The following is a 72,089-nucleotide window of genomic DNA, read 5'->3' on the forward strand; positions in this document are numbered from 1 at the left end:
CTTAGCCGGTTTAGCATGGCGGCTTCTCCTGTCTCTCCCGCACTTTTCTGCTCTGGGTGTGAAATGTTTAGTTATTCCTCGGCCTCCTTTAGCAGTAATGGTACTTGTAATAAGTGTAGCTTATTCGTAGCTTTGGAGGCCAGGCTGGGCGAATTGGAGACTCGGCTCCGCACCGTGGAAAATTCTACAGCTAGCCAGGCCCCTGTAGTCGGTGCGGACCAAGGTAACTTAGCCGCCGTTAGTTACCCTCTGGCAGATCCCGAGCAGCCGGGAAAGCAGGCCGACTGGGTGACTGTGAGGAGGAAGCGTAGCCCTAAACAGAAGCCCCGTGTACACCGTCAACCCGTTCACATCTCTAACCGTTTTTCCCCACTCGGCGACACACCCGCCGAGGATCAAACTCTGGTTATTGGCGACTCTGTTTTGAGAAATGTGAAGTTAGCGACACCAGCAACCATAGTCAATTGTCTTCCGGGGCCAGAGCAGGCGACATTGAAGGAAATTTGAAACTGCTGGTTAAGGCTAAGCGTAAATTTGATTGTAAGATTGTAATTCACGTCGGCAGTAATGACACCCGGTTACGCCAATCGGAGGTCACTAAAATTAACATTAAATCGGTGTGTAACTTTGCAAAAACAATGTCGGACTCTGTAGTTTTCTCTGGGCCCCTCCCCAATCGGACCGGGAGTGACATGTTTAGCCGCATGTTCTCCTTGAATTGCTGGCTGTCTGAGTGGTGTCCAAAAAATGAGGTGGGCTTCATAGATAATTGGCAAATCTTCTGGGGCAAACCTGGTCTTGTTAGGAGAGACGGCATCCATCCCACTTTGGATGGAGCAGCTCTCATTTCTAGAAATCTGGCTAATTTTCTTAAATCCTCCAAACCGTGACTATCCAGGGTTGGGACCAGGAGGCAGAGCTGTAGTCTTACACACCTCTCTGCAGCTTCTCTCCCCCTGCCATCCCCTCATTACCCCATCCCCGTAGAGACGGTGCCTGCTCCCAGACTACCAATAACCAGCAAAAATCTATTTAAGCATAAAAATTCAAAAAGAAAAAATAATATAGCACCTTCAACTGCACCACAGACTAAAACAGTTAAATGTGGTCTATTAAACATTAGGTCTCTCTCTTCTAAGTCCCTGTTGGTAAATGATATAATAATTGATCAACATATTGATTTATTCTGCCTAACAGAAACCTGGTTACAGCAGGATGAATATGTTAGTTTAAATGAGTCAACACCCCCGAGTCACACTAACTGTCAGAATGCTCGTAGCACGGGCCGGGGCGGAGGATTAGCAGCAATCTTCCATTCCAGCTTATTAATTAATCAAAAACCCAGACAGAGCTTTAATTCATTTGAAAGCTTGTCTCTTAGTCTTGTCCATCCAAATTGGAAGTCCCAAAAACCAGTTTTATTTGTTATTATCTATCGTCCACCTGGTCGTTACTGTGAGTTTCTCTGTGAATTTTCAGACCTTTTGTCTGACTTAGTGCTTAGCTCAGATAAGATAATTATAGTGGGCGATTTTAACATCCACACAGATGCTGAGAATGACAGCCTCAACACTGCATTTAATCTATTATTAGACTCTATTGGCTTTGCTCAAAAAGTAAATGAGTCCACCCACCACTTTAATCATATCTTAGATCTTGTTCTGACTTATGGTATGGAAATAGAAGACTTAACAGTATTCCCTGAAAACTCCCTTCTGTCTGATCATTTTTTAATAACATTTACATTTACTCTGATGGACTACACAGCAGTAGGGAATAAGTTTCATTACACTAGAAGTCTTTCAGAAAGCGCTGTAACTAGGTTTAAGGATATGATTCCTTCTTTATGTTCTCTAATGCCATATAACAACACAGTGCAGAGTAGCTACCTAAACTCTGTAAGGGAGATAGAGTATCTCGTCAATAGTTTTACATCCTCATTGAAGACAACTTTGGATGCTGTAGCTCCTCTGAAAAAGAGAGCTTTAAATCAGAAGTGTCTGACTCCATGGTATAACTCTCAAACTCGTAGCTTAAAGCAGATAACCCGTAAGTTGGAGAGGAAATGGCGTCTCACTAATTTAGAAGATCTTCACTTAGCCTGGAAAAAGAGTCTGTTGCTCTATAAAAAAGCCCTCCGTAAAGCTAGGACATCTTTCTACTCATCACTAATTGAAGAAAATAAGAACAACCCCAGGTTTCTTTTCAGCACTGTAGCCAGGCTGACAAAGAGTCAGAGCTCTATTGAGCTGAGTATTCCATTAACTTTAACTAGTAATGAGTTCATGACTTTCTTTGCTAACAAAATTTTAACTATTAGAGAAAAAATTACTCATAACCATCCCAAAGACGTATCGTTATCTTTGGCTGCTTTCAGTGATGCCGGTATTTGGTTAGACTCTTTCTCTCCGATTGTTCTGTCTGAGTTATTTTCATTAGTTACTTCATCCAAACCATCAACATGTTTATTAGACCCCATTCCTACCAGGCTGCTCAAGGAAGCCCTACCATTATTTAATGCTTCGATCTTAAATATGATCAATCTATCTTTGTTAGTTGGCTATGTACCACAGGCTTTTAAGGTGGCAGTAATTAAACCATTACTTAAAAAGCCATCACTTGACCCAGCTATCTTAGCTAATTATAGGCCAATCTCCAACCTTCCTTTTCTCTCAAAAATTCTTGAAAGGGTAGTTGTAAAACAGCTAACTGATCATCTGCAGAGGAATGGTCTATTTGAAGAGTTTCAGTCAGGTTTTAGAATTCATCATAGTACAGAAACAGCATTAGTGAAGGTTACAAATGATCTTCTTATGGCCTCGGACAGTGGACTCATCTCTGTGCTTGTTCTGTTAGACCTCAGTGCTGCTTTTGATACTGTTGACCATAAAATTTTATTACAGAGATTAGAGCATGCCATAGGTATTAAAGGCACTGCGCTGCGGTGGTTTGAATCATATTTGTCTAATAGATTACAATTTGTTCATGTAAATGGGGAATCTTCTTCACAGACTAAAGTTAATTATGGAGTTCCACAAGGTTCTGTGCTAGGACCAATTTTATTCACTTTATATATGCTTCCCTTAGGCAGTATTATTAGACGGTATTGCTTAAATTTTCATTGTTACGCAGATGATACCCAGCTTTATCTATCCATGAAGCCAGAGGACACACACCAATTAGCTAAACTGCAGGATTGTCTTACAGACATAAAGACATGGATGACCTCTAATTTCCTGCTTTTAAACTCAGATAAAACTGAAGTTATTGTACTTGGCCCCACAAATCTTAGAAACATGGTGTCTAACCAGATCCTTACTCTGGATGGCATTACCCTGACCTCTAGTAATACTGTGAGAAATCTTGGAGTCATTTTTGATCAGGATATGTCATTCAAAGCGCATATTAAACAAATATGTAGGACTGCTTTTTTGCATTTACGCAATATCTCTAAAATCAGAAAGGTCTTGTCTCAGAGTGATGCTGAAAAACTAATTCATGCATTTATTTCCTCTAGGCTGGACTATTGTAATTCATTATTATCAGGTTGTCCTAAAAGTTCCCTAAAAAGCCTTCAGTTAATTCAAAATGCTGCAGCTAGAGTGCTGACGGGGACTAGAAGGAGAGAGCATATCTCACCCATATTGGCCTCTCTTCATTGGCTTCCTGTTAATTCTAGAATAGAATTTAAAATTCTTCTTCTTACTTATAAGGTTTTGAATAATCAGGTCCCATCTTATCTTAGGGACCTCGTAGTACCATATCACCCCAATAGAGCGCTTCGCTCTCAGACTGCAGGCTTACTTGTAGTTCCTAGGGTTTGTAAGAGTAGAATGGGAGGCAGAGCCTTCAGCTTTCAGGCTCCTCTCCTGTGGAACCAGCTCCCAATTCAGATCAGGGAGACAGACACCCTCTCTACTTTTAAGATTAGGCTTAAAACTTTCCTTTTTGCTAAAGCTTATAGTTAGGGCTGGATCAGGTGACCCTGAACCATCCCTTAGTTATGCTGCTATAGACGTAGACTGCTGGGGGGTTCCCATGATGCACTGTTTCTTTCTCTTTTTGCTCTGTATGCACCACTCTGCATTTAATCATTAGTGATCGATCTCTGCTCCCCTCCACAGCATGTCTTTTTCCTGGTTCTCTCCCTCAGCCCCAACCAGTCCCAGCAGAAGACTGCCCCTCCCTGAGCCTGGTTCTGCTGGAGGTTTCTTCCTGTTAAAAGGGAGTTTTTCCTTCCCACTGTAGCCAAGTGCTTGCTCACAGGGGGTCGTTTTGACCGTTGGGGTTTTACATCATTATTGTATGGCCTTGCCTTACAATATAAAGCGCCTTGGGGCAACTGTTTGTTGTGATTTGGCGCTATATAAAAAAAAATTGATTGATTGATTGATAAAGCCAGGAGCATAGGCAGTGGCCTCAAGTTACTGCATCAAGGTGAGGACAGGAAGAGAAATGGTGCTGGGATCATTTTAAAAGAAGAGTATGTTAAGAGTGATGAGTGTGAAGTTGGAAATTGAATAGGTGATGATGAATATCATCAGTGCATATGCCCCACAGGAAGGTTGTGAGATGAAGGAGAAAGATGATTTTGGAGTGAGTTGATGAGGTGGTGGAGAGTGAACCAAAGCATGAAAGTGTGGTGATAGAAGTGGACTTCAATGGCCATGTTGGGGAAGGGAACAGAGGTGATGAGGAAATAATGGGTAGATATGGTATCAAGGACAGGAATGTGGAAAGGCAGATGGCAGTTGATTTTGCAACAAGGATGGAAATGGCTGTGGTGAATATCTACTTCAAGAAAAGGGAGGAGCAAAGGGTGATATAAGAGGGGAGGAAGGTGCACACAGGTGGACTACATTCTTTGTTGGAGATGTAAGCCAAAATAATTTGGAAACTGTAAGGTGGTGGCAGAAGAGAGTGTAGCTAGACAGCATAGGATGGTGGTTTGTAGGATGACTTTAAAGGTGAAGAAGAAGAGAGTGAGATCTCAACAAAGGATCAGATGGTGGAAGATGAAGGAGGAAGACTGTTGTGTGAAATTCAGTGAGCAGGTAAGAAAGGCACTAGATAGAGGGAAAGCAGTTTTGAACAAATGGAAAAGTACTGCAGAGGGGAGACAGCTAGGAAGGTACTGGGTGTGACATCTGGGTAGTGGAAGGAAGACAAGGAGACTTGGTGGTGGAACAAAGATCTCCAGGAAAGCATAAGGAGAAAGAGGATGGCAAAAAAGAATTGGGATAGTCTGAGAGATGAAGATAGTAGACAGGAGTACGTACAAGGAGATGCAGTGTAAGGTGAAAAGAGAAGTGGCAAAGGCTAAGGCCAGCCAAAGGGACAGAGCTGGAAAGGATGTGCAGCAGGTTAGAGTGGTAAAAGACGTAGATGGTAATGTGCTGACAAATGAGGAGAGTGTGTTGAGAAGGTGGGGGAAATATTTTGAGGAGCTGATGAATGACGAAAGTGAGAGAGAGAAAAGGCTGGATGATGTGGTGAGTGTAAATCAGGAAGTGCAAGAGATTAATAGTGAGGGCAGGCAGCTATGAAGAGGATGGATGAAAGTGGAAAGGAAGTTGGCCCAGATGACATTCCAGTGGATACATTGAAATGTCTAGGAGAAATGGCAGTGGAGTCTCTAATCAGATTGTTTAATAAAATCGGAGAAAGTGAGAGGATGCCTCAGGAGTGGAGACAACGTGTGCTGGCTCCTATTTTTAATAACAAGGGTGATGTGTAGAGCTGCAGTAACTACAGAGGCATAAAGTTGATCAACCACAACATTAAGTTGTGGAAGAGTAGTAGAAACTAGACTTAGAGAAAACATGAAGATCTGTGAACAGCAATATGGTTTAATGCAGAGAAAGAGCACTACAGATGCAACATTTGCGCTGAGAGTGAAGGAGAAGTATAGAGAAAGCCAGGAGGAGTTACATTGTGTGTATGTGGATTTAGAGAAAGCTTATAGGTGCCAAGAGAAGGGTTGTGTTGCTCGTCCTGTCTCATCTCCGCAACGTGGTGAGCGACATCCTGGACCCACTGCAGTTCACCTACAGGTCCAACATCGGGGTAGATGATGCTGTCATCTACCTGCTGCAGTGAGTGCTCACCCACACGGAGACCAGCGGGAGTGCTGTGAGGGTCATGTTCTTTGATTTCTCCAGTGGTTTCAACACCATCAGACCGGCGCTGCTGCGGAGGAAGCTGGAGGACGCAGGTGTGGATGGACATCTCGCCGTCTGGACCATCGACTACCTCACTGACCACCCGCAGTACGTGAGGCTGCGTGGCTGTCAGTCTGAGGTGGTAAGGTGCAGCACCGGGGCTCCCCCAGGGCACCATCCTCTCGCCTTTCCTCTTCACCCTTTACACATTGGACTTCACCAACACGGACAGCTGCCATCTCCAGAAGTTCTCTGATGACTCCGCCATTGTGGGTTGTGTGTCTGAGGGGAACGAGCTGGAGTACCGGTCGGTCATCACAGACTTTGTGGACTGGTGTGAGTGCAACCACTTGTGTCTCAACACCAGTAAGACGAAGGAGATGGTGATCGACTTCAGGAGGAAACCACCACCTCACCCACTGGTGAACATCCAGGGGGAGAACATAGAGACCGTGGACAGTTTCAAATACCTGGGTGTTCACCTCAACAACAAACTGGACTGGACTCACAACACTAACGGCCTGTACAAGAACGGCCAGAGTCACCTCCACCTCCTGAGGAGACTGAGATCCTTTGGAGTGAGCAGGCCTCTGCTTAAGACCTTCTACGACTATGTTGTGGCTTCTGCTCTACTCTATGCTGTCATCTGTTGGGCCCCGGGCAGCACAGAGTGTGAGAGAAAGAGACTGAATAAGCTGGTCAGGAAGTCCAGCTCTGTCCTGGGCTGTCCTCTGGACTCTCTGGAGGAGGTGGCTGAGAGGAGGGTGTTAGCCAAGTTCAAATCCATCTTGGACAACTCCTCTCACCCTCTGCACCGGACTGTAGTGGAGCTGAGCAGCTCCTTCAGTGACAGACTGAGGCACCCTCAGTGCAAGAAGGAACGATACCGCAGGTTGTTCTTCCTTGCTGCTGTCAGACTGTACAATAACACTGTGAAATAACCACATGCAATAATATGTCCACAAATCATGTGCAATAACAACTTGTTTACAAATCCCAGCACTAATGTCACCTTATCACATCTAAATTCCACTAAGATGCTCCTGTCTTTTTCAATTCCAATCATGGTTATGTATGCATATGTACTTATACACAGGATCCTCTTGTCTCATTTAAAGCACCATGTGGGCATTTGTGGCACAGCATTAAAGTGGTTTAGTTCCTATCTAATGAACAGAACATTTTCTGTTATGATAGGTGACTTGCCCTCCTCTGCTGCAACCTTGTCTTGTGGAGTACCCCAGGGTTCCATTTTGGGCCCCATTTTGTTTTGTCTCTGTAGCGGGATGAATGTCCCGGGTCCCAATTGAAAAGACGTTCCCTCTAGCTTGGCTAACGGGGAGTTCCCCTTTGGCTGACCTGGTAGAGGAACAGTCTTTTGTGCGAGCCGCGTGGGTTCGATCCCCACCGTCGTCCCGGCCACGAAGGTCCTGCTGCTTCATCTCTATATGTTACCACTGGGCTCCATTATGAAGAGACATAACATGTCTTTTCACTGCTATGCAGATGACCGGCAGATTTATCAGCCAGTGTCTTCAAGTACAAATGACGCTATCAAACGTTTGTCAGACTGCATGGCTGATATAAAGTTGTGGTTACAGCAAAATTTTCTTCATTTGAACAAGGACAAAACTGATTACATTTTGTTTGGTGACCCTATAATAAGAAATCTTGGGGTGGTATTTGACAATTCTTTTAGATTTGATAAACAAATTGACAGCATGGTAAGAACAAGTTTCTATCAGTTGCGTCTTTTATCTAAGGTTAAACCATTTTTAAATCACACTGATCTTGAAAAAACTATCCACACTTTTATTAGCTCTAGAATTGACTATTTTAATGCCCTTTATGTTGGAGTTCCTCAGACATCTCTGAGTTGTCTCCAGCTGGTGCAAAACGCTGAAGCCCGATTTTTAACAAACATATCAAGACATCAGCACATCACCCCAGTTCTTTTTAATTTGCACTGGCTTCCAGTCTCTTTTAGAGTTGATTTTAAAATTTTGATGTTTGTCTTTAAAGCCCTTAATGGCCTGGCCCCTCCTCATTTGACTGAGCTTTTGCATCCTCGTGTCTCAAACAGGTCTTTGAGGTCTGTAAATCAGCTTTTACTGGAGGTGCCCAGGTACAGGTCTAAACGCTGGGGTGATCGGGCCTTCTCTGTTGCTGGGCCCAAACTTCGGAATAAATTGCCCCCTGAAATGAGAATCATCTCTGACTAGAGCTTTTTAAATCCAGGCTCAAGACGCATTTGTTCAGGCTGGCTTTTAACGCTCAGTAGCATGATGGCATTTTACTTAATGCCATTAATTGTTTTTATGCATCTTTTATATAACTGTTGTAAAGCACTTTGGTCACTTTGAGTGTTGTAAAGGGCTCTAGAAATAAACTTGATTGATTGATCGATTATATATGTACGTGTGTGTGTGTGTATATATATACAACCCCTGGCAAAAATTATGGAATCACTGGCCTCAGAGGATGTTCATTCAGTTGTTTAATTTTGTAGAAAAAAAGCAGATCACAGACATGACACAAAACTAAAGTCATTTCAAATGGCAACTTTCTGGCTTTAAGAAACACTATAAGAAATCAAGAAAAAAAGATGGTGGCAGTCAGTAACGGTTACTTTTTTAGACCAAGCAGAGGAAAAAAATATGGAATCACTCAATTCTGAGGAAAAAAAATTATGGAATCACCCTGTAAATTTTCATCCCCAAAACTAACACCTGCATCAAATCAGATCTGCTCGTTAGTCTGCATCTAAAAAGGAGTGATCACACCTTGGAGAGCTGTTGCACCAAGTGGACTGACATGAATCATGGCTCCAACACGAGAGAGGTCAATTGAAACAAAGGAGAGGATTATCAAACTCTTAAAAGAGGGTAAATCATCACGCAATGTTGCAAAAGATGTTGGTTGTTCACAGTCAGCTGTGTCTAAACTCTGGACCAAATACAAACAACATGGGAAGGTTGTTAAAGGCAAACATACTGGTAGACCAAGGAAGACATCAAAGCGTCAAGACAGAAAACTTAAAGCAATATGTCTCAAAAATCGAAAAATGTACAACAAAACAAATGAGGAACGAATGGGAGGAAACTGGAGTCAACGTCTGTGACCGAACTGTAAGAAACTGCCTAAAGGAAATGGGATTTACATACAGAAAAGCTAAACGAAAGCCATCATTAACACCTAAACAGAAAAAAACAAGGTTACAATGAGCTAAGGAAAAGCAATCGTGGACTGTGGATGACTGGATGAAAGTCATATTCAGTGATGAATCTTGAATCTGCATTGGGCAAGGTGATGATGCTGGAACTTTTGTTTGGTGCTGTTCCAATGGGATTTATAAAGATGACTGCCTGAAGAGAACATGTAAATTTCCAGTCATTGATGATATGGGGCTGCATGTCAGGTAAAGGCACTGGGGAAATGACTGTCATTACATCATCAATAAATGCACAAGTTTATGTTGATATTTTGGAAAATTGAAAGGATGTTTGGGGATGATGAAATCATTTTTCAAGAAGATAATGCATCTTGCCATAGAGCAAAAACTGTGAAAACATTCCTTGCAAAAAGACACATAGGGTCAATGTCATGGCATAGGGTCAATATCAACGAGCAGATGTGATTTGATGCAGGTGTTAGTTTTGGGGATGAAAATTTACAGGGTGATTCCATAATTTATTCCTCAGAATTGAGTGATTCCATATTTTTTTCCTCTGCTTGGTCTAAAAAAGTAACCGTTACTGACTGCCACAATCTTTTTTTCTTGATTTCTTCTAGTGTTTCTTAAAGCCAGAAAGTTGTCATTTGAAATGACTTTAGTTTTGTGTCATGTCTGTGATCTGCTTTTTTTCTACAAAATTAAACAACTGAATGAACATCCTCCGAGGCTGGTGATTCCATAATTTTTGCCAGGGGTTGTATATATTCTATTTCTACCTCATTTTCTTATTTTATTGTATTGTTACAAGTATTATTCTTATTGCTTATCTTTGCACACACTGTTTGATGAACATTTTCCTCTACTCACACCCACCTTGTTTTTTTTTTTTTTAAGAACTGATGTAACGTGTGAATTTCTCCACTGCGAGATCAATAAAGTCTTATCTTGTGTGAGGCAGTCTGGAGTGGCATAGTGTGAGGATAGTGCAGGACATGTACAAGAATAGTGTGACAGTGGTGAGATGCGCAGTAGGAATGACAGACTCATTCAAGGTGGAGGTGGGGTTACACCAATGATCACCTCTGAGTCCTTTCTTGTTCACAATGGTGATGAACAGGTTGACAGAATAAATTAGACAGGAGTCTCCGTAGACTATGATGTTTACACATGACCAGAGGTGGGCACAGTTCCACTAATCTGCTACCACTAATTAGCGAAGCTAACATTTTTGTTAGTGTTTTAACTTTTCAGCTAACTTCAAAAACCATTAGCAGACCAATTAGCTTCTGCTACATTTAGTTTTGCTAACTTCTAATCCGCTAGCATTTCTTTGCTGGCATAGCGAGTAAAGCCAAACAATCAAAAACATTTGTAAACCCTAAAATCATACAAAAAAAAGTCATTTACATTCAACATGCAGTGCCCCAGATGTGTGGCAGAAGACATCAAAAGCCAAGCAGTTTTGACTTATGGTTTGATTTATAAACCAAACTAATTCCATACAGTTTATCAACATTAATGTCAACGTTGTCATTTTTACAAAGTGAAAAATATCACACATATCTTTTAGTTTTAAAGTAATGTGTTAATTCTGAAGGTTTGGGCATTAACATAAACAGATGCAGAAAAAAAAAAAAAAAAAATTATGGGAAAATTAGCCTCCTCTTATCACTGGTTGGTTGATTTGTAAAATCCAACACACAAGTTACTGTAACATGTTTGTTTTTTTTAACAAATGTGTATTTGTAAATATGCCATTTTTTTCATTTGTAAAAAAAAGGCATTTGCAAAACTAAAAATTCCATTTGTTAAGTGTGATTAAGCACAAAGCGACTGTGTGATAGTTGGGCGCCATTCAGTAGATGGCAGTTGTCCATTCGGCTGCTCCCATTTCAGGGTCGCCACAGCGGATACAGCCAGATCCGCATTGGTATTTGGCACAAGTTTTATGCCGGATGCCCTTACTGACGCAACTCCAGAGCAACCTGGAGAAACACACACAGCCGCCGGTGTGCCCAAGAGTTCTCCCATCCAAGTACTAACCAGGTCCCGCACTGCTTAGCTTCTGAGATCTGACGGGATCAGGCTGACACAGAGTAGATCAGCTGCATTCAGTAGATGGGAGTGTTCTATCCATTTTGACCCAAAATTCATAGAAGACTGCTATCTACTGGATGGGAGTGTGAATAGCACCCAACTATTACAGAGTTGGCCTCCTATGACAGGAACTAACATGATCTTATGGTTTACAAATGTTTTGACTATTCGGCTTTACTCACTCTCCCAGCAAAAAAAAAAAAAAAAAAAAAAAAGTTAGCAGATTAAAAGTTAGCGGAAGCTAATTGGTCGGCTGATGGTTTTTGAAGTTAGCTGAAAAGCTAACCCTGTAACAAAAAAGTTAGCTTCGCTAGTTAGCGGAACTGTCCCCACCTATTTTTGTTAGTTGTACCCATAATTGCACATGACATTGTGATTTGTAGTGAGACAGCAGGTTGAGTCTAGCCTGGAGAGGTGGAGATATGCTCTGGAGAGAAGGGGAATGAAAGGCATTAGGAGCAAGACTGAGATGAAAATTTACAGGGTGATTACATAATTTTTTCCTCAGAATTGAGTGATTCCATATTTTTTTCCTCTGCTTGGTCTAAAAAAGTAACCGTTACTGACTGCCACAATCTTTTTTTCTTGATTTCTTATAGTTTCTTAAAGCCAGAAAGTTGCCATTTGAAATGACTTTAGTTTTGTCATGTCTGTGATGTTTTTTTTCTACAAAATTAAACAACTGAATGAACATCCTCTGAGGCCGGTGATTCCATAATTTTTGCCAGGGGTTGTATAATGCAGGTACAAGGTAATTTCCCCAAGCGCTCCAAATCAGTAGATCAGACTTCACGTTTTTGGAATCTGATCAAATGTGGTCTACTTTTCAATCGGACTGGAGCATTTTTAAACATTGACCCATACCTGGCTCTCGATGCCACCCTGGGAAGCTTCATTATACAGTTTAAGTGTTCAGTCATATTAAATTATATTGAAAACCGCTTGGCTCATGGAGCCATTGTGTGCAAACATGTTTAAAGCATTAGAGACTGTTTGGATACAGAGTCTCTGTCCAGTCTGTAAAAGATTTGTCAAGTGTCAAATGCTAGAACTGGTTCTAGGGTGGGTATGACAAATGTGGCATGCGCCCATTTTCTGAGACCCTGACAGCTGTGTAAAAATCCAATCACCAATTTCTCTCAAGAAAAACTCATACAGAAGGCACTAAATTCATAACGGTCCCTTTTCTGAGGCCAGATTAACGGTATATTCAGTGCCCCAAAATGAGTTCAAATTTTTTCTTCACCCCAGAAATTGTTCCAGGGGCTGATGCAGTTTCACAAAATACACCAAAGGAGACTGTTATTCTGCCAGCAGCAGAAAGCTGGAGAGTACGGAAACAAAAATCAAACAAGGTTCCTGTGTGCATACAGCTGTGGTAGACATCACAGAACCAGACCTGAGAACGGGATATAATGGATTAACACCGTCTGAAACTTCACTGATGCACCATTTCATAATTTCCATCCACAGAAAAGGTGGCAGCATCACAGACTGTGCGAGGCACGTCAATTGTCTGCCATGACTATCGGGTCACATTAATTGTATCGGATGCACGTGGAGGCAGATGGTCAGCATTCAAAGTAAACACTCAAAAAGTCGTTATAACACAGACGAAGCATCGGAAGAAAGCAGTAACTGAGTGTTGAATATTTTATTTTTGTAAAAACCAGGTTTTAAAATTACTCCAGCCAGACTCTTTCCAATACTCTCCTCAAACAAAACTCATGGGACATAATCACTTCCTTCTCTGCCCTTCTTGTAGTGCAGAATTCTTGGATCACATCTGGAAATTGATAACCTACTCAAAAGTCTCATTCAATGCATCTGCACAGTCAGAATGTTTATCATGTAAAGGCAGATTGTGGATTTCAGGAGAAGCACTTGGGTATTTGTGTTTTAAGTCAAGAAATCCTTGCAGCGATTTTTTTTTTTTTTTTTTTGGACCAACATTTCCAGGTCTAATTCAATGTCAGATCCTTGACAGAATTTGATGATCTGCAGCTGGGGGGGGGATAATTTCCTATCAACATTATCAATGAGGCTTGTTTTAAGCATTTGCCAGAGAACGTTTGCTTTCTGTATCTTTTCAAGTCTTTGTTGTGTTAATTTATTTGTGATTTAGGGCCAAACCAGACACAAACCCCCGCTTAAGAAATGGCGAATTCAAGCACGCACGCACACGCACGCACACGCACGCACACACACACACACACACACACACACACACACACACACACACACACACACACACACACACACACACACACACACACACACACACACACACACACACACACACACACACACACACACACACACACACACACACACACACAACAGTAAGCCATTACAACTGAAGTGACCATAGTGACAATGCTGGATTTCTTTGGGTAAATTTAACAACATTTTGGCCGGTTGTGTCAAGAATCTCACTGGTTGTTGTCTGAGGTAAATGTTTGTGTAATGTGGGGAAAGAAAATGAGGAAGGATTCAAGAATGTCAATTTTTTTTTTTTTTTTACGAATCAAAAATCATAGCTAATGAACCACAGCAGCTGCAGGACTTCGCAGCCAGAAGAAAAATCAAATGCATCCAACATGGTGTGATCTATTCATCTTCTGCTTATGTTGTCTGAAACCCGCTCGCTCGCTGCCTGCTCAGGCCTGTGAAGTGATCAACAGCTAAACCCCTCCCCGCAGTTCCACTTAGAGAAGTCCTTTTAGCAAACAAGGGGACATCCCACCCCAGCTCAGGTCCTTCCAAGGAGACAGAGCGAGATGGACAGTCGAGACGCAGCGGCCTTTAGTTAGCTTTAGCGCGTAGTTGCGCCCTCTTGCTCGTCACAGCCTGAAAGCCGGTCTTAATGCTGGCGACGGAGCAACGTGAGTGGCACGTTTCACACTGCAGGAAATAAAGACGAGTGTCCTTCTGCAGGATGGTGTCCGGAGAGCGGCAGGTGTGACACGTCACATATTCCTCTGCAAAAAAAAAAAAAGGAGTACTTATTAGTCCTGCAGCCAAGAACATCAGCATATACGTCTTTAAAGATGTAGTCACCTTTTCCACAAAATATGCTTTGTGCTGAAATGTAGTACACTGCAAAATTACAAGTAATTTTGGTAAAATTGGTAAAGTGCTCATTTTGGGCTAATCAACTGTACTTTCCTGAGTACAAGTCACTTCTTTTTTTCAAAAACAGTTTGGGAGGTCCTGTGACATATTTCATTATAATCTATGGCCAAAAAGGTATTTAATTAATCATGCTCACCACCTGAAAGACTACGCACTGGAATAAATAAGGAATATAACTTTTAATCACCAAGAACAGCAAATCAGCTGAGGTAAGCCTTAGCTTTACAAATTTTTCACAAAGGTTTTCAAAGATTTACCTTATGTCTGTTCAGTCACCAAAAGAAGTAATTTACTAATGTTTTGTCCCTGGTACAATAACATTAATTAGCTCATTAGCTTCTGCTGGCGAACACAGCGTTTGCATTATTAAATAAGGTGCAGATGAATGAATGTTTTTCATGAACTTGTAGAATTTTAGTAGCAATTCTTCCAAACAAAATTAAGCAATAACCTCTGACAAAGAAGCAGGAAAATGTGTTGAAAAAAGATAAAATTTAATCTAACACAAATATTTATAGAACAAAACTGAATACAGATACAAAGTTTGTGAGGAAGAAGTCGTGTCATTTTATGGACAAGACTAGAACATTTTTCATTTAAATTAATCCAATCAGATTTCTGTTTAAATAGATTTACAGATGTGTGTTCCTTTCATACTTACTAATATATCTTCTCAAGACATTTTCTATCTGTTTTTGTTGAAATCTGCCCTTGATCACAAGCTGGTTATTTCCATCTATGGAACCACTGCCAAAGAGAAAAATAAAGACAGGACAGGACACACTTAGGGGTTTCAATAGCTGCAGTCATCCAACTTTACAAAACGGAAGAGAAACTTTAGAGAAATCATGGACCGCCTCATTATTTCCACCTGCACAAGTTGTGGATTTATTGCAAAGACTACACATCTGTGTGAAATACAAATTTATTGCCACCATGAACTGGTTTTAAAGTAAGAACTGTGTAAATCTCTATGTAGTGTCACAGTGAAGCAGTTACGAGCAGAGAAAAAGGAGGAGCACGTTCACACAAATAGAGCAGACGGTCTCTGTCACTTTACGCGCCACTCCAAGCAGCCTGGTGATTGACACACATTACGTTCCGGGCAAGGAAATTTTCACTCCACCAGGACTTGAGAACAAAATGTGTGCACGGAAATTCGGATCAGTGAGTGTGTTGTCTTCATGCTGCCCTGTGCTGAGGGCTGGAAGCTCACTACTGGACACCAGACTGGTTTTAAAGCAAAGTGCAGCTTTAAAACAATGTAATCTAATTATGTCAAGTCTGAGAGCATACGCTGGTGCTGTGCTTTTCTGCAAAAAAAAAAACAAAAAAAAAACACGAGTCATCAGGACTAGACATATCCCCCTGGACCTCCACAAATCAGTACTACAAAGTGTCAGGGGATCACCCAAATGAAACTGGCCAACTGGTTCATAAGACATGGCACTAAGAAGTGAAAACGGACAGATAGGCTGATCGCTATATCCTCCTGTGTTTCAGACCTATAGTTTATGAACATTCAATAATTAGACAGCAATTTTTGATGTGCTCAAACCTTAAGAAGGCAGACTTCATAGAGCATATTTTCCACAATCCTTTAATAAACATTTTACATGTACACCACAGAAAAGGATTTCAGATTCACTCAATGTTTATCAAATAAAGTGAGCTGATTTCAGATTTATTTGTGACCTTTCTGACTGGATTAAAGCTGTTCATCTCCTATCTGTTTACGAAAGCCATACTTAAATGTTTCATATACAAACTGTTCCCAAATATATTAAATATAACGCAATGCTAAAATATCCTTAGCTGTACGAGCATTGTGTTCTTTATAATTTGCAGACGTTTAATTATTAAAATCCTATTGTCTTACATACAGTTTGTACATGTTCAACAAAGCGCCTCCATCAATCAAATCACAAACAATATTACATTTTAAAGGCGTCTGCAGGAGGCCTTGCGTGTGTGTGTGCACACATGTAAAGAGCGGAAGATGTGAAATCAAGGAATATTTGGGTCTCACCCTCTGTGCATTTGCAGGTATTAATGAAATAAATTTAATGCCATGAAAAAAGTACATATTTTACAAATACACATTTATTTGTAAAAGACTAACACACACGTTACAGTAACTTGTGTGTTGGTTTTTACATATAAAACCAACCGATCAGTGATGAGTGGTGGTTTTTACATATAAAACCAACCGATCAGTGATGAGCGGATCCTCATTTTCCCATAATGCCTTTTGGCACCTGTTTGCGTTAATGTTCAAACCTTCAGAATTAGCACATTATTTTAAAATTAAAAGATATGTGTTATATTTTCACTTTGTAAAAATGACAGAGTTGATATCAATGAAGATAACCTATCCAGATTAATTTGGTTTATAAATCAAAACCATAAGTCAAACCTGCTTTGCTTTGCATGAGAGCATAGGGGCAACTGTTTGTTGTGATTTGGCGCTATATAAAAAAAAATTGACTGATTGATTGATGACTCTGCCTCATGTCTGGAGCAGTGTATGTTGAATGTAATCAAATCAATTTTATTTATATAGCGCCAAATCACAACAAACAGTTGCCCAAAGCGCTATATATTGTAAGGCAAAGCCATACAATAATTACGGAAAACCCCAACGGTCAAAACGACCCCCTGTGAGCAAGCACTTGGCGACAGTGGGAAGGAAAAACTCCCTTTTAACAGGAAGAAACCTCCAGCAGAACCAGGCCTGGGGGAGGGCAGTCTTCTGCTGGGACTGGTTGGGCTGAGGGAGAGAACCAGGAAAAAGACATGCTGTGGAGGGGAGCAGAGATCAATCACTAATGATTAAATGCAGAGTGGTGTATACAGAGCAAAAAGAGAAGGAAACACTCAGTGCATCATGGGAACCCCCCAGCAGTCTAAGTCTATAGCTGCATAACTAAGGGATGGCTCAGGGTCACCCGATCCTGCCCTAACTATAAACTTTAGAAAAAAGGAAAGTTTTAAGCCTAATCTTAAAAGTAGAGAGGGTGTCTGTCTCCCTGATCCGAATTGGGAGCTGGTTCCAGACCAACCTTAGTCTGTGCATGTTCACAGACTAAGGTTAATTATGGAGTTCCACAAGGTTCTGTGCTAGGACCAATTTTATTCACTTTATACATGCTTCCCTTAGGCAGTATTATTAGACAGCATTGCTTAAATTTTCACTGTTACTCAGATGATACCCAGCTTTATCTATCCATGAAGCCAGACACCAATTAGCTAAACTGCAGGATTGTCTTACAGACATAAAGACATGGATGACCTCTAATTTCCTGCTTTTAAACACATAAAACTGACATTATTGTACTTGGCCCCACAAATCTTAGAAACATGGTGTCTAACCAGATCCTTACTCTGGATGGCATTACCCTGACCTCTAGTAATACCGTGAGAAATCTTGGACTCATTTTTGATCAGGATATCAGCTTTCAGGTTCCGCTCCTGTGGAACCAGCTCCCAATTCGGATGAGGGAGACAGACACCCTCTCTACTTTTAAGATTAGGCTTAAAACTTTCCTTTTTTCTAAAGCTTATAGTTAGGGCTGGATCAGGTGACCCTGAACCATCCCATAGTTATGCTGCTATAGACTTAGACTGCTGGGGTGTTCCCATGATGCACTGAGTGTTTCTTTCTCTTTTTGCTCTGTATGCACCACTCTGCATTTAATCATTAGTGATTGATCTCTGCTCCCCTCCACAGCATGTCTTTTTCCTGGTTCTCTCCCTCAGCCCCAACCAGTCCCAGCAGAAGACTGCCCCTCCCTGAGCCTGGTTCTGCTGGAGGGTTCTTCCTGTTAAAAGGGAGTTTTTCCTTCCCACTGTCGCCAAGTGCTTGCTCACAGGGGGTCCCTTTGACCGTTGGGGTTTTTCCGTAATTATTGTATGGCTTTGCCTTACAATATAAAGCGCCTTGGGGCAACTGTTTGTTGTGATTTGGCGCTATATAAATAAAATTGATTTGATTTGATTCCAGAGGAGAGGAACCTGAAAGCTGAAGGCTCTGCCTCCCATTCTACTCTTACAAACCCTAGGAACTACAAGTAAGCCTGCAGTCTGAGAGCGAAGCGCTCTATTGGGGTGATATGGTACTACGAGGTCCCTAAGATAAGATGGGACCTGATTATTCAAAACCTTATAAGTAAGAAGAAGAATTTTAAATTCTATTCTAGAATTAACAGGAAGCCAATGAAGAGAGGCCAATATGGGTGAGATATGCTCTCTCCTTCTAGTCCCCGTCAGTACTCTAGCTGCAGCATTTTGAATTAACTGAAGGCTTTTTAGGGAACTTTTAGGACAACCTGATAATAATGAATTACAATAGTCCAGCCTAGAGGAAATAAATGCATGAATTAGTTTTTCAGCATCACTCTGAGACAAGACCTTTCTGATTTTAGAGATATTGCGTAAATGCAAAAAAGCAGTCCTACATATTTGTTTAATATGCGCTTTGAATGACATAGCCTGATCAAAAATGACTCCAAGATTTCTCACAGTATTACTAGAGGTCAGGGTAATGCCATCCACAGTAAGGATCTGGTTAGACACCATGTTTCTAAGATTTGTGGGGCCAAGTACAATAACTTCAGTTTTATCTGAGTTTAAAAGCAGGAAATTAGAGGTCATCCATGTCTTTATGTCTGTAAGACAATCCTGCAGTTTAGCTAATTGGTGTGTGTCCTCTGGCTTCATGGATAGATAAAGCTGGGTATCATCTGCGTAACAATGAAAATTTAAGCAATACCGTCTAATAATACTGCCTAAGGGAAGCATGTATAAAGTGAATAAAATTGGTCCTAGCACAGAACCTTGTGGAACTCCATAATTAACTTTAGTCTGTGAAGAAGATTCCCCATTTACATGAACAAATTGTAATCTATTAGACAAATATGATTCAAACCACCGCAGCGCAGTGCCTTTAATACCTATGGCATGCTCTAATCTCTGTAATAAAATTTTATGGTCAACAGTATCAAAAGCAGCACTGAGGTCTAACAGAACAAGCACAGAGATGAGTCCACTGTCCGAGGCCATAAGAAGATCATTTGTAACCTTCACTAATGCTGTTTCTGTACTATGATGAATTCTAAAACCTGACTGAAACTCTTCAAATAGACCATTCCTCTGCAGATGATCAGTTAACTGTTTTACAACTACCCTTTCAAGAATTTTTGAGAGAAAAGGAAGGTTGGAGATTGGCCTATAATTAGCTAAGATAGCTGGGTCAAGTGATGGCTTTTTAAGTAATGGTTTAATTACTGCCACCTTAAAAGCCTGTCTTTGGGATGGTTATGAGTAATTTTTTCTCTAATAGTTAAAATTTTGTTAGCAAAGAAAGTCATGAAGTCATTACTAGTTAAAGTTAATGGAATACTCAGCTCAATAGAGCTCTGACTCTTTGTCAGCCTGGCTACAGTGCTGAAAAGAAACCTGGGGTTGTTCTTATTTTCTTCAATTAGTGATGAGTAGAAAGATGTCCTAGCTTTACGGAGGGCTTTTTTATAGAGCAACAGACTCTTTTTCCAGGCTAAGTGAAGATCTTCTAAATTAGTGAGACGCCATTTCCTCTCCAACTTACGGGTTATCTGCTTTAAGCTACGAGTTTGTGAGTTATACCACGGAGTCAGGCACTTCTGATTTAAAGCTCTCTTTTTTAGAGGAGCTACAGCATCCAAAGTTGTCTTCAATGAGGATGTAAAACTATTGACGAGATACTCTATCTCACTTACAGAGTTTAGGTAGCTACTCTGCACTGTGTTGGTATATGGCATTAGAGAACATAAAGAAGGAATCATATCCTTAAACCTAGTTACAGCGCTTTCTGAAAGACTTCTAGTGTAATGAAACTTATTCCCCACTGCTGGGTAGTCCATCAGAGTAAATGTAAATGTTATTAAGAAATGATCAGACAGAAGGGAGTTTTCAGGGAATACTGTTAAGTCTTCTATTTCCATACCATAAGTCAGAACAAGATCTAAGATATGATTAAAGTGGTGGGTGGACTCATTTACTTTTTGAGCAAAGCCAATAGAGTCTAATAATAGATTAAATGCAGTGTTGAGGCTGTCATTCTCAGCATCTGTGTGGATGTTAAAATCGCCCACTAAAAGAATATAAAGAATGTAAATGACTCTTCCTTACAGCAGTGGGCAGGGAGCACAAAGACAGAAGCTCTGACTCATTGGTTGTGCTGGAAACTCATCTCGGCCGCTTGTACCCGCGATCTTGTTCTTTCGGTCATGAGCCAAATCTCATGACCATAGGTGAGGATCGGAACGTAGATCGATCTGTAAATCGAGAGCTTTGCCCCCCTACTCAGCTCTCTCTTCACCACGACGGTCCGATACAGCGACCGCATCACTGCAGATGCTGCACCGATCCGTCTATCAATCTCACGCTCCATCTGTCCCTCACTCGTGAACAAGACCCCGAGATACTTAAACTCCTCCACTTGAGGCAAGGACACTCCACCGACCTGAAGAGGGCAAAGCACCTTTTTCCGGTCAAGAACCATGGCCTCTGATTTGGAGTTGCTGATCTTCATTCAGGACGCCTCACACTCAGCTGCAAACCGCCCCAGTGCACGCTGAAAGTCCTGATTTGATGAAGCCAACAGAACCACATCGTCCGCAAACAGCAGAGACGAGATTCTGTGGTTCCCAAACCAGACCCCCTCTACACCCTGGCTGCGCCTAGAAATTCTGTCCATAATAATGAACAGAACCGGTGACAAAGGGCAGCCCTGGCGGAGGCCAACGTGTACTGGAAACAGGTTTGACTTACTACCGGCAATGCGAACCAAGCTCCTGCTGTGGTTGTACAGGGACCGGAAAGCCCTTAGCAAATGACCCCAGACCCCGTACTCCCAGAGCACTCCCCACAGGGCGCCCATCGAAGTACTCCTTCCACCGCCCAACAACATCCCCAGTCAGGGTCAACAGCTCCCCACCCGCACCGTAAACAGTGCCGGTGGAGAGCTGCTTCCGCCTCCTGAGGCGTCGGACAGTTTGCCAGAATCTCTTCGAGGCCGACCGATAGTCCTCCTCCATAGCCTCCCCGAACTCCTCCCAGACCCGAGTTTTTGCCTCTGCGACCGCACGGGCTGCGGCATGCTTGGCCTGCCGGTACCTGTCAGCTGCCTCTGGGGTCCCACCTACCAACAAAGGTAAGTAGGACTCCTTCTTCAGCTTGACGGCATCCCTTACTTCTGGTGTCCACCACTGGGTTCGGGGACTGCCGCCGCGACAGGCACCAGAGACCTTGCGACCACAGCTACGAGCGACCGCATCAACAATGGAGGTGGAGAACATGGTCTCACGCCCTCATCTGTACCTTTACTACGCGGCCTGCCTTTCTGTGTACCGGACCCTGGACTGTCTCCCGAGGTGTCAGCGCACATCCACCGGCACGGCTCCACCTGAAGCCCGAGGCGTCAGCGCAGTTCCACCGGCGCGGCTTTACCGAGGCCCGAGGCGTCAGCGCACATCCACCGGCACGGCTCCACCTGAAGCCCGAGGCGCCAGCGCACATCCACCGGCGCGGCTCCACCTGAAGCCCGAGGCGCCAGCGCACATCCACCGGCGCGGCTCCACCTGAAGCCCGAGGCGTCAGCGCAGTTCCACCGGCGCGGCTTTACCGAGGCGTCAGCGCACATCCACCGGCGCGGCTCCACCTGAAGCCCGAGGCGCCAGCGCACATCCACCGGCGCGGCTCCACCTGAAGCCCGAGGCGTCAGCGCAGTTCCACCGGCGCCGCTATACCGAGGCCCGAGGCGCCAGCGCGGAGTTATCTGACCATGGGTCCGAAGAAGGCACTGACGGCGGAGGAGGGAGACGATATCAAGAAGTCCCTGGACTTTTTGTCTGAGGAAATCTCTGTGGTTAAAATCAAATCAAATCAATTTTATTTATATAGCGCCAAATCACAACAAACAGTTGCCCCAAGGCGCTCCATATTGCAAGGCAAGGCCACACAATAATTACGGAAAAACCCCAACGGTCAAAACGACCCCCTGTGAGCAAGCACTTGGCGACAGTGGGAAGGAAAAACTCCCTTTTAACAGGAAGAAACCTCCAGCAGAACCAGACTCAGGGAGGGGCAGTCTTCTGCTGGGACTGGTTGGGGCTGAGGGAGAGAACCAAGAAAAAGACATGCTGTGGAGGGGAGCAGAGATCAATCACTAATGATTAAATGCAGAATGGTGCATACAGAGCAAAAAGAGAAAGAAACACTCAGTGCATCATGGGAACCCCCCAGCAGTCTAAGTCTATAGCAGCATAACTAAGGGATGGTTCAGGGTCACCTGATCCAGCCCTAACTATAAGCTTTAGCAAAAAGGAAAGTTTTAAGCCTAATCTTAAAAGTAGAGAGGGTGCCTGTCTCCCTGATCTGAATTGGGAGCTGGTTCCACAGGAGAGGAGCCTGCAAGCTGAAGGCTCTGCCTCCCATTCTACTCTTAAAAACCCTAGGAACTACAAGTAAGCCTGCAGTCTGAGAGCGAAGCGCTCTTTTGGGGTGATATGGTACTAAGAGGTCCCAAAGATAAGATGGGACCTGATTATTCAAAACCTTATAAGTAAGAAGAATAATTTTAAATTCTATTCTAGAATTAACAGGAAGCCAATGAAGAGAGGCCAATATGGGTGAAATATGCTCTCTCTTTCTAGTCCCCGTCAGTACTCTAGCTGCAGCATTTTGAATTAACTGAAGGCTTTTCAGGGAACTTTTAGGACAACCTGATAATGAATTACAATAGTCCAGCCTAGAGGAATGCAGCAGAAATCCATTATGGAGCTGGTGGAAGAAGTGAAGGCTCTCCGGATCCAGAATGCCGAGAAAGACCGGCGTCTGGTGTACCTGGAGAACCGTGTTGCGGAGTTGGAACAGTACACAAGGATGAACGACGTTATTATTACAGGAATTCATAATAAACCTCGATCCTACGCACGGGCGGTGTCAGAAGACAGCGGAGGGGAGGCCAGCGAGCAGGAGGCCAGCTCAGTGGAACAACAGGTGGCTGACTTCCTGCAATCTAAAGGTATTCAAATGGACTGTAATAACATTGAAGCGTGCCACCCCCTGCCCAGGAGAGAGGATGGAGACAAGCGAGCAGTTATAATGAGGTTTGTCAACAGAAAACATAAAATGGCATTGTTAAAACAGGGACGGAAACTTAAAGGAACAAACGTATTCATCAATGAACATCTGACCAAAAGAAACGCAGACATCGCCAGGAAAGCTCGTTTCTTAAAAAAGCAGGGAAAAATTCAACAGACATGGACATCCAACTGCAAAACATTTATCAAATTGAATGGAACACCAGAACAAGCGAAGGTTATGGTAATCAGGAACATCGAGGATCTGGACAAATATGACCAATAAGGTATGAGGACACAAACACATCACAACACCATGACACAGACCAGAGGAACCTATTCATCTACTACCTATTCATCTACATCTGGAGACAAGAAGGATATAACTCAAAAGGATTGCTGATCATGGAAAAGTAGAACTGAGAACATTTAAATACACAGACCACAATGTACTGGACTTGGAGCACGATATAGACCCGGACAATAATTTCTTTTCAAATATCAATGACAGTTGTTGCTATTATACAGATGAACAGTTTAATCAGATCATTAGAACGGATAACAAATTATCAATAATCCATTTCAACAGCAGAAGTCTATATGCAAACTTTAACAACATTAAAGAATATTTAAGTCAGTTTAAAAAAATATTTAACATAATTGCTATATCAGAAACATGGATCAATGAAGATAAAGGAATGGATTTTGAACTGGATGGATATGAATTTAATTGTGTAAACAGAAAGAATAAGAGTGGAGGAGGAGTGGCTGTGTATATGGATAAGAACATGGATTATAAAATAGTAGACAATATGACAACTGTGATTGATAACTTATTAGAATGTATAACTATTGAAATATGTGAAGAAAAAAGCAAAAATGTATTAGTCAGCTGTATATATAGAGCACCAGGATCTTGTACATACATTCACTGACTGTATGGGAAAAATGTTCTCAAAAACTAATCAAAAAACTGTGTTCATTTGTGGTGACTTAAATATTGATCTGCTCAATCCAAATAAGCATAAAATAACAGATGAATTTATCAGTATAATGTACAGTATGAGTTTATATCCAAAAATCACCAGGCCAAGCAGAATTACATCCCATAGTGCCACCTTAATTGATAATATATTCAGCAATGATATTGAGAATAACACTGAGTGGATTATTAATCAATGACATTAGTGATCATCTACCAGTTTTCATCGTTTATAATAGAAACCATCGGCGGAATCAGCCAGAGGAGAAAATAAAATACAGGCGAGTGCGGACAGAGGAAAACATGAACACACTAAAGAAGGATTTACAGGAGCAAAACTGGGAAAAGGTATACAGTGAAAGTGATGTTGATAGTGCATATGAAACTTTTTTACAAATATTTACATCATTATATGATAAAAATTGTCCAATTAAACAAGACTACAGAAAACAAAAAATCCAAGCTCGACCATGGATGACGAAAGGGTTACGAAATGCATGTAATAAGAAAAATACACTGTATAGAGAATTCATAAAACTAAAGACTAAAGAGGCAGAAAATAGATATAAGAAATACAAAAATAGATTAACTAATATTATACGGGTATGTAGGAAGGAATATTATAGTAACATATTATATAATAACAAAAACAATATTAAAGGAATATGGGATATATTAAATAGCATTATCAAAAATGGTAATAAAAAACAGAGTTACCCTCAGTATTTCATTGATAATAATGTCAAGAAGGAAAATAAGGATGAGGTAGTCAACGGTTTTAATAATTTTTTTGTAAATATTGGACCAAGCTTGGCAGAAAAAATTCCCGATTCCCAACCTGAGGATTGGGATAATAATCTCATAGAAAGAAATCCCTGTTCAATGTTCCTCACAGCAGTGGATGGAAAAGAAATTATAGACATTGTGAATAATTGTAAATATAAAACATCTACCGATTTAAATGAAATTGATATGGTGGTGGTAAAACAGGTCATTGAATGGATTGTAGAACCATTAACATACATCTGTAACTTATCATTTCAAACCGGTAAATTTCCCAATCAAATGAAAATAGCTAAGGTTGTGCCGCTGTATAAGACTGGGGATAGACACCACTTCACAAATTATAGACCTGTTTCTTTGCTTCCACAATTTTCCAAATTATTAGAAAAGTTATTCAATAATAGATTAGACAAATTCATAAATAAACATAAATTACTTACTGATAGTCAATATGGATTCAGAGCACATAGTTCAACATCACTTGCATTAACAGAATCAGTTGAGGAGATTACAAACGCCATAGACCACAAATTACATTCAGTTGGAATATTTATAGACCTTAAAAAGGCTTTTGATACAATCAATCATGACATATTAATCAATAAACTTGAACAGTATGGGATTAGGGGGTTGGTGTTGCACTGGGTGAGAAGCTACTTAAGTAACAGAAAACAGTTTGTGAAGTTGGGGGAATATACATCATCATGCTTGGACAATGCTTGTGGCGTCCCACAGGGGTCAGTATTGGGTCCAAAACTGTTTCTAATTTATATAAATGATATTGTCAATGTTTCCAAAATATTAAAATTAGTATTATTTGCAGATGACACAAGCATTTTTTGTTCAGGGGGGGATTTGCAGGAGTTACTGAGGAGGATCAGTATAGAAATGGGAAAATTGAAAATATGGTTTGACAGAAACAAATTATCATTAAACTTAAGTAAAACAAAATACATGTTATTTGGCTATTGTAATACAGACATACAGGTTCAGTTACAAGTCGAGGGGGTAGATATTGAAAGGGTACATGAAAATAAGTTTCTGGGGGTGATAATAGATGATAAGATAAACTGGAAGACTCATATAAAACATATACAAAGTAAACTGTCAAGAAGCATTTCAGTTCTAAACAAAGCGAAACATTCTGGACCACAACTCACTCCGCATTCTTTACTGCTCACTGGTTTTACCATATTTACAGTACTGTGCAGAGGTATGGGGTAATACTTATAAAGGTACAACACAATCACTATCAGTAATGCAGAAAAGAGCTATAAGAATTATTCATAATACTGGCTATAGAGATCATACAAATCCACTATTTTTACAATCCAAATTCTTAAAATTCACAGACTTGGTTCATTTTCAAACAGTACAAATTGTGTATAAAGCAATAAAACAATTTACTTCCAGCAAATATTAAAAATATGTTTTTTAACAGATCAGGGGATTACAGTCTGAAGGGGAAATTTAATTTAAAGCATCAGTGGGCACGAACAACATTAAAAGGTTTCTGTATTTCTGTCTGTGGGGTGAGGATGTGGAACAGATTGGGAGTGGGGCTCAAGCAATGTCCAAGCATGAACCAGTTCAAACAGCGGTACAAAAATATGTTTTTTTCTAGGTATAGGGAGGAGGAAGGGTAATGAGTGTTAGGGTGTTTTTGTTTTTTGCTTCGGCTTGTAAATATATAGTATTTTGTATGTAAGTAGGTATGTGTAGGTGTATATTTATGTTTGTGTATATATATGTGTATATGTGTGTATATATATCTATATATATATATATATATATATTGATATCGGTTTAGGTGTGTAGGAATCTATGTGTATATGTGGCAAAGGGTATCACTGGTTGTGGGGAAGAAGGGGTAGGGATAAATAAGCTGATGCTTCACCCTACCCCTTTTCGGACATGTTGGGTACACAGTAGGAACTTTTTTGTTTTGTCTTTACTGATCTATCTTGTAATTGTTGTATCAAATGTTCGAAATAAACAGTTTTCATTCATTCATTCATTCATTTTTCATTCAAGGTCCACTCAGACTCCATGTCTCCAACCTCCCCCGGGATCTGGGAGAAGCTCTCCTGGAGGTGGGGGTTGAAGACCTCCCTGACAGAGGGTTCCGCCAGTCGTTCCCAGCAGACCCTCACGATACGTTTGGGCCTGCCAGGTCTGACCGGCTTCCTCCCCTCCCAGTGGATCCAACTCACCACCAGGTGGTGATCGGTCGACAGCTCTGCCCCTCTCTTTACTCGAGTGTCCGAGACACGTGGCCGAAGGTCAGATGATACGACTACAAAGTCGATCATCGACCTCCGGCTCAGGGTGTCCTGGTGCCACGTGCACTTATGGACACCCTTGTGCTCGAACATGGTGTTCGTGTACAATGTGGTGTACAATTACATGCCAAATAACTAAATAAAATGATCACATAACACAGAAAGAGAGAGTGACACTGGTCTGTGCGCTGAAGGGACAGGGCGTGGCTGCCAACAGCAGCAACTGCTGAGATCTCTGGTCCTGGATGTCACAGCTATAGAACATGTACCGTGTTTTGAAAGACATGACCTTACAACTGTCCACCATGATGCGCGTCTGTGTGCTTGCTGTCCTCACATGGAAATACATAAAATCATCGCTTTTGCAACAGGCTGGAGCAAGTGCATGGCACGCACCTCGACAGGCTCTGCCAGGAGAAACGGACCGTCAGATCATGTGAACACAGAGCAGGTGAACTGAATGTCACGTCACTCATGTGAGCTATGCTCCACATGACGCGGTGTCTGTCTTGCGGCACATCTGTGTTAATGTGACACGTCATGTGCACTAAGCCGTCATTTGCAGCTGTCACTGAGTCTCTGGCCGGCGATCAGCTGAGAGGTGCCTCACTTTGCTGTGCACGCTCAGACGTGGCTGGCCGGTCCCATCTGCACAACACACGCACACCACGTGTTGATGGGGGAGCTGACACTCTGGCACGTCACGTGTGTTACTTGGCAACGCCACCATTGTGTGGGCACTTAGACAAATTTCACAGCCAGTTCGAAAGTGATTGCCTGCTCACTGTTTTTGTGCTGACTGCACGAATGGCCCCACACTTCCTAAGTGCTTCGCGAGTGGTATCAAATGCTCGTGTGTGGTACCTGAAATTTGGCCAACACCTGCCATGGGAGGGATTGAATGGGCACACTCGGTCTTTCGGAAGCTGGTGTGCGCGAATGGTTGTGGCGACGATGTACGAGGCGTTAGAGGCAACTCCCAATTTTCACGAAATGGCATGCAATTCCTCCTTCATGTGCAAGTTGGCTTCAATCATGTTATGAGTGAAGGGGGCCCTTAGTCTCACAAACCTAATCTCACTGACTCCCACAGACAGAGGGAAGCCTGCGCATGCGTAATGCGCACTATATCTGAAGCCTGCACATGCGTAACGGATGTGAAACTTAACTCTTTATCTGGTGAGGCTTTAAACCAGTTAACACTAGAACTACCAGAGTCCTGCCAAATGGCAGTTATTCCTTTAAAAGCAGGTGCCAGGGAGTTCTAAACAGATAACAAAAAGTGAATACTTAATAACTAATGTAACATAATAAAATAGGGAATTAACACAAATATTATCTAACAGCCGCAAGAAGAAAGGGGGGGTGTGTGTGTGTGTGTGTGTGCAGCTGCTACCGTTCCATTCCAACGTCTACTTCATTCCTTAATGAAGCCGCTGCTTACCTTGTTCCCAACTCAGCTAAAAGGAAAGCCAGCAGATGTTTTGGCTGACGATGTAGCCTGCAAAGGAAGAACATGTCAGTTTAAACCACTTAAAAAAATCCGGCAATTGTGAAGGCAGTGGGAATTATGAAAATTATTATTATATTTCTATATTATATATTATCAAAATCTTAACTCCACAAACAATTTTTTGGTTTGCTGCTGATAAGTCCCTTCCCTAACTAATTTCTTGCTCTGAGTAACAAAAGGTCAAATTCAAAGCTACAGACCATCTCCTGTCCTTTGTACCCAAATTTCTCCCCAGGGAGACTAATAAAGACACCAACTTGATCTTCTCTCTCTTTTTTTGGTCCCTTGCAGCCTTTGAAGAGTCACATTAACAAGACCCCACTTGTTTTACCTCAAAACCATGTTAACAAATCAGTCAGTCCGAAGGTCAAAATAGTGAACTTAATAACACAGTTATAAATAATCATTTTTAATATTATTTATTAATAATAATAAAGACCACCCCCACCTGTATCATTTGTCTCTGTAACAGTCAGTGAGAGTGAAACTCACGCTTTGCAAATGTCTGTGAAGTTGACAAAGGACGTTTTCTTAGTTCCCACTCGGACGACCTGAGGAGGCTTCATCACAAACTTCCTCTTCTCTCCGGCCACCATGTCTGGGTTCTTCTCCCTCATGATGTTGAAGACTCTGTTCAGGAGCTGAAACGGAGCAGGAAGTGAAGATGAATCATGTTTATATTAGAGTAGGGCTGCAGCTATCAATTATTTTAGTAATCAAGTATTCTATTGATTATTCTAGCGATTAATCGAGTAATAAGATAAAAAGTACTTTTGTGTTTTTAAACAATATCAATAGCCAAGGGATCTCCCGAAGCAATGACATAACATCGCTGCATCAAAGTCTTGACATTTTGCTGAAATGGCGATGGGATGTGGCTTTCTGTTTTCTTTTATTGTTTTTTCCCCAATTTGTAAAATGAACCTTTTTTAAAATTATTTTTTTTAAGGTTGGTGGACTGGGTCCCTGTGTGATTTTTTAAATCCCTCTTTCTCCACAATTCAGCAGATGCATTTCAGCTGGAGGTTGAACATGCAAGCCTTGCAGTCAGTTTTTTTTAATTATTATTATTTTATTTAAGTTATCGTGTTTATGAAGCGTTCTGTGTTACCCCAAAAAAGCGAACATTAAAAAGCGAAACACTCAGTGCGAGTCTGAGCAAAACAGAAGAAAGAGTGGACTTTTGCTGAGAGAGTCTTCTTTCAGAAACTGTTTGTCAGTGTGGCCGGGGATGGAGCTGTGACTCGCCCAGTCTGAGGTCAGTGCTGAACTCCTAACATGGGCAGAGAGAGACAGCAGCCGGCCGCCGGGTCATTAGTCACTCCCCACGTAGAGCGGACTCTATGTTTTTTAAAAATAGACAAACACACTGCTTCGCTTTAAATGCACAGTAAACCATTTCAGATGATCAGCGTGGACTGTCTTTCTCTTAAAAGGTTTTATTTTGTCGCGTTGGAAAGTGGTAGCTTTTGGCGCTAAATGGATTAGCTTTTACAAGGCTTATGCGCATACTCAAGACTTCTGTTTTTTTTTTTCTGGAGATGTTACAGCGCCACACATAGGTCTGGCATATGTACTACAATGTTAAACGGAGCTTCGAGGCACAGAGTTCGCCTTGAACATTTTTTGTAATCGAATTATTCGAGTTACTCGACTAATCGTTTCAGCCCTGTATTGGAGCAGTTTAACCGCCAACCTCGGGAAGAGATCGGCCAGTGGTGGCCTCCACCCGCTGTTCAGAAAAGGTTTTTGTGACTGTTATGTCATTTGACATATTGTGCTCATATCTTATTTATGACTTTGTCTTGACCACATTAATAACTGACCTTTGTATCTCTGTTACAAACAAGGTCCGATTAACAGTGAAAATTGGTATAAATCCAATTAGTTAATCCAGTTGTAGCGGCTGGGGCGCATGTGGACGCAGCAACCCATCAGACAGTTTAGCGTCTCATGTTTTAATGTGTTTGTCTTTTTTTTGTGAGTTGTTATACTCCTCGTGGAGTTGTTAGTGTGGCTAAAATGGTGTGGTTCTGATTACTGTAAAAAAAAAAAAAAAAAAAAATCATTGTGTTCCCTCAAAAAGCAAGCAAAACATCTCGTTCTGATAACATTTGTGGCCATTTACTGAAATCATGTGTGAAAGAGCTGAGCTCTATTTTTCAGTACATTTTTAATCAGTCTCTAAAGATGCAGCACGTGTCAACAGTTTGGAAGGATGCTGTCGTTATCCTTGTCCCAAAAATCAGTTCTCCCAAGAGCCTCAATGATTTCAGACTAACGGCACTAACAGTGATTATAATGAAATGTTGAGAAACTTGTAAGATCTGAAATTCTGAAGACAACGGAGCATGACCTTGAGCCCATGTAATTTGCTTATAGGCCCAACAGAGGAGTAGAAGATACTACAGTCACTTTATTAAATTGGCTTTTTAAACATCTGAAGGGGAAAGGAACACATGCAAGACTTATTCATTAACTTTTCATCTGCTTTTAACACAATCCAGCCCCACGTGTTAGTCTCAAGGCTTTTAGAACATTTTAACATAAGGAACAATTTTGCGGGCCAGATTTTAAACTTTTTAACTGACAGGACACAAAGTGAGAGTGAACGGAACTGTTTCCGATCAGGTTTCATCATCCACTGCTTCCCCACAAGGATATGTGCTTTCTCCTCTCTTGTTTATCTTCTACACAAACACATGCCGTAGTAGTAGAGAGGACAGAACTATTTTAAAGTATGCAGACGACACAGTTATTGCCAGCCTGCTGAAAACAATGATAGGAGCCACGGCCCAGTTGTCACTGATATCCTTGACTGGTGTAGTAAGTTTTTTTTCTTGAGATGAACATTTCTAAAACAAAAGACATGATCACTGACTTTCCCAAAAACAGTCTTCCCAATCAAGAGGTAACAGTTTTAAAAGGTCAGACAGTGGAGTGTGTCAGCGCACAGAAATATCCTGGAACCGTCATCAATAACAAACTGAACTTTGAGGCAAACTGTGACACTGTGTACAAAAAGGGACGCCAGCACCTGTATTTTCTGAGAAAACTGTCCACTTTTAACATTAACAGGACCATGCTGACAGTGTTTTATCATTCTTTTATAGAATCAGTTTTATCCTTTCGTCTTCTTTCAAAGTTAGGAAGCTTGTCCCTCAAAAACTGTTTAAACCAAATTATGAAATGGTCAAGCAAGTTGATTGGAGAGAGCATCTGTACACACGCATGATGAAGTCCATCTTCAAGTCAGAATTTAACACCTACTTTGTGTACATTTGTTTTTACCTCATCGTAAGTGTAATCTCTTTCAGAGCCGGCCCAAGCTGGACCCGTGGATGAGACGAATGAGATTTCATCAACGTTCTTCCCCTCATCATCCTCCAGCACTGAAACAAACATTATTGAAACATTATGGCACATTTAACTTCCTTCAGGTCTCCCCTTTAAGGAAGAGAAGTGACTTATTTTTACCATCATCTTTCTCCAGAGCCTCCAGAGCCTCTCTATCATCAAAGTCCACTTTCTTTGGCTTCTTCTTCTTGGCAGGAAGCACGAGATCTAGACTGTCCTCCTCTGGTACCTCCGCCTGCTCCCCTTCTATCTTCAGCTCCTGATTTAAAATAAGTAAAAAATAATTATTTATGCTACAACACGATAAACTAAACTATGCCACACCAGAGAATGTGGGCATAAGATCAGGCAGGAGGCAGAATTTGGAAGAAAATTAAAGATGATGAAAAAGGGCACACCAATTGTGTGTGTGAGTGAGAGAGAGAGAGAGAGAAAAGACAAACCTTTACTCCCTCCTCAAGTTCATTCTCAAAAACTTTCTTTGTTTTCTTCTTCTTTTTCTTCTGATTAAAGAAGTTAAGGTCATCCAGATCATCCGATGGCTCTACAGAAAATATAAAAAAAAGAAAAGCTCACTGTGACACAGCAGGGATGTTCCTTGGTAAAAATGGCAATGGATTTCAGATCACGTCCCGCTAAGTATGAAAATTATAATTCCAGACACTCTACCGTTTCGAACGTGGCGATTTAACTCTTTGCTCCTGTCAGATGACAACTTTGTTAAATTTATCAATACAGAGACTCTTTTTTCTTAAAACTAATCAAACCCCAGGTATGTCATTTTGTACCATCTGGGAGTCCCTAAAAGCCTATTTAAGAGGTCAAGTTATTTCATATTTTGCTCATAAGAAGAGGAAGAACTTAGAATGACTAAAATGTCTGAATGAAGCAATTTTACTACTGGATAGGGAACTTAGTCATACCCCCTTGCCAGAACTGGTGAAGAAACATGTTCTATTACAAACTGAATACAATAGTTTATCTACCCAGCAGGCTGAATATCTGATCTCCAAGTCAAAATGTGAATATTATGAACATTGGGAAAAGGCGGGACGTCTGCTCACACACCAGCTGCGACAGAGGTCTGCCTATCAAAGTATTTCAGCAATCAATAATGAACAAGGTTCTAACAATGGAGAAATTAATAAATTTTTTTCAGTCACTGTACTCCTTAGACAATACATCAAAGGCACCCGATATTGAAGATTTTTTTCAAAGACCTTAACGTACCCGCAGTAGATACTGCTTTAGTCAATGACTTGGAGAGGGATATGAGATGAGCCTGGCAATAAAGGACTTACAAAGTGGCAAATCTCCAGGACCAGATAGTTTTTCTTTAAGAGGTTTGCAGACTTGTTGTCTCCAATATTACTATCTATATGTTTACAGAGTCCCTCAATTCATCATTAGTTCCACTGTCTACATGCCAAGCTGCCATCATTTTGCTACTTAAAAAGATAAAAAAAAAAAAAAAAAAAACAAAAAAAAAAAAACAATCTTAAACTGTAGTTCTTATCGCCCAATTTCACTTTTAAATACAGATGCTAAAATACAGGCGACACGCCTTGAATGACTTATTCCTACGATTGTTTCACCTGACCACACTGGATTTGTGAAAAATCACCAATCCTTTAACATTAGGCAACTGTTTAATATTCTTTACTCCCCACTCCACATGGTCACAAAGATACTGAAATTATTATTCTCTCTAGATGCTGAAAAAGCTTTTGACCGGGTGGAGTGGGATTACCTTTTTAAAACGCTGGATATGTTTAAATTTGGCCCCAAATTTCTATCTTGGTTTAGGCTGCTTTATTGCTCCCCAAGGGCAGCAGTTCAGACCAACAAAAATCTCTCATCCTATTTCCTATTACAACGAGGCACAAGGCAAGCGTGCACTCTCGCCGTTTTTTTTATTTTTAGTGGCCATTGAACCATTAGCCATGGCAGTATGGCAGAGTTTGGTCATCAAGGGAATAAAGCGCATGGGCTCAGAACATAGGTGTCTCTTTATGCAGACGATGCACTATTGTTTGTTTCAAATCCTATGTCTAGCATTCCTGCGTTGTTGGATATGCTTGACAGGTTTTATCCAGCTATAAAGTCAATTTTCAAAAAAGTGAAATGATCCCCTTAAGATCACTGGATGAGAATCTTTCCAAAATAGCCCCCTTTAAACGCAATCTTAAGAAGTTTAAGTATTTTGGTATATGGGTGACCCACGACTATAAAGAGCTATACAAGGCTAACTATTTACGATTGCTAATTGATTCTTAAACAGGACATAGCCCATTGAGAATTATTGCCTCTTTCGCTGGGGGCTAGGATTAATTCGATTAAAATGACTGTAATGTAATAATTTACTCTTCACTGCACCAGTTACAAAGAACCATATGTTTGTCCCATCGGTGACTGATGATGTCTTTGATGTCTGGGAGGGGCATGGGATACATTCTTTGTATAATTTATACAAAGATAACAATTTTGCTTCATTTGATCAGCTGGTAAAGAAATATAATATTCCAAAGTCACACTTTTTGAATGAGACTATATCGGACTCTGTGTGGCAAAGGGCGATACATAACATTCATTCATCTTCAGTCTCACTCAGACATGTGGTGGTTCAATTCAAAGTTATGCACCGTCTGCACTGGTCTAAAGACAAGTTGTCCAAGATTAAACCAGATCTGGACCCATCAAGTGATCGTTGCAAACAAACACCTGCTACACTTGTGCATGTTTTGGACCTGCCCCAAACTTTGTGGATATTGGCATTCCATTTTTGAGGCCTTTTTCAGGATTTGTGGAAAAACTGTGTAGCCCTGTCATCGGATTGCTTAGTTTGGGGTAGTATCCCGAAATCTGTTTTGAACAGAAGCCAAGAAAAAATGATTGCTTTTTGTTCTTTAATGGCTCGAAGATTAACTTTGTTCAAATGGAAGGAGGCGTGCCCTCTAACATTCGCTCACTGGATGAAAGATGTTATGGCACAAACATTTGGAAAAGATACACACTTAAAGCTTCCTCTGGGAAATTTTACAATCAATGGCTGCCTTTTATTTTGTTATTTTGACAGCATGTCTGCTAACAATCTGATTTAAATTGCTCAATTCTGTATTTTGTATGCAAATCCTTATATTACAATTTTGTAACAGATGGAAATATGTTAAGTTTCTTGAACCGGTATAGTACAGGGTGGAAGGGGAGGGATTTATTTTTTCATTGTACACTTTTGTTTGTGTTGGCTATTTTCTAAACTTGTAAAAATAATAAAAAGACACTGATTAAAAAAAAAAAAAAAAAAAAAAAAAAAAAAAAAAAGGTTGAGGGTCACATGGATTCCAGTTGATATCAGCAGATTCTTCAAATCAAATCAATTTTATTTATATAGCGCCAAATCACAACAAACAGTTGCCCCAAGGCGCTTTATATTGTAAGGCAAGGCCATACAATAATTACGGAAAAACCCCAACGGTCAAAACGACCCCCTGTGAGCAAGCACTTGGCGACAGTGAGAAGGAAAAACTCCCTTTTAACAGGAAGACACCTCCAGCAGAACCAGGCTCAGGGAGGGGCAGTATTCTGCTGGGACTGGTTGGGGCTGAGGGAGAGAACCAGGAAAAAGACATGCTGTGGAGGGGAGCAGAGATCAATCACTAATGATTAAATGCAGAGTGGTGCATACAGAGCAAAAAAAGAAAGAAACACTCAGTGCATCATGGGAACCCCCCAGCAGTCTAAGTCTATAGCTGCATAACTAAGGGATGGTTCAGGGTCACCTGATCCAGCCCTAACTATAAGCTTTAGCTAAAAGGAAAGTTTTAAGTCTAATCTTAAAAGTAGAGAGGGTGTCTGTCTCCCTGATCTGAATTGGGAGCTGGTTCCACAGGAGAGGAGCCTGAAAGCTGAAGGCTCTGCCTCCCATTCTACTCTTACAAACCCTAGGAACTACAAGTAAGCCTGCAGTCTGAGAGCGAAGCGCTCTATTGGGGTGATATGGTACTATGAGGTCCCTAAGATAAGATGGGACCTGATTATTCAAAACCTTATAAGTAAGAAGAAGACTTAAATTCTATTCTAGAATTAACAGGAAGCCAATGAAGAGAGGCCAATATGGGTGAGATATGCTCTCTCCTCTAGCTGCAGCATTTTGAATTAACTGAAGGCTTTTCAGGGAACTTTTAGGACAACCTGATAATAATGACTTACAATAGTCCAGCCTAGAGGAAATAAATGCATGAATTAGTTTTTCAGCATCACTCTGAGACAAGACCTTTCTAATTTTAGAGATATTGCGCAAATGCAAAAAAGCAGTCCTACATATTTGTTTAATATGTGCATTGAATGACATATCCTGATCAAAAATGACTCCAAGATTTCTCACAGTATTACCAGAGGTCAGGGTAATGCCATCCAGAGTAAGGATCTGGTTAGACACCATGTTTCTAAGATTTGTGGGGCCAAGTACAATAACTTCAGTTTTATCTGAGTTTAAAAGCAGGAAATTAGAGGTCATCCATGTCTTTATGTCTGTAAGACAATCCTGCAGTTTAGCTACTTGGTGTGTGTCCTCTGGCTTCATGGATAAAGCTGGGTATCATCTGCGTAACAATGAAAATTTAAGCAATGCTGTCTAATAACACTGCCTAAGGGAAACATGTATAAAGTGAATAAAATTGGTCCTAGCACAGAACCTTGTGGAACTCCATAATTAACCTTAGTCTGTGAAGAAGATCCCCATTTACATGAACAAATTGTAATCTATTAGATAAATATGATTCAAACCACCGCAGCGCAGTGCCTTTAATACCTATGGCATGCTCTAATCTCTGTAATAAAATTTTATGGTCAACAGTATCAAAAGCAGCACTGAGGTCTAACAGAACAAGCACAGAGATGAGTCCACTGTCCGAGGCCATAAGAAGATCATTTGTAACCTTCACTAATGCTGTTTCTGTACTATGATGAATTCTAAAACCTGACTGAAACTCTTCAAATAGACCATTCCTCTGCAGATGATCAGTTAGCTGTTTTACAACTACCCTTTCAAGAATTTTTGAGAGAAAAGGAAGGTTGGAGATTGGCCTATAATTAGCTAAGATAGCTGGGTCAAGTGATGGCTTTTTAAGTAATGGTTTAATTACTGCCACCTTAAAAGCCTGTGGTACATAGCCAACTTATAAAGATAGATTGATCATATTTAAGATCGAAGCATTAATTAATGGTAGGGCTTCCTTGAGCAGCCTGGTAGGAATGGGGTCTAATAGACATGTAGATGGTTTGGTGGAAGTAACTAATGAAAATAACTCAGAACAATCGGAGAGAAAGAGTCTAACCAAATACCGGCATCACTGAAAGCAGCCAAAGATAACGCTACGTCTTTGGGATGGTTATGAGTAATTTTTTCTCTAATAGTCAAAATTTTATTAGCAAAGAAAGTCATGAAGTCATTACTAGTTAAAGTTAAAGGAATACTCAGCTCAATAGAGCTCTGACTCTTTGTCAGCCTGGCTACAGTGCTGAAAAGAAACCTGGGGTTGTTCTTATTTTCTTCAATTAGTGATGAGTAGTAAGATGTCCTAGCTGTACGGAGGGCTTTTTTATAGAGCAACAGACTCTTTTTCCAGGCTAAGTGAAGATCTTCTAAATTAGTGAGACGCCATTTCCTCTCCAACTTACGGGTTATCTGCTTTAAGCTGCGAGTTTGTGAGTTATACCACGGAGTCAGGCACTTCTGGTTTAAGGCTCTCTTTTTCAGAGGAGATACAGCATCCAAAGTTGTGCTCAATGAGGATGTAAAACTATTGACGAGATAATCTCACTCAGAGTTTAGGTAGCTACTCTGCACTGTGTTGGTATATGGCATTAGAGAACATAAAGAAGGAATCATATCCTTAAACCTAGTTACAGCGCTTTCTGAAAGACTTCTAGTGTAATGAAACTTATTCCCCATTGCTGGGTAGTCCATCAGAGTAAATGTAAATGTTATTAAGAAATGATCAGACAGAAGGGAGTTTTCAGGGAATACTGTTAAATCTTCAATTTCCATACCATAAGTCAGAACAAGATCTAAGATATGATTAAAGTGGTGGGTGGACTCATTTACATTTTGAGCAAAGCCAATTGAGTCTAATAATAGATTAAATGCAGTGCTGAGGCTGTCATTCTCAGCATCTGTGTGGATGTTAAAATCGCCCACTATAATTATCTTATCTGAGCTAAGCACTAAGTCAGACAAAAGGTCTGAAAATTCACAGAGAAACTCACAGTAACGACCAGGTGGACGATAGATAATAAATAAAACTGGTTTTTGGGACTTCCAATTTGGATGGACAAGACTAAGAGTCATGCTTTCAAATGAATTAAAGCTCTGTCTGGGTTTTTGATTAATTAATAAGCTGGAATGGAAGATTGCTGCTAATCCTCCGCCTCGGCCCGTGCTACGAGCGTTCTGGCAGTTAGCATGACTCGGGGGTGTTGACTCATTTAAACTAACATATTCATCCTGCTGTAACCAGGTTTCTGTAAGGCAGAATAAATCAATACGTTGATCAATTATTATATCATTTACTAACAGGGACTTAGAAGAGAGAGACCTAATGTTTAATAGACCACATTTAACTGTTTTAGTCTGTGGTGCAGTTGAAGCTGCTATATTATTTTTTCTTTTTGAATTTTTATGCTTAAATAGATTTTTACTGGTTATTGGTGGTCTGGGAGCAGGCACCATCTCTACGGGGATGGGGTAATGAGGGGATGGCAGGGGGAGAGAAGCTACAGAGAGGTGTGTAAGACTACAACTCTGCTTCCTGGTCCCAACCCTGGATAGTCACAGTTTGGAGGATTTAAGAAAAATGGCCAGATTTCTACAACCCCTGGCAAAAATTATGGAATCACCAGCCTCGGAGGATGTTCATTCAGTTGTTTAATTTTGTAGAAAAAAGGCAGATCACAGACATGACACAAAACTAAAGTCATTTCAAATGGCAACTTTCTGGCTTTAAGAAACACTATAAGAAATCAGGAAAAAAAAATTGTGACAGTCAGTAACGGTTACTTTTTTAGACCAAGCAGAGGGAAAAAAAATATGGAATCACTCAATTCTGAGGAATAAATTATGGAATCACCCTGTAAATTTTCATCCCCAAAACTAACACCTGCATCAGATCAGATTTGCTCGTTAGTCTGCATCTAAAAAGGAGTGATCACACCTTGGAGAGCTGTTGCACCAAGTGGACTGACATGAATCATGGCTCCAACACGAGAGATGTCAATTGAAACAAAGGAGAGGATTATCAAACTCTTAAAAGAGGGTAAATCATCACGCAATGTTGCAAAAGATGTTGGCTGTTCAGTCAGTTGTGTCTAAACTCTGGACCAAATACAAACAACATGGGAAGGTTGTTAAAGGCAAACATACTGGTAGTCCAAGGAAGACATCAAAGCGTCAAGACAGAAAACTTAAAGCAGTATGTCTCAAAAATCGAAAATGCACAACAAAACAAATGAGGAACGAATGGGAGGAAACTGGAGTCAACGTCTGTGACCGAACTGTAAGAAATGGCCTAAAGGAAATGGGATTTACATACAGAAAAGCTAAATGAAAGCCATCATTAACACCTAAACAGAAAAAAACAAGGTTACAATGGGCTAAGGAAACGCAATCGTGGACTGTGGATGACTGGATGAAAGTCATATTCAGCGATGAATCTCAAATCTGCATTGGGCAAGGTGATGATGCTGGAACTTTTGTTTGGTGCCGTTCCAATGAGATTTATAAAGATGACTGCCTGAAGAGAACACGTAAATTTCCACAGTCATTGATGATATGGGGCTGCATGTCAGGTAAAGTCACTGGGGAGATGGCTGTCATTACATCCTCAATAAATGCACACGTTTACGTTGATATTTTGGACACTTTTCTTATCCCATCAATTGAAAGGATGTTTGGGGATGATGAAATAATTTTTCAAGATGATAATAGATCTTGCCATAGAGCAAAAACTGTGAAAACATTCCTTGCAAAAAGACACATAGGGTCAATGTCATGGCCTGCAAATAGTCCGGATCTCAATCCAATTGAAAATCTTTGGTGGAAGTTGAAGAAAATGGTCCATGACAAGGCTCCAACCTGCAAAGCTGATCTGGCAACAGCAATCAGAGAAAGTTGGAGCCAGATTGATGAAGAGTACTGTTTGTCACTCATTAAGTCCATGCCTGAGACTGCAAGCTGTTATAAAAGCCAGAGGAGGTGCAACAAAATACTAGTGATGTGTTGGAGCGTTCTTTTGTTTTTCATGATTCCATAATTTTTTCCTCTGAATTGAGTGATTCCATATTTTTTCCCTCTGCTTGGTCTAAAAAAGTAACCGTTACTGACTGCCACAATTTTTTTTCCTGATTTCTTATAGTGTTTCTTAAAGCCAGAAAGTTGCCATTTGAAATGACTTTAGTTTTGTGTCATGTCTGTGATCTGCTTTTTTTCTACAAAATTAAACTACTGAATGAACATCCTCCGAGGCTGGTGATTCCATAATTTTTGCCAGGGGTTGTAGAAATGAGAGCTGCTCCATCCAAAGTGGGATGGATGCCGTCTCTCCTAACAAGACCAGGTTTTCCCCAGAAGCTTTGCCAATTATCTATGAAGCCCACCTCATTTTTTGGACACCACTCAGACAGACAGCAATTCAAGGAGAACATGCGGCTAAACATGTCACTCCCGGTCCGACTGGGGAGGGGCCCAGAGAAAACTACAGAGTCCGACATTGTTTTTGCAAAGTTACACACCGATTCAATGTTAATTTTAGTGACCTCCGATTGGCGTAACCGGGTGTCATTAATGCCGACGTGAATTACAATCTTACCAACTTTACACTTAGCCTTAGCCAGCAGTTTCAAATTTCCTTCAATGTCGCCTGCTCTGGCCCCCGGAAGACAATTGACTATGGTTGCTGGTGTCACTAACTTCACATTTCTCAAAACAGAGTCGCCAATAACCAGAGTTTGATCCTCGGCGGGTGTGTCGCCGAGTGGGGAAAAACGGTTAGAAATATGAACAGGTTGGTGGTGTACATGGGGCTTCTGTTTAGGGCTACGCTTCCTCCTCACAGTCACCCAGTCGGCCTGCTTTCCCGGCTGCTCGGGATCTGCTGGAAGGGAACTAACGGTGGCTAAGCTACCTTGGTCCGCACCGACTACAGGGGCCTGGCTAGCTGTAGAATTTTCCAAGGTGCGGAGCCGAGTCTCCAATTCGCCCAGCCTGGCCTCCAAAGCTACGAATAAGCTACACTTGTTACAAGTACCATTACTGCTAAAGGAGGCCGAGGAATAAACAAACATTTCATACCCAGAGCAGAAACGTGCGGGAGAGACAGGAGAAGCCGCCATGCTAAACCGGCTAAGAGCTAGTAGCTGCGCTAAGCTAGCGGATTCCTAAACACACAAAGTGAATAATGTGTAAATAATTTAGAGGTGATTCAGCAGAGGGAGTGCTTTAGTTAAGGCACGTGAAGATTACACTGTGAAACAAATCATTATCTAGTTAACTAGATCAATGTAACTGCGCAGATTAAACAGCTAACAGATACAGAAAAACACCGCTGTGCTCCGGAACAGGAAGTGATACAATACCACAGTGAGAGCCAACCACCAGTAGAGGCAAGCAAGAGAACAGCTAACTCTTGAGAACAATGTTCAAGAATCAGAGACAAAGTTGAAGTTGCAGGGCTGGATCTTTCAACAAGACAACGACCCTAAACACTGCTCAAAATCTACATTCACACAGAGGAACAAGTACAACATTCTGGAATGGCCATCTCAGACCCCAGACCTGAATATTATTGAAAATCTGTGGTGTAATTTTAAGCAGGCTGTCCATGCTCAGAAACCATCAAACCTGACTGAACTGGAGATGTTTTGTAAAGACGAATGGTCCAAAATACCTTCAACCAGAATCCAGACTCTCATTGAAAAATGGAAATGGTAAATGGACTGCATTTATACAGCACTTTTCCATCTGCATCAGACGCTCAAAGCGCTTTACAATTATGCCTCACATTCACCCCGATGTCAGGGTGCTACCACACAAGGCGCTCACTACACACCAGGAGCAATAGGATTGGAAGCTATAGCAAGCGTTTAGAGGCTGTTATTTCTGCAAAAGGAGGATCTACTAAATATTAGGGGTGTCAGAAAAAAAAAAAAATCGATTCACGTCTGAATTGCGATTCTTATTTATTACGATTCTGAATCGATCCAAAATGTCCAAGAATCATTTTTAAGAAGCTTTTTTTTTTTTTTAAAACATTTTCTTGCTTACTCGCTGCATGTACTGTTTCTCAGGCAGCGGCTTTCATACTGCAGAGTCCCCGCTAGGGGAGGGTCCGGCGTGCTTCAAACATTCGTGAGCTGCAGCTTAGCATGGCGGACGAAGAGTTAATTCAGCCAGCACCGTCTCTGCTGAAGGCAAATGTTTGGGCGCATTTTGGATGTTATTATTTGCTGTGTAAAAAGGAGCTTGACATGACTTATGCAGTGTGCAAAATGAAAGTCAAGTACTTTGGAAACACTTCAAATCCACAAGCCCACATGCTATGCGATCATCACCCGGAGCTAAAAGGGGAGCAGCAGTCTCTGCCGACTACTGACCAGCGCTTCAGCCAACTCTGAACGAGCAAAGCAGATAAGTAAATTTACATCTAGAATCACTTGATTAACCTTGTAAAGCTGCATTTTCTTAAACATAAACATTTTTTTAAAGTAATATAACTATTTCTCAGAGCTCTTTGAATCAAAAATCGATTCTGAATCGAATCGTCACCCGAAGAATCGGAACTGAATCGTGAGTTGTTGTACGATTCACATCCCTACTAAATATTGATGTATTTTTTCTGTTGGGGTGCCCAAATTTATGCACCTGCCTAATTTTGTTTAAATAATTATTGCACACTTTCTGTAAACCCTATAAATGTCATTTCACTTCTCAAATATCACTGTGTTTGTCTGCTATATGATATATTTAACTGTGCTGATCCAAACAACCAGTGATTTATAAAAGAAAATCATGGAAATCATGAGTGGTGCCCAAACTTTTACATACAAGCTATAAAGTCCATTCGGCTGCACCCTTGTTTATAGGGTCACCACAGCAGATCCAAGGTGTATCTGCGTGTTGATTTGGCACACGTTTTATGCTAGATGCCCTCATCTTGATTTGGCACCAGGTTTTACGCTGGATGCTCTTCCTGACACAACTCAACATTACACAGAGAAGATATATATATAAAAACATCATAATTACTAGAATTTTAAATTTCCGACGTTAATAAATCAAGCCGCATTTCTATTTTTTCACAAGAGTGTGACAACAGCTGTCCTTGATACTGTCACACAGTGCGACGCGAGACACGACCAACAATAACTCTATATTTCTTTCATGATATCAATCTTTTGTCTGTAACAGCTGAATAATTGCACAGTATATACTGGGCTTTCCATACTGCCATGCCCATGGGCATGTTCCTGATGGGCATTGTCAGCCTGTAATGGCAGTTGGTTTCAGTCTATATTTATGGTTTTCTTCTGACCTTTCTTCCGACCTTCGTCCTCATCAAGGTCCAGCTCCTTTTCCTCTCCAACTTCTGGTTCCACCTCCTTCACCTCCACCTCTTTCACCTCCTCTCCTCCCAGCCCTTCACCTCCTTCCTCATCCAACATGAAGGGCTTCTTCTTCTTCTTCTTCTTTTTGGTCATGTTAGGGTCAAAAATCATCTGAAGGAGAGAGGGGACAAAAAGAAGTGTTATGTTGGATTAGCATTTCAAATTTTTGACAAACACTGGAGGCCGGCACGGACTGGACAAAACTGGAAATTATTAGATTTTTGTGTCATATCTTTAATAAAATAGTTAAATTGAAGGTGTCTTAAAGTCGTGTCCAGATTCATCAGCTATTTATGACTGAAACAATTAACTGTAGTTGACAGACTGATTATGGACAGAATTTGTTCCCACGTTTCTATCCTCTATGTCTTTAAAACCTGTTATCACGAGTTACTGATGCAATCTTCTGAAGATTGCGTATCACTGAACAAGGTACAACCCCTGGCAAAAATTATGGAATCACCGCCCTCGGAGGATGTTCATTCAGTTGTTTAATTTTGTAGAAAATAGCAGATAACAGACATGACACAAAACTAAAGTCATTTCAAATGGCAACTTTCTGGCTTTAAGAAACACTATAAGAAATCAGGAAAAACAACTGTGGCAGTCAGTAACGGTTACTTTTTTACACGAAGCAGAGGGAAACATATATGGAATCACTCAATTCTGAGGAAAAAATTATGGAATCATGAAAAACAAAAGAACGCTCCAACACATCACTAGTATTTTGTTGCACCACCTCTGGCTTTTATAACAGCTTGCAGTCTCTGAGGCATGGACTTAATGAGTGACAAACAGTACTCTTCATCAATCTGGCTCCAACTTTCTCTGATTGCTGTTGCCAGATCAGCTTTGCAGGTTGGAGCCTTGTCATGGACCATTTTCTTCAACTTCCACCAAAGATTTTCAATTGGATTAAGATCCGGACTATTTGCAGGCCATGACATTGATCCTATGTGTCTTTTTGCAAGGAATGTTTTCACAGTTTTTGCTCTATGGCAAGATGCATTATCATCTTGAAAAATGATATCATCCCCAAACATCCTTTCATTTGATGGGATAAGAAAAGTGTCCAAAATATCAATGTAAACTTGTGCATTTATTGATGATGTAATGACAGCCATCTCCCCAGTGCCTTTACCTGACATGCAGCCCCATATCATCAATGACTGTGGAAATTTACATGTTCTCTTCAGGCAGTCATCTTTATAAATCTCATTGGAACGGCACCAAACAAAAGTTCCAGCATCATCACCTTGCCCAATGCAGATTCGAGATTCATCACTGAATATGACTTTCATCAGTCATCCACAGTCCACGATTGCTTTTCCTTAGCCCATTTTTGAGACATATTGCTTTAAGTTTTCTGTCTTGACGCTTTGATGTCTTCCTTGGTCTACCAGTATATTTGCCTTTAACAACCTTCCCATGTTGTTTGTATTTGGTCCAGATTTTAGACACAGCTGACTGTGAACAACCAACATCTTTTGCAACATTGCGTGATGATTTACCCTCTTTTAAGAGTTTGATAATCCTCTCCTTGGTTTCAATTGACATCTCTCGTGTTGGAGCCATGATTCATGTCAGTCCACTTGGTGCAACAGCTCTCCAAAGTGTGATCACTCCTTTTTAGATGCAGACTAACGAGCAGATCTGATTTGATGCAGGTGTTAGTTTTGGGGATGAAAATTTACAGGGTGATTCCATAATTTGTTCCTCAGAATTGAGTGAGTCCATATTTTTTTCCCTCTGCTTGGTCTAAAAAAGTAACCGTTACTGACTGCCACAATTATTTTTCCTGATTTCTTATAGTGTTTCTTAAAGCCAGAAAGGTGCCATTTGAAATGACTTTAGTTTTGTGTCATGTCTGTGATCTGCTTTTTTTCTATAAAATTAAACACCTGAATGAACATCCTCCAAGGCTGGTGATTCCATAATTTTTGCCAAGGGTTGTAGACTTTGAACATTTCACGCAGTTACATCCACATGGTCAAGTCTGGAAGCAAGTGCTGTGATCAGCCATGTCCACCACTCTACCAAACTCTCCCTCAGAGCTCCCCCTAAGCAATGGAATAATGGTGCAGCACCATCATGCAGATTTTCAAATTTAGAGTGTCCCCTCTCTGTTTTTGTGGGTAATTTTGCTGAAATTTATTGAAATTCGTCAGTTTGCAGCAACACTGTCATTTTCTTTAACGCCAATGTTTTCCTGTGAAAACTCATGAACTGAGTCATATCTCAACATTTCATCGTGTCACAGACCCACCTCAGATGTGCTCGCAACAAGGAATTTTTTTGTTTGTTTCTTAACATTACTAAAGGAACCATGGTGACACTTTCAGTTTTTAAAATAAGGTTTGTTTGTTTTTCTTCTTGTTAGTGGCGGGAGAAGCAGCGGCGGGCTGAGAAACACACCTACAACAGAGAAACAAAGAGGGACTTCTTTAAAAACACATCCACTCTGCTATTTCCAAAATTAGGAATTAAATCATTTCTGCATGTTGTCTTCCAAAATAGGGGCGTCTCATGTGGGTAACAGCTTTTGTCAGGCTGCGATGATGAATCTGGCTAAAAGGACCCAATAGGTCACATTAAAAGGCTTAATTTTACTCAGTGCGGTGCTTTGTAAAATGTTAGCGTCCGCTGCTACACTGATTAGCTCCTTAAACTTCTTATGCGCATGCTCCACATCTTCCACTTTAAAGAGGCCTGGCATATGTACTACAGCGTTTTCATGGATATTTCTATTATTGTTATTTTATGTAACACATTTTGAAAACAAAAAATAACCAAAGCACTGCGGTCATAGAGTGCAAACCTCCACCAACAGTAGTTTCCAATTCCACAAAATTTTACCTTGGGAAAAAATTTTCAAGGTCAAAGTCCTGTTAGAAGTGACTTTTCATAAGCTAAATTAGATGTGATCAAATATCAGGAGGATGTATTTAGTTCATGTATTTGAACTGAAATTTTTTATGGTGTTAGGTTTGCATCCCCCTCCCAACTTCTTCAGTTTCTGAATTCTTTTTCAGATAATTTTCACAGAACATTGGTTATCTTTGCTATGCACAATTTGTCATTGCTTTTTCTTAGACAAACAGACAAACAGGCATAAAATTGGAAGCTCCATCCAATTTAGGTGGTGGAGGTAAATCCATAACAGAAAACTGACAGCGATAGAAGCACTTTTGATTGCGATATAATGCAAAATATACACCGCATGGGCTTTTCAATGTTAAATTCAAATGTCCACAAAATCCACAATCCAGGTCAGATGACCACAGCTGGCAGAGGTGCTAGGAAACATGGAAGTCAGTTGGCAGCAACAGGGTGTGCACTCACACCCGTCATGTAGGACGCATTTGAGAGCTGTGTTATTGGTACGACATTCATTGTATTTGTAATGAATTTTGCCTTTGCAGAGTTTTGTTGCAGAACATATGAATGTTCAGACATTGTTAACTGTGTGTGGTTTGCTCTTTGTACAGAGTCACTGGAGTCATTTTCTTTCCTACTTGTTAGTTATTTTTCTTTCCTCGTTTTCTTTCTTGATTTTATCTATTTGAATGAGTTAGCAATTTCAATTAATAATAAATTGTACTTCTATATCACAGATTTATTTGTCCAGAATAAAGAGTCCAGGCTACACAATTTGGTACCAGGAGTGGGGACTCTGCTAATTTGGTGGTTGGAATGTAATTTGGGTTTTAAGAAGGGAGAAAAGGGGGAAAAGAAGGAAAGAAATAACGGTAGAGGCGGAGAGCCATAGTGAAAGAGATCCATGGTGACGGAGACCCATAGTGTCCGGTGTGCTGTACTGCTGAGACAGTGAGGCAATCCTGGAGCTGTAATCAGAGGACCGGGCCGTGCAGATCGGATGGTAATGAGGGGCCAGATCTTCATTGGAGGAGAGGGGGATAACGTGGCACAGGTCAGGAGACATTTGAGGAACTTTTTGTATTTGGACTTTGAGTTAAGCCTGGTTCACACGACAGGATTTTAAAATTATCTTTAGGTCTTTAGGTTTCCAAAACCTGAGACACCACACACGTGAAGATACAAAAAAAAAAAAAAAAAAAAAAAAAAAAAAATCATAGATCTCACAGGTTTGATCATCTAGTGTGTGGTGTTCAGCCACATGGTAAGAACAACACACACAAACAGATTTCACACACGAACATTCCCAGCTCAGACAGGAAATCTTGCAAAATCTCTCGATATTAAACATGACTTCAGAGTAAACAAATGGAGATACTTTGTGGACTATTTAAAACAGAGGGGAAAAAAACAATACAAAAAGAAAAAGAAAAGGCGTTCTTTAAAAGAGTCAAGACAGCGCGACCACCGGACTTTCTGGTAAGTCAGAACAGCCGTTTTGATTTTATTTTCCGCTCATACGTCCATCACATCGCTTTCTGATTGGCTGCACATCACATTCAGCAGGCTGCGTGCTCATTTGTGGTCCCAGGACACAACACACGCTGCAATATCGGGCCAAGACAATCCAACATGTTGAATATCCGTGACTTGCGATCAGAGCGCCTCTGACATCCTTCCGAGCAGATCAGAGCGCTCTTAACATCGCACACGGCAGGAATATCTGATAAGATTATCTTTAGCTTCATCACAAGTGTCGGGGTCCGATATTGGCCTAATTACCCTCCCGTGTGAACCAGGCCTTATACAGCACACAGACATTTCATCATGTCGCGGGCAGGCAGTGACAACAATAAGCATGATGAAGTTATGGCTAAAATAACTGTTTTGAGTAACGGGACTAATAGATAATAGATATGCCACGAGAGCCCTCAATTAGAGCTGCAACAAACGATTATTTGACTCATCGATGAATCTGATGGGGTTTCGACACGATTAATCGGATTAGCAGGGAATTTTTTTTTTTTTTAAATGTGCCAGGGAAACAATTTTTCTCTCCTTCCATCACTTTATTCAGCTTTTTAGTGGGGATGCGGCTGTTGATGAATTTCTTGATGAAGTTCAGTGAGCCATCTGAGCTGGGGGCTTAAGCAAAGAGGATCAGATTGACTTTTTCCTTTCTCTTCTTAAAGGTTCAGCCCTGGATGAGGTCAGGTTATGTACCAATGGTGAATTGAAAGAGTCCAACGAAATTATCTGTTTTCTCAGGGATGCTTACAGCGAAAGGCGCAGAGGGGATAAGAAGTGGAGTTGCCACTTCTAAAGAGGAGCAAAGCAAAGATCCAATGAAGCAGCAGATCAAAGCACTGCTTCAATGGTTTAAGTTTCAAAGCCAATGACTCGACTACTAAATTAGGTTGACGATCAACATAGCCTGCGACTAATTTAATAATCAAATCAAAATCAAATCAATTTAATTTATATAGCGCCAAATCACAACAAACAGTTGCCCCAAGGCGCTTCATATTGCAAGGCAAAAGCCATACAATAATCACAGAAAAACCCCAACGGTCAAAACGACCCCCTGTGAGCAAGCACTTGGCGACAGTGGGAAGGAAAAACTCCCTTTTAACAGGAAGAAACCTCCAGCAGAACCAGGCTCAGGGAGAGGCAGTCTTCTGCTGGGACTGGTTGGGGCTGAGGGAGAGAACCAGGAAAAAGACATGCTGTGGAGGGGAGCAGAGATCAATAACTAATGATTAAATGCAGAGTGGTGCATACAGAGCAAAAAGAGGTGAATAAAAAGAAACAGTGCATCATGGGAACCCCCCAGCAGTCTAAGTCTATAGCAGCATAACTAAGGGATGGTTCAGGGTCACCTGATCCAACCCTAACTATAAGCTTTAGTCAACATAACTATTGTGTTGACTAATAGTCAACATAATAGTTTTTTTTTTTTTTAAAAGCTTTGTTGTTGTTTTTTTTTCCAAAACTGCTGCTGTAGCTTCCACTGCCTTTCTGTCCTTGAGACACATGCGCAGTGGTGGTAATCAGGGTCGGGTCAGCCATGATGTAACTGGAAAAGTTATCCCCCAAAAATATCATGGCTTGTCGGCAACAAAGCACAAAAGTTCTTTAGCATTTTAACCAAATTAAAGAGAAAAATGTGTAATGCAAAATCTGCAAGGCAGAACTTGCCTTTGACGGCAGTACAACGGCGATGCAGGAGAATCTGAGAAGGAATCATGTGGTGACTGATTCTAACAAAGTGAGACAGTCATCTCATAAGCTAATTGGCAAGCTACTTACTTAGCTGTAAATGTTAACATTAACAATAATGATTTCATTAGCCTTAGCCCACATAGGTGTTTGCTGTAATGTTATAACAGCGATATCATGTTTGAACAGGAAATGTGATAACACTAATGTTTTCTAACACTGTTACAGTGCTAAAAACAGTATGTTCCTCTTCAATGAACGACTTTGTTACCAAGTAACAGTTGAATGAATTATCATATTAGTTGTCTATATTTTTAGTTAGCACATACCTTAAACACTTCAAGCTTGAAGCTGATGATAATGATATTAAGAGCAGCTGCATGCTGGCGCATTAAGCTGCAATTTACATATGATCCAATTAGTCGACTAATCACAAAAATAATCTGACTCGTCGATTACACTATGTAATAAATTTTTATTTTTGTTTTGTTTCTGGGTACACAGTGTGTTTTCCTAACCTGTTATGCCTTAAATAAATAGGAAATAGCTGTTATTCCACAGAAACTTTGCTTCTGTGATAAGGACAATGATATTTTGAAATTTGTCTGTTTATATATATATATATATATATATATATATATATATTAATTCTCGATTCACCTTCACTACTACTGAGTGGTCTTCTAGAATATTCTTTAACTGCTAGAACTGTCCAGAATTTTCTAGAAGTTTCCAGAATTATCTAGAAATTTCAAGAAACATTTAGAACTTTCTAGAACATTAAAAAAATAAAATCAAAGTTTGTGCTGAATGTAGTCATTTTTCCATAGACTTTAGACATAAGCAGTTGAAATATAACACTTAGAAGCCAGGAACAAAAATTGTGTTACATAGTGTTATCAAAATACTTGTTTGTGGCAGCCTTAATTGAGACAGAGGTGTTTCTGGATAGAGATGCACAAAGATGTGGAAAAGAGGGTTAAAGAATGTCAGAGATGTATCCTCACTAAGTTGCCACAACATGTTCCCAGGAAACCATTTCTAGCCATGAGGCTGCTTGATGCTGTTGCTGTAGATTTTACCATGTTAGACCCAGCTTCTGATGGATGAGAAAATGTGTTAGTGGTGAAGTGTTTACTAAGGTCAACCAGGCTTTCCCTACATGCAACCAAAAAGCTAATACAACTGCTAAAGTCCTCTGTGAATATGTTCTGCGGGACTGCTAAAGGTACGGAGCCGTGCTGCATTGAACACAGCAGCTGCAGCAGGACGCCTCAGCTCAGCAGCTTGAACAGCGCAGATCCGTGTAACTTTCAACACTAATATTTGGGAATGTGTCTGTGTTAAAGTAAGTTTAATACTTTCCTGACAAGTGGAGGAGTTTAAGTATCTCGGGGTCTTGTTCACGAGTGAGGGACGGATGGAGCGTGACATTGATAGACGGATCGGTGCAGCATCTGCAGTGATGCGGTCGCTGTATCGGACTGTCGTGGTGAAGAGAGAGCTGAGTAGGGGAGCAAAGCTCTCGATTTACCGATCAATCTCTGTTCCGATCCTCACCTATGGTCATGAGATTTGGCTCATGACCGTAAGAACGAGATTGTGAGTACAAGCGGCCGAGATGAGTTTCCTCCGCAGGGTGGCTGGGCGCTCCCTTAGAGAAAGGGTGAGGAGCTTGGTCACTCGGGAGGAGCTCGGAGTCGAGCTGCTGCTCCTCCACATCGAAAGGAGCCAGTTGAGGTGGCGCCGGCATCTTTTCCGGATGCCCCCTGGACGCCTCGCTGGAGAGGTGTTCCGGGCACGTCCCATCGGGTGGAGACCCCGGGGAAGACCCAGGACACGCTGGAGGGACTATGTCTCTCGGCTGGCTTGGGAACGCCTTGGGGTTCCCCCGGAGGAGCTGGGGGAGGTGTGTGTGGATCGGGAGGTCTGGGCGGCTTTGCTTGAGCTGCTGCCCCCGCGACCCGACTCCAGAAAAAGCGGAAGAAAATGGATGGATAGTTTTACTGGCTCAATATCCAGGTCAAAATGGCATTTTAACACGTTTTTTTGTGAGCATTTTTCTGAGTGTGTTCAGTCGCGAATCCCCATTGAAATGCATTAACATCCAGGTACTTCATCAATATTTTGCCCGGTTAGGAGATGTCATGTCGCTGTCCATGAAGGGACGTTTTCGTTTAGTGTGCAGCATTGGGAGTGTGGACTCTAGTTCTCATACACAGCTCCATGGGTTCACTGAAAATACAATGTACGGATGAGTTTTGAAGCCTTGCCGGACCTTTAGCCGCATATGGTATGGGTATGGACATATTTGCACATTCTGATTGGTCGGTAAGACATCCCCCGTATCTTTAGAATGGTCTCTGTAGATACGGGTCTGTACCCATAGTCACTGCCTTTCCAAGAAGCTGTGAATGAAGTGAAGTGTATGAATTAAGTTTGTGGAAAAAATTATCTGGGTGGAAAACATAATGCAGATCATAAATAACGCCACCTGACGGCTTTTCTGTATTTGGTGATACCCCTGGGATCACATGAGATTTTGGGGCTATATAAGAAGCTATGAGACTTAGGATGTCAGCTCAGCTCGACTTCCTGTTGTGACGCATAACGGCTGTCGTCACCTTAAGATGACCATAGCAGGCGGAGGTCTGAGGAAACACAGAAGCTGGTTGGCAGCGACGTGGAGCGCATTCACGCCCATCGTGTAGGCTGCATTATCAGTAGGACATTTATTTTGTTTGTAACAAATTTTGCCTTTGCAGAGTTTTGTTGCAGAACTTATGAACGTTCAGAGACGGTTAACTGTGTGCGGTTTGCTGTTTGTACAGAGCCACTGCGGTTATTTTCTTTCCTACCTGTTAGTTATTTTTCTTTCCTCATTGTTGCCATTTTTTCTCGATTTTACGTATTTTAACCAGTTAGCAAAGTTCACTTAATAATAAAGTGTACTTCTATGTCACTGATTTATTTGTCCAGAATAAAGCCCCAAAACAGTTCTTGTGTCCTGTGCAGTGTGTAAAATTTACCAGGCTACAAAAACAACAACGCCAAGCTGCTGATTTTAGACTTTGAGCAGCAGTGACATGGCGGGTAATTAACTGTGTACCCGTGTGACGGGTGGGTTCAGCGGGTTAGCTGTAGCCCAGCGTGCCGCTGTTAGCTTGGCGGCCGCCGCCATGTGATCGTTGCTGCGGGCAGAGAGCGGAGCGGCACCGCCGAGGCCCAAAGTCATCCCCACTTCACCAAACCCAACAAATCCACACATTAACGCAGAGATAAAAGCAGATAACTTCCGACAGCCTACCTCGTCTCCTGACATGTTTGCGACGTGAAAACGACAGAAGTTGATTTTTGTAGGCTTTTTTTTTCTTTTGTTGATGCTCAATCAGCGAGAAACTCCTGCGCCGAAGACGTCTTGCATCAGCGGGATCGATCGTCAATACGCAGGCGCCAGGCTGTCAGGAGTGACGTCACATCCCGCGACGGCGATTTCCTGTGACTTCCGCGAGGAAGCGTTCAAAAACGCAAGTGCTGCGTCAGAACTGTTGCAAAATAATAATAATGATCATAATAATTGAAAATTAAATGAAATTAATAAATAATACTAACACGGAAGGGCCATCGGGGCCGCTAAGACGTTCTTTACTCGCTTTGATTTTTTTTTTTTTTTAAATGATGGTGTTCTTTTGGCTTCTCCCTTTCTTCACTCAGGATCACCACAGCAGATCCGAGATGGCTCTGCATGTTGATTTGGCGCAACGTTTACGGCGATTGCCTTTTCTGACGCAACTCCACATCACATGGAGAATGGTCAGGGTCAGGGGTGCTGCTTTCAGAGCTTATCCAATCAGAGTGCCCCTGCTGTCTCTTGGTGAAAAATGGAGAAGAGTGTGGTGAGAGAGCACCATGTGGTTGTGTGTTCTGGCTGCTGAATGTGCACACTCTGCCAGAGAGCTTTTTTTTCAGTGAGTTAGCTTGTAACTAACTCTAATGGAAACTCTGACCCTGCTTTGCAATCAGGAAGCATTTCCGGTTGTGGCAGATCATACAACCATAGACATTACAAAGAGTAGATGCCGCATCGACCGCTGCTGCCTGTAGGGCACCGCAGTCTCGTTTGAACCCTGCGTGATATCATGGGATTTGACCACTTATGGGAACCTGCGCTCCTTTGTGCAATACACAGCATAACTTCACACAGAAAAATGGTGTATTGTTTTGTTTTCGGCTCACCGAAGCAGTCGCAAAAAGTGCTTTTTTCGGTTTCTAGTGGAGAAGGGAAGACGAAGCGAGTGGGTAGGGTTGCCAACCGTCCCTTGAAAAACGGAATCGTCCCTTATTTGGAAATAAAAGTGTGCGTTCCGTATTGACCTGAAACAGGACGCAGTTTGTCCCGTATTTCTGTGAGAATCAAAAAGTCTGTAAAATGTCAGTGGAATTGACTGGCGCTTTATATGGAAACTTACGGTAAATTTGATCCCAGCCTCTCTCCTGCTTTTCACCAATGAGCTGACAGACACGAGTTGACGATACAGAATCACTCTTATCTCATTGGTCGAGGGACATCTGCTCGCAAGAAGATACCGACGTCATGAGCCGACGACGGTCGCTGGACGACAATAACAAAGCAGCAAGGCTGATATCGATACAGACACCGACACTACGGACAGCAATGTCTGTAACGTCGTTACTACTCCTCCTAAAAAAAAACAAAAACAAAAAACAAAACAAAAAAGAATGCAAAAATACAGGGGCGAATGAGAAAAGGAAAATGGCTGGGTGGAAAAGGTGCGTGACAACAGCTATAAGTATTGTAAGTATTGTTTACTTTTCAGACTTTATTTTTTGCACTTTTTATCACACTAAATGTGTAAATGTGCACTGTTACATTGTTTTGCACTGTTACATTGTTTTGGATGATGCAAATTTTCAATTGTTTTTTTGTTAATTTATACAATTTTAAGTTAAGCACTACAGAGATATTTATTTTTAAAGATTTTTTTTTATTATTTTATGCTTTGAAGCAGGACAGAATGCTCATATTGAAATTGAGTGAAAATTTATTTTGCACTAAAAATAAATTGCTAAATAATAATTTGTTTTCCACGTGTTCATATTAGAACAAATGCATGTATGCATCTACTTAAATTCAGGGTCAAGTCAACAGTCAAATGGTTAAAAATCATTTCACACAGACGCTGGGAAGGGTGAAGGCAATGGTCGGTCGGCCCTGGCGAGGTGTCCCTTATTTATTTTTCAGAGAGTTGGCAACCCTACGAGTGGGAGACGTCGTGTCAGTAAGTGTTTGCCTAGACAGCTAGCTGCGTTCTCTCGGCTGCAAAACCGCCTCAATACGTTTGTGCTCAGGACATAAACCGCAACACGTCCACTTTCCTACCGGATCGTCACTTATCCTTTGCATTTTCACTTTGTTTGCGTGTAAATTGCCCCAAAACCCACTGAAAATGCCGTGGTTTTTCCCATGAAAGTAGAGAAATTACATCATATGCATCATATTTTACCCCTTTAGCGGTCGTCCTCAAACGAGACTGCGGTGCCGTATTGGCGCTGACGAGCTGTGGGGCCGCCATCTTAGACCGGTCATCCGACCCACTCCACTCAGTGCTGTTTGACAGCGCAATGAAGTGTCAGTACATTTAATCCACTGTAATTCTCTGAATACTAAACTGATTTTCACACAGTTTTTTTTTCTGCGAGCGTCATACATGTAGCTATGATACAGGACAAATAGTTCAGTATATTTTAGTATTCATAGTGGGATTAACACTAGATTGTTGACAGATATTTTGCAAACACCGTAAACCCACAATGTACACGTATACAAACACTAATATATGGTAAAGAAGCAGATAGTGGCAGTAAAGTAAACTGTTTTAGTAATTTGAAGAGACAATATATGGTTAGGCTATATATAAATACGTACATATATAAACAAAATACTGAATAATATAGCTAATATGAATAACATATTTAATTAATTTAATAATATTATATTTCTATATAAAACATAACAATAGATACAAGATATATATCAGAGAAAATGAAAATATATATAAATCAGAGTATCAATATATAACCCCATTTCCAATGACATTGGGATGTTGTGTGACATGTAAATAAAAACAGAATACAATGATTTGCAAATCCTCTTCAACCTATATTCAGTTGAATACACCACAAAGACAAGATATTTAATGTTCAAACTGATAAACTTTATTGTTTTTGTGCAAATATTTGCTCATTTTGAAATGGATGCCTGCAAACACATTTCAGAAAAGCTGGGACAGTGGTATGTTTACCACTGTGTTACATCACCTTTCCTTCTAACAACACTCAATAAGCGTTTCGGAACTGAGGACACTAATTGTGAGTGTCATGATTGGGTATAAAGGGAGCATCCCCAAAAGGCTCAGCTGTTCACAAGCAAAGATGGGGTGAGGATCACCACTTTATGAACAACTGCGTGAAAAAATAGTCCAACAGTTCAAGAACAATGTTTCTTAATGTTCAATTACAAGGAATTTAGGGATTCCATCATCTACAGTCCATAAAATAATCAGAAGCTTCAGAGACTCTGGAGAACTTTCTACACATTAATGGCAAGGCCGAAAACCAACATTGAGTGCCTGTGACCTTTGATCCCTCAGGCGGCACTGCATTAAAAACTGACATCATTGTGTAAAGGATCTTACCGCATGAACTCAGGAACACTTCAGAAAATCATTGTCAGTTAACACAGTTCTTCGCTACATCTACAAGTGCAAGTTAAAACTCTAACATGCAAAGTGAAAGTCATACATCAACAACATCCAGAAACGCCGCCACCTACTCTGGGCCTGAGCTCATTTGAAATGGACAGAGGTAAAGTGGAAAAGTGTGCTGTGGTCTGATGTGTCCACATTTCAAATTGTTTTTGGAAATCATGGACACCGTGTCGTCCAGACAAAAGAGGAAAAAGACCATCCAGATTGTTACCAGCACAAAGTTCAAAAGCCAACATCTGTGATGGTATGGGGGTGTGTTAGTGCTCATGGCATGGGCAACTTACACATCTGTGATGGCACCATCAATGCTGCAAGGTACATCCAGGTTTTGGAGCAACACATGCTGCCATCCAAGCAACGTCTTTTTCAGGGACGTCCCTGCTTATTTCAGCAAGACAATGCCAAGCCACATTCTGCACGTGTTACAACAGCGTGGCTTCGTAGTAAAAGAGTGCAGGTACTAGACTGGCCTGCCTGCAGTCCAGACCTGTCACCCATTAAAAATGTGTGGCACATTATGAAGCGCAAAATACGACAACGGAGACCCCGGACTGTTAAACAACTGAAGTCACACATGAAGCAAGAATGGGAAAGAATTCCATCTACAAAGCTTCAGCAATTAGTGTCCTCAGTTCCCAAATGCTTATTGAGTGTTGTTAGAAGGAAAGGTGATGTTGTTGGGGTTTTATCTGGTTGGGTTGTTTTGGGGATTTTGGATAGGGTTCTGCCCCATGTCCTTCCTGTCCAGTCTTCCTCTGTTTGGTTGCTTCCCAGGTTCTGGGTATGCATGCGTGTGTGTGTGTGTGTGCATGGAAGTGAGCATGGGTCAGGTCTCCTCTGTTTGGCTGCTTCCCAGGTTCCGGGTTTGCATGTGTGTGTGTATGTGTGTGTGTGTGTGTGTGTGTGTGTGTGTGTGAAAGTGTGATTGTCTCCCTGTCGGTCTCATATGAGCGTGCGTGTGTTCCCGAAGGTGTGTCAAGGGTTTCCTTCCCTTCGTGTCTCTTTCTCCTGACTCACCTGCCGTTGCCATGGTCACGCTTGACAGTCGATATGAGGTGTTACAGCTCCTCTCATATTGCTTCTGTTCTCTTTCCCTCCTTATGGTTTAGAATCTCCGTTTTCACTGTCGGTTTCCGATTATGTGTATCTGTTAATCTGCTCTGGTGTTATGTCACATTTCTAGTCCATTGTGTAGTCTTGGTTTTCTTGTTGGATGTGAAGCTCTAGTGTTTTTCCTCCCGCTCATTGTCTCCACCTGTGTTTCCCCATGTGTGTCACGTAATTCCCACACCTGTGATAATCTGGTAGCGGTTATTTAAGTCACACCTGTTTTTCTTTGTTGCCAGTGTTCTGTCGAGATGTGTGGGTCTGTTAATTTAGGCGTCCCCACACCTAAATTAACAGTTCCGTGGGTCGGGATGACCTTTAACCCCATCGAGTTGTGCGCCCAGTCGCGCTTCACTTTCACTGAATGATTCTTGACCAAGTTAGCTTTTATTGACAGACAAATAAATGTATAAATTGTTCATCCGAACACAGTAATGTGTAAAATAAGTATTCTTAACCTGGAGACTATTTGTTTTATTATTATTATTGTTATGATAATCGTTTGTCAAACTTGCGCCTCAGTGTCTTTTGGACTTTATTGGACAGAGAAATTATTATAATTAAAGTTCAGTTGATATTGGCCCATAGGAAAAACATGTACAATAAAAATATTAGTTTTAGCCTCCAATAAAATGTGCTGTTGTGATTCCAGCAGTTTAAAGCCCTTTTAAACTTGTACAATGTTTATTAATTACTGTGATATTATCATTAATGTGAAAAACTGTACAATAAAAATTGTTAGTTTTAGCCTCCAATAAAATGTGCTGTTGTGATTCCAGCATTTTAAAGCCCTTTTAAACTTGTACAGTGTCTATTAATTATTGTGATATTATCGTTAATGTGAAAAGCTGTAGAATAGAATAGAATAATTCTTTATTGTCCACCGATGTGGAAAATTGTCTTCGGCTCACAAGCACAAAAAAGACAAAAAAAAAAACAGTCATAAAACATTCATACAAACACACGAATAAAACAAAAATAAGATACATAAAATACATGGAAGTAAAGGAAGAAGTAGAATAAGACCTAGTAAGATACATAAAACATACAGTAAGATCTAATAAAATCAAATAAAACAGAAGTAAAGCAGTTCAGGTTTCATTTGTGGAGTGGTCACTTTTTTGAGTTCATTATGGTGACGGCATTTGGTATAAAAGATTTTTTGAAAGAACCTTTGGCCAGAGGAGCTCTGTAGCGCCTCCCAGACTTCAAGAGGTCAAACTGACAGGACAGAGGATGAGAGCTGTCTGTCAGGGCTCTCTCAGCTTTCCTCCTCATCCTGTCAGTGTAAATGTGGGCCAGAGTCTTCTGGGGTTTTCCCACAATTTTTCCCACCATTTTTACAATTCTATTTAATTTGTCCTTACATTTACAACTCAAGTGACCAAACACAAAGATGAAATGTTATGAAATGTGTACAATGAATAATTAGTTTTAGCCTCCAATAAAATGTGCTGTTGTGATTCCAGCATTTTAAAGCCCTTTTAAACTTGTACGATGTTTATTAATTATTGTGATATTATCGTTAATGTGAAAAACTGTACAATAAAAATTGTTAGTTTTAGCCTCCAATAAAATGTACTGTTGTGATTCCAGCATTTTAAAGCCCTTTTAAACTTGTACGATATTTATTAATTATTGTGATATTATCGTTAATGTGAAAAACTGTACAATACAAATTGTTAGTTTTAGCCTCCAATAAAATGTGCTGTTGTGATTCCAGCATTTTAAAGCCCTTTTAAACTTGTACGATGTTTATTAATTATTGTGATATTATCGTTAATGTGAAAAACTGTACAATAAAAATTGTTAGTTTTAGCCTCCAATAAAATGTACTGTTGTGATTCCAGCATTTTAAAGCCCTTTTAAACTTGTACGATATTTATTAATTATTGTGATATTATCGTTAATGTGAAAAACTGTACAATACAAATTGTTAGTTTTAGCCTCCAATAAAATGTGCTGTTGTGATTCCAGCATTTTAAAGCCCTTTTAAACTTGTACAATGTTTATTAATTATTGTGATATTATCGTTAATGTGAAAAACTGTACAATAAAAATTGTTAGTTTTAGCCTCCAATAAAATGTACTGTTGTGATTCCAGCATTTTAAAGCCCTTTTAAACTTGTACAGTGTCTATTAATTATTGTGATATTATCGTTAATGTCAAAAACTGTACAATAAAAATTGTTAGTTTTAGCCTCCAATAAAATGTACTGTTGTGATTCCAGCATTTTAAAGCCCTTTTAAACTTGTACAGTGTCTATTAATTATTGTGATATTATCGTTAATGTCAAAAACTGTACAATAAAAATTGTTAGTTTTAGCCTCCAATAAAATGTACTGTTGTGATTCCAGCATTTTAAAGCCCTTTTAAACTTGTACAGTGTTTACAAAAAAGTAAAACCTCCCATGACTACAATACAGATTGGTAAATTACAGTGTACACTTCTCAAAACTGCCTTTTGTTAAAACAATTAATACATTTTGTTGCTAAACTCAACATGAATGGTTAAAGTGCAGTAGAACTCATTTCGATGGGACACATGAAAAATACTTAATAAATGAAGGCTCCTAAATTCGTATAAAATACATACTAAATAAAGATAAATACAATGTGGGAGTAGATTATGTTGTACAGGTTAAATATACATATACATTAATGCTCCTAATGAAAAAATACAGAAAATGTACTCACTATAGGTGTAAATACATGTAACACAATTCAAATATAACTTACCTCCTCATAACTTGGCATTTCTTATTTTTACAGGCAACTTAAACAATGTAAGAACTCCTAACGTTGTAGCCCTATATATTATCGTAAAAGTACTCAGCATAAAAAGGGCCAAATAAGAATTTATCTATGAATGACCTAGTTACTGTAGGCTGTGCTATGCATTTACTTAATATATTTTGTCACTATTTTTGTCACACATAAATATACACGATTCATTTCATTTGCATGTTCATTGTTTTTCATTTCCAGACACTCAAAATACACAGGATTTACAGAGGCCTTCAACAGTATTTGAACACACAGTATGTCATACATTAATTTATTTGTGCCATTTATAATCCAACAACAACAACAACAAAAAAAAAAAACAGTAGAATTTTCTACAATTACCTTCCTTAAGCTCAAACGGAGAGTGTTGTGTGGGCCGCTGACGAGGAGGTACTGCTGGCCCACTACCAAAGGGCAGCCGGAGGTGACAGCTGTCACTCATCAACTGTGACAGCTGTCACCAATCACCAGGTCATCAACCACACTATACAAGCTGGACGACATCTCCACCTCGTCGCCGAGATATCGTCTACCTACGAGGTAAAACTATCAGCCGTTATTGTGCCGAACGCACGTAATCTGTTCTTGAAACTTTTGCAGACTTACCTGGTGATTACTCGCAGCTGGAGCTGGGGTTTGCGGATTGTGGAGGAGTTGACGCTCTTCACTCCTCACATAAAACTCGATAAGTAGTTATTCAGGCTCTGCACGAACTGTGTACTTGTTTCGGAGGTGGAGGTGTCTTTCCCACCTTAACAGAAACTATTGTTCCAGCTGACTGTTTACTGGGTGTGTTTCCACACACTCATTATATCTGTTTCTCTGCTTCCTGCCAGCAGTACCAGATCCGACAGTCGGAGACGGTGACCACCTGGGGACTCAGGACTTGGCGGCTCCAGTATCCTTCGGGTTCGGTGGCAGTGGAAATCGTGTGGGATCCGGTTCTTCTCGGGACAGACGTCTCCTACCCTCGAGCCTGCCCACATGTCACCTTGTACATTTTGATTGTAACCCAAATTCTGTGTTTGTCTGTATTCTCGTTGTGCACATTTCACAACAGTAAAGTGTTGTATTTTGGCTCATCTATTGTCCGTTCATTTACGCCCCCTGTTGTGGGTCCGTGTCGTTACACTTTCCCAACAGAGAGCACATTTTTATAATTACAAATATAAAGATGATGAGTTGTAAAGTAATTGAATGCTTTGGTATTAATACCTGTAAATAATAAGTTTTATTGCCAGTTTTCTTCAGACAGGTCAGGGGATGGACACTAACATTTCCAGTCACTGAATGTCTTGAACTTTATTGACATCAATTATGGACAAATACAAACAGTATGGCACTTTATGGTAAATCTGTGTGGAGCATTTTTTACATTTAATTTATATAGCATGTAGTTTTGTAGTTCCTAGGGTTTGTAAGAGTAGAATGGGAGGCAGAGCCTTCAGCTTTCAGGCTCCTCTCCTGTGGAACCAGCTCCCAATTCAGATCAGGGAGACAGACACCCTCTCTACTTTTAAGATTAGGCTTAAAACTTTCCTTTTTGCTAAAGCTTATAGTTAGGGCTGGATCAGGTGACCCTGAACCATCCCTTAGTTATGCTGCTATAGACTGCTGGGGAGTTCCCACGATGCACTGTTTCTTTCTCTTTTTGCTCTTTATGCACCACTCTGCATTTAATCATTAGTGATTGATCTCTGCTCCCCTCCACAGCATGTCTTTTTCCTGGTTCTCTCCCTCAGCCCCAACCAGTCCCAGCAGAAGACTGCCCCTCCCTGAGCCTGGTTCTGCTGGAGGTTTCTTCCTGTTAAAAGGGAGATTTTCCTTCCCACTGTAGCCAAGTGCTTGCTCACAGGGGGTCATTTTGACCGTTGGGGTTTTTACGTAATTATTGTATGGCCTTGCCTTACAATATAAAGCGCCTTGGGGCAACTGTTTGTTGTGATTTGGCGCTATATAAATAAAATTGATTGAGTTGATTGATAGCACCAAATCACAACAAAGTTGCCTCAAGGCACTTTACACAAGGTCTAATCTTACCAACCCCTAGAGCAAGCACACAGGCAACAGTGGTAAGGAAAAACTCCCTCTGATTTCAGGAAGAAACCTCAAGCAGACCAGACTCAAAGGGGCGACCCTCTGCTTGGGCCATCTTGCAGACACTTTACAAAACAAATATACAAGGAATTTTGCCGATGCGCAGGATGGGAGGGTTGCATAAGTTGACAACACTCTCATCTCGGGATGGAGCCGCACCTCAGAGAAAAAAAAACATAATCAGGCATCATAAAGACAACAAATACAGTGTAATTTGTCAGCATTAAGCAACAAGAAAAACAGAAGAAATACTAAGGTGATCGCCGGCCACTAGCCCAAAGCTTCACTAAAAGACCCACAATTTAGATAAAGTTGAGGCCGTGACACACTCAGTTTACTAATAAAATGAATTAAAAGAGTAAAAAGCATAGTAACATACTATACCAATGTGCTAGCCATACAAAAGGGAAAATAAGTGCGTCTGACGTCTGGATTTCAAAGTCTCTATACAGATCTATGTTTTATTGATGCAGGGAGATCATTCCACAGAACAGACTGGACTTAATGCTGGACTGCAGTAAACCAGAAAATAGAATATTGCAGTAGTCCAATCTAGAAGAAACAAATGCATGAATCAGCATCAGCCATAGACAGGATGGGATGAATCTTTACTGTATGTCGCAATTGAAAGAAAGCAGTCCTCCTAATATCGCTAATGTGGAGGTCAAAGGACAACACAGGATCAACAATTACCCCAAGGTTCCTCACTTTGTCAGTGTAATGTATGACATATGAGCCTAGGCTTAGCGTTAACTGGTCAAAGTGATACCGATGTCTCACTGGACCAAGAACCATCATTTCAGTCTTTTCAGAGTTTAAAAGTAGGAAGCTTCTCACTGATGCAAGGCAATCTTCTAAGGATTTTATGTGGATGAGAAATAGTCCACACAGGTGTCAGCACCACAGGCAGGGGCCATCCAGCATTCTTCACATCATCAGTGGGCCTGTGAAAGGCAGACTGCAGCATGCACTACCCGCCTTAGGTCTTCCACCTCACAGTTCATCTGGCCCTTCAGTTCGGTTCCAGCCGTCGTTCGTACCTCTGACTGAGAGAAAAAGAGCAGAATAAGTCAGCCGGAAAAAAGAAAAAAACAAACAAACACCTAAGGTAAAATTCATCAGCAGTAAAACAGAGGAATAACTAAGGTGATCACCAGCCGCTAGTCTTAAGCTTCACTTACAGACCCCAAATTCAACAGGTGCACGATAAGAGAAAGCTCTGTGACCCGCAGACTTTTTATTCTGTTTCTCTCACTCAAATTGCCACAGACAAGATACAGCAATTAATCCACAATTATTACTTGTTTACAGTAATAATAGCACACATCAGAATTAAGACAACACATATACATTTGACATTGTTTATGTGCACTAAACTTGAAACAGTCCGTTTTCTGAATTGAGGCTGTGAGTGTGTGGTAGCCACTGCAACAGGAGTCGCGTCACCATCAGCTTGGGGGGAACAGGGACCTGCCACAGCTAATACTGCGCAGACCCCAGAGGGGAGAAGGAGTGGCTTGAGCAGTAGCCGGGATGGGGTGCGTGATGGGGGCAGGAAGGGAGGTGGGGGGAAGTGGAGCATGCTTCAGTCTTTGTCCATTTGTGAGTCAGTTACTGTCCTTGTACTGGAGTTAGAGAGATAAGGAGGCAGCCAATATTCAACAAGGCCGTAGAGATTCTTCTGGAGGAAAACAATGGGGCATTTTATCCTTCAGAGGCTGATAAGCCTGCCGTGTTTGTGGTTGAGCAGTGAAATATACTTTTTCAGCTTCACATCAACAAACCAGATCCCAAATTATGAAAATTCTGTCACGCCCGGCGGGTGCCAGGCACCAGAAGTGTTTGGACCCAAAATGCAAACTCTCGGACTACTGGATGTAGAAGTACTCATGGTCTTTAATTCAGGCTCTGGTTCGGTACACAGGTGATCAGTCGGCGAGGCAGAAGCACAAACAGGGTCAGGCAAAAATGCAGTCATGGGCAAGCAGGGTTCAAAGGCACAAGCAGACACAGACATCATGAGCAAGGCAAAAGGTGCAGTCAAAAAACACAAAGCAGGATCTGGATACACAGCAAAAACAGGACTAGACAAAGCGCTGGTGAGTGTACAAAGACAACAAACGAGCAAAGGTGTGGTGGCTGGGTGGAGATTAAATAAGACAGGAGTTAACTAGGTGCAAGTGAGGAACAATCAAGAAGGGGGCGTGGCTAGTGAACGAAGATACTTCATAGTGCAAGACAGTGAGGGAGGACAACACAAGGTGGAGTGAAGAAAAGACAAAGATATGTGAACAGGTGCACAGAGTGTGAGTGAAAGAAGACAAAGCAGACAGAGTTAAAGTGAGAGAAAAACATGACAGGTGCAGGATGCGAAGTGAACATTAATAACTGGGCGTGAGACATGTTAAGTGAACATAAATAACTGGGTGTGAGACGAGGACATGAAAGCAGGTGCAGGATGTGAAGTGGGAACAAGAGGCAAAAACAAAACTGAGCTACAACTGAATCATATTTCCGTGAACAGGAATCAGACATGAACAAGAGACTAGACTAAACATGAACTGGCGAGACAGACTTAATCAGGACAGAAAAGCAGACCGGAGATAAACTAGATAAAACTGCTCAGAGAATAATAAGAAATTAAACACCATGACAGAACTAATACTGGAACAGGCAGACATAAACTCTAAGTAGAAAAGAAACAAAACCAGACAAAGTGCAAACAGAAATGAGAACAGCATAAATGAGCAAATGATAACTAAATGATCAACTATGAAAACAAAGATTAACAGAAAGGAATTGAGACATGATCAGAATATAAATGTAACAAGGAAAGCGACAAAGCAAAATTAGAACGTAGAATAAACACATGATGAAAGTAACAAAACAGAACTGAGAATAACCATATGATGAAAATAATATGACTAGTGAATAGTAACAAGAACAAAGTGACAAGAAAAACATGACAGAATAAATCATGATGAAAATAAATAGTAATAAATCAAAGCTGCAGCAGATGGGAAACCATGAAAAGAGGAAAATCAAGGGCTTAGCGCCCTGACCGGGCCCAGTCCCTGACAAATTCCCCAGCCTCTGAAATCTTCACCTTCTCCTGCAAGGTGCACATTTGCTCCGAGATGTTATCCAGTTTGCGTCTGAGTTCAAGGGTTAATGCAGTCTGAGAATGCATTGCCTTGCCCAACTCATTAATCATGACAGACAAGCGAGGGGTTGTGGTTTTGGCGGCAGCTGTCTTGCCAATTTTCCAGTAGGTCAGGGCAGCACATGAGCCAATAAGTAACAGCCCTCCTACTATGAAACCAAATATGAATAAATCCTTGACGTCCTCCACAGAGAATCGTGCAAAGCATGTGACCCACCACGTCTCCCAGGCATTGGGAACATAGCCTGCAGGGTAAATTCCCTCTGGGAACACAGGGTCCCCCGGCCCTGATCTTCTTGTAGAAAAAAAATGGTGTCAATAGTGTTCAGAGACCAGCTGATCAATTCCATGGTTAATCCAATATAGTTTGAAGAATTCACAGCCCGGTGAAGTAGGGACTTTGAAGGTTGGAGCAGAGATAGAGGAGAGAGGAGGAGATGCGTCCGCCCTCGCTGGAGTCCCAAGCTGCATCACCCATCTGATCACTGTGGGTGATCAGAGAGACATTTTTGAAGAATAAAATGAATAATAAATAAAACTTTGCAAATTGGAATGAGGCTAACACTGTGGTGTTGTGTTGTTAAACTACATTACCCAGAATGGTTGTGGGTGGGACTTGCAGAACGCAACATGGCGGCAGTATTGAAACCCACGCTGACCGTCTCGATGCCTTATTAAATGCACTATCACGCATAACAAACACAATGTAGGCTTTGAGTTTATGTTCTAATTCATTCAAACTATTTCTTTGCATTTAGATCTTGTGTTTTCATTTTTAACAAAGTTCTGTTTTTGGTTGTTTGATGGAGAAGAAATGGACTTTATAGTGGATCTACAGGGAACTGAAGAGTGTCTGTACTGTATTGTACTGTACAACCATGTCATTGAACTTTATACAGACAGAAAGAAAGAAGATGGACTTTGTCTTCGATGAGTTTAACTGATGACATTTTTTAAAATGTTGTTACTTAGTATCATTTCTAAAAAAAATTCTGCTGGTGTTCCAAGAGATGACCATACAGAAAACCATATTCCAGTATCTCATCTAGTTCCTGAAATCCAGTCATTATCGTATTTTGTATTGCATGTTGTTTTGTATCACACTGCTCTCAGAAAGCGTGAAGGATATGTTCCAGTGTTGCACTGATTGAATAATAACTGCAGCATCTAATTTAGACTTTAGACTTAGACTTAGACAACTTTATTCATCCCACCAGGGGCAATTGGTTTTGGCAGCCTGCATACCGGCACATTAACATACAACAACAAAACAAAAAACAGAATAAGATAAAAAAAATATATATATATATATATACAACATCCATACATCCTCATACCTATACATCTACACCTCACAAAGAATTTAAAAGACGGATAACAGAAGGGATAAAGGATTTTAACAATCGATTCGTCCTGCAGACAGGTGAAACATAACGTCGACCCGAAGGCAACAGAGAAAATTCACCTGCTAGCACATGTCCGGAAGAAGACAAAATACATCTTGCCTTCCTTATCATTTGTTGTTCACAAAAACTAGCTAGGTCTCTAGTTTCCATTCCAATGATCTTTGAACATATCCTTGTAATACTATACAACCTATTTTTATCCTTCAGAGCCAAGCTGGGACCTCCTAACGTCCTTTTCCCGCCTGATACGCAAATTGGAGTGGATCTATATTCCCCTCCATATTTGCTATTATCATATTCTTCATGATTTTCTCAAAGACCTTCATGCACAATGATGTAAGCGCTACGGGTCTGAAGTCATTAAACTGCTTAGGGAATGAATTTTTCGGGACAGGAATTATGAGTGATGATTTCCATAAGTCCGGTACTTGACCACAAATAAGTGACCTCCGAAAGATATAAAGGAGGACACTACTAAGTTGGTCAGCACAATACTTTAGTGTGTGTCCACAAATTCCATCTGGACCGCAAGACTTCCTTACATTAACCTTCTCCAGAAGTTTTTTCACACTATCCTCACTAATGGCTATCCCATCATCAGTAGCAGAGGGAGTACTTTCCAGGGGGAGTTTCTCTGCAACCTCATGGTTCTCAAACCGGGAATAAAAGCAGTTGAATGCATTTGGCAGATCCTCCTCGCAGCTCCCCTCTACTTTAATTGGTGCTTTATTATTATCCTGTTGAACGTTAGTAACTGAAGCCATAGATTTAATGTCTCTCCAGGCCGCCCGCAGGTCGCCACTGCTATACATATATTCTACTTTATCCTTATAAGCTCTCTTCGCTTTCCGGATTTCATTCATAACCTCTTTGTTAATTTCTTTCTTTTCCCTATTATTTCCTATAAAAAAATTTTTTTTCTTCTTATTTAAGACACCCTTTAAATTTTTGGTAACCCACGGTTTGTTATTAGCATAGCTAATAATATTCTTTTGAGGGATATTAATGTTGACACAGAAAGAAATATAAGAAGAAACAGTCTGTGTCAATTTACTACTGGCTCCCGGCGTTACTGCTCTAATCTGATTCCTCCAAAACAAACGTGCAGAGCAGTTTGAACCAGAGCGTGCTCGTCACTCAGCACACAAAGTCCCTTATCAAACCTGAAACGAGGGATGCACCGATCCACAATTTTTCACTTCCGATCCGATCCTGATAACTGAATTTGGATATCTGCTGATACCGATACTTTTCCGATCCGATACGAGAGCTCTGTTTGCTTGAATATTATTATTATTATTGTGGTTGTTGATTTTATATGAGGATTTTCTTAAAAATGAGACCTGAAAGTTGAGCTACAATTTGCCAGAAGGTGTATCTAAGATGAAAGCTTAGATTTGATGTTTTGGTGAAAGAATTAAGTATTTTTATTTTAATAGACTATTATAGCCTTATTTTTAAAGACTTAAAGAGAAAAGACAGCACTCTCTCTCTCTCTGCCTGTCTCCCTCTCTCTCTCTCTCTCTCTCTCTCCCTCTCTCTCTGTCTTTCGCTCTCTCTCTCTTTCTCTCTCTCCCTCATCTCTCTCTTTTTCTCTCTCACTGTTTCTGTGCTGCGCAAACATCGAACTTTTTGGAAACACAAAGACTTTCATCTGTAAAATAAATATCATTGATGCTCACGCACAGGATTTTAATGGACACTTTTTCCCTTTCAGCGGACAGAATCTCTGTTCTCTGTCTTCCTCGGCTGCACACTGAGCTAGTGTTTTACAGCCTCGGGATAGTGAAGCGGTTAACTTTTCAGCACACATTTTCAGCAACAATTCAGTTAATTTTTCTGAAAATCCAATTTGAAGCCGAGAGCCCAGTGGAAATTAGCCGTTACCCACAGCTAGAACACTACGGAAGAGATCATCAATAGTTTTGGGATAATTCAGGGGTCTCCAGTGACCTTGACCCCTCCTGTCTCTCTTATCCCGCGCGTCCATTGATTTGAAAGAAGGTTTTGACCAGTTATTTAAATTTAAACACAATTACCCTGAGGGCTAATCCACCGCTTAGAGATTTATTAAACAGAATTTAAATGTCACAGAATTAAACAGAATTCAAGTTTTACAGAATGAGTGAAACAGATTAAATCATACCCAGAAGTTCTGAGCATCCCAGGAGCTAAGAGCTTCCAACCAGGCGTCTGGTGTTCCAGCAAGCTCTCACCAAAGAGAAACCCTGAACAGTGGGCTGGGCTCTGTTTTTATACTCCTCTGTCTTCCTATGCTAGTACAAAGTTTCGTGCTAATCTGAGGCGTTGTCCTTCATCTGAGTGGTCTTCATCCCTCTGCTTCATGGCATTGGTCCTGAAAGACTGTCAGCAAGTCTGATCACCACGGTTATACCACAAGAATATTAGCACATCTCAAAATTGCACAACCTTCTGACAAACAAGTCTAATCATACCCGTGTATCAAGTTTAGTCTCCTTATCTTGCAGACTGTGGTCAGTGCTGGCATCCTGTTCCATATGCTGTTTGCAACATATGGATGTTTCTCAGTATATCTTTCTGGGCCTCACTGAAAAAGGGACACATTATCTTTACAACACTTTGAAAATGATTTTATAAGTAAACCATCTTTAAAACAGCATGCTAAGAAACTAAACTGATAATTAAAGCAAAAGCAAATATAAGCCTAAACATAACATGCCTTTAATTTGGTACACACAATACACAGTTCAGAAGCATACAAACATATATTTCAAAACTATTTGAACATATAGATATAATCTAATTAGGGCAGCACGGTGGATTAGTGGTTAGCACTGTTGCCTCACAGCGAGAAGGTCGTGGGTTCAGTTCCCGTGGCCTTTCTGTGTGGAGTTTGCATGTTCTCCCCATGTGTGTGTGGGTTTCCTCCGGGTGCTCCGGTTTCCTCCCACATCCAAAAACATGCGGGTTAGGTGGATTGGAGTCTTTAAATTGTCAGTAGGTGTGTGTGGGTGTGTCTGTGTTTGTTTGTCTGTTTGTGGCCCTGCAACAGACTGGTGTCCTGTCCTGGGTGTACCCCGCCTCGTGCTCAATGACTGCTGGGATAGGCTCCAGCCCCTCGCGACCCTTAATTGGACTAAGCGGTAGACGATGGATGGATATCATCTAATTAACCTTAGCTATTGATTACATGTTTAATAAGCATTGATAAATATTGATCACTATGAGTATATGAGTAATATATTGTTCAACAGCAACAAGCTCTATTAATATATAAATGATCACTTCCAAACATTAGAACACACTCATAAATGTAACAATATATTCTTGGCTCAATAAAAGACAAAGAATAATATGATGATTCTGAAAGGGGGGAAAAAATCACAAATGGTTAATGCATATTTAAGCACATTTAGGATATATTCCTTCAACAGATAATATGAGCAGACTATTGCACCTAATAAGTCTGATGCTGTCTGAGTTATTTTCATTAGTTACTTCATCCAAACCATCAACATGTTTATTAGACCCCATTCCTACCAGGCTGCTCAAGGAAGCCCTACCATTATTTAATGCTTCGATCTTAAATATGATCAATCTATCTTTGTTAGTTGGCTATGTACCACAGGCTTTTAAGGTGGCAGTAATTAAACCATTACTTAAAAAGCCATCACTTGACCCAGCTATCTTAGCTAATTATAGGCCAATCTCCAACCTTCCTTTTCTCTCAAAAATTCTTGAAAGGGTAGTTGTAAAACAGCTAACTGATCATCTGCAGAGGAATGGTCTATTTGAAGAGTTTCAGTCAGGTTTTAGAATTCATCATAGTACAGAAACAGCATTAGTGAAGGTTACAAATGATCTTCTTATGGCCTCGGACAGTGGACTCATCTCTGTGCTTGTTCTGTTAGACCTCAGTGCTGCTTTTGATACTGTTGACCATAAAATTTTATTACAGAGATTAGAGCATGCCATAGGTATTAAAGGCACTGCGCTGCAGTGGTTTGAATCATATTTGTCTAATAGATTACAATTTGTTCATGTAAATGGGGAATCTTCTTCACAGACTAAAGTTAATTATGGAGTTCCACAAGGTTCTGTGCTAGGACCAATTTTATTCACTTTATATATGCTTCCCTTAGGCAGTATTATTAGACGGTATTGCTTAAATTTTCATTGTTACGCAGATGATACCCAGCTTTATCTATCCATGAAGCCAGAGGACACACACCAATTAGCTAAACTGCAGGATTGTCTTACAGACATAAAGACATGGATGACCTCTAATTTCCTGCTTTTAAACTCAGATAAAACTGAAGTTATTGTACTTGGCCCCACAAATCTTAGAAACATGGTGTCTAACCAGATCCTTACTCTGGATGGCATTACCCTGACCT

The 72,089-nt window shown here is 40.8% G+C and overlaps 1 protein-coding gene and 1 long non-coding RNA gene across 2 annotated transcripts in view; one reads left to right on the forward strand and one right to left on the reverse strand.

Annotated features, from left to right (window-relative positions):
* Positions 1-13,943: 13,943 nt before the first annotated feature.
* Positions 13,944-53,822, reverse strand: eif2s2 (eukaryotic translation initiation factor 2, subunit 2 beta). Its single transcript, XM_034171719.1, has 9 exons — positions 53,669-53,822; positions 44,193-44,376; positions 33,051-33,151; positions 32,728-32,866; positions 32,542-32,642; positions 29,743-29,891; positions 29,182-29,238; positions 15,230-15,315; positions 13,944-14,414 (listed from the first exon to the last, which is right to left on the reverse strand). The coding sequence occupies exons 1-9, from the start codon at positions 53,681-53,683 to the stop codon at positions 14,239-14,241; spliced, it is 1,008 nt and encodes a 335-aa protein (XP_034027610.1). The 5' UTR covers positions 53,684-53,822; the 3' UTR covers positions 13,944-14,238.
* Positions 53,823-57,724: 3,902 nt separating this feature from the next.
* Positions 57,725-72,089, forward strand: part of LOC117511565 — a 21,134-nt gene continuing 6,769 nt past the window's right edge. Inside the window, exons 1-2 of the long non-coding RNA XR_004560967.1 lie at positions 57,725-58,910; positions 65,176-65,180. This is a non-coding gene — a long non-coding RNA (uncharacterized LOC117511565). The remainder of the gene's footprint in view (positions 58,911-65,175; positions 65,181-72,089) is intronic.

This window comes from Thalassophryne amazonica, chromosome 6 (genome assembly GCF_902500255.1).
Source record: "Thalassophryne amazonica chromosome 6, fThaAma1.1, whole genome shotgun sequence".
In the NCBI taxonomy this organism is placed as follows: domain Eukaryota; kingdom Metazoa; phylum Chordata; class Actinopteri; order Batrachoidiformes; family Batrachoididae; genus Thalassophryne; species Thalassophryne amazonica.

Bases quoted from the DNA above. Each gene is read 5' to 3' on its own strand.
- eif2s2 (XM_034171719.1), bottom strand. The intron at 32,867-33,050 runs GTTTGTCTTTTC...ATTTTAAATCAG, and splicing joins AACTTGAGGAGGGAGTAAAG to GAGCTGAAGATAGAAGGGGA. The intron at 14,415-15,229 runs GTAAGTATGAAA...TTTTTTTTGCAG, and splicing joins TGTCTTGAGAAGATATATTA to AGGAATATGTGACGTGTCAC.